The sequence below is a fragment of the Mustela nivalis genome, assembly GCF_964662115.1.
Source record: "Mustela nivalis genome assembly, chromosome: 2".
NCBI lineage: Eukaryota > Metazoa > Chordata > Mammalia > Carnivora > Mustelidae > Mustela > Mustela nivalis.
The window spans coordinates 168,520,848-168,592,936 of record NC_139021.1 but is presented as its reverse complement, the minus strand read 5'-3'; the positions used below and the strand labels follow the sequence as shown (position 1 = coordinate 168,592,936).

The 72,089-nt window shown below is 45.8% G+C and overlaps 2 protein-coding genes across 3 annotated transcripts in view; both read right to left on the bottom strand.

Moving 5' to 3' along the window:
- Nucleotides 1-33,522: 33,522 nt before the first annotated feature.
- ADRA2A (adrenoceptor alpha 2A) lies at nucleotides 33,523-36,447 on the bottom strand. Its single transcript, XM_082714326.1, has one exon. It carries the CDS (start codon nucleotides 36,310-36,312, stop codon nucleotides 34,915-34,917), a length of 1,398 nt encoding a protein of 465 aa, XP_082570452.1. The 5' UTR covers nucleotides 36,313-36,447; the 3' UTR covers nucleotides 33,523-34,914.
- A 30,879-nt stretch (nucleotides 36,448-67,326) lies between these two features.
- Nucleotides 67,327-72,089, bottom strand: part of SHOC2 (SHOC2 leucine rich repeat scaffold protein) — a 93,508-nt gene continuing 88,745 nt past the window's right edge. For both annotated transcript variants that reach the window (XM_082714288.1, XM_082714287.1), the window contains exons 7-9: nucleotides 71,416-71,553; nucleotides 70,982-71,099; nucleotides 67,327-69,413 (exon numbers count right to left, since the gene is read on the bottom strand). In XM_082714288.1, coding sequence (XP_082570414.1) covers nucleotides 69,205-69,413; nucleotides 70,982-71,099; nucleotides 71,416-71,553 — 465 coding nt within the window. In that variant the 3' untranslated portion in view covers nucleotides 67,327-69,204. The remainder of the gene's footprint in view (nucleotides 69,414-70,981; nucleotides 71,100-71,415; nucleotides 71,554-72,089) is intronic.

Sequence of the window (72,089 nt, the reverse complement as noted above, 5' to 3'; positions counted from 1 at the left end):
CCCGCCCCTGGGAACATGTCACCGCGCATCAAAGATGGGGAGGTTGATGGGACTAGTCTCCAAGGGCCACCTAATGCCACTCACCCTCTTGGCACTGAATCCAGAGACTGTGGCTGAAAGGGGGAAAGTTAGGGGGGCTTTTCCCCAGATGGTTTAGAGACTAGACAGACCCCCCAAAACTAGCTGCTCACAGTGGTGTTTCAGGCATCAGTAAGAGAGTCTGTGGGAGGACAGGGAACATTCTCTAACTCTTCAACTCACACTGCCTGTTGTACCCACTATCAAAGCAGGCCCTGGCTCTGGGTTCAGCTTGGGGAAGAGAGAGCAACATAATCAGAGGACCTGACTGGGTCCTTGGCTCTCTGTGTCAGTCAGAGTTCTCTGAAGACACAGAACCAAGAAAACACACTGTGTGTGGAGACGGACAGACAGAGAGACTGATTGATTTTATGCCTCTGGTGGGTCCAGCGAGACTCAGCTCTGCAGCGAAGGCCGGCGGGCTGGAGGCCCAGGGAAGAGCTGAGCCCGGGGTCTCAGTCAGAAAGCCGACTTCTGCAGAAATTCCTCTTCTTTGGTCTTTTTTACTCGGGAGGAAGCCAGTCGTTTTGGGGTTTTTTTTCCTGTTTTTTGTTTTGTTTTTTTGGTTTCTGTTTGTTTGTTGTTGTTGTTGTTTTTATGGAACCCTTCACGAATTTGCGTGTCATCCTTGCGCAGGGGCCAAGCTCATCTTCTCTGTATCGTTCCAATTTTAGTACATGTGCTGCCGAAGCGAGCACAAGGCCAGTCATTTTTATTAAGGCCTTAGGCGGACAGGATGCAGCCCAATCCCATTGGAGGGAGGAGCTAATCTGCTTTACTCAATATCTATTGATTCAAGTGCTTATCTCATCAAAAACCTTCACAGCAACATTCAGAATCATGTTTCACCAAACACCTGGGTCCTATAGCCTAGCCAAGTTGAAACAAAATTAACCATCACACCATCATTCTGACAAGCGGCACCTGCTCCGGGAAGGACCTGTGCAGGACGCAGATGAGCCTGAGGACAAGGTCAACCAGGGCCGACGGGGGACTGAGACTACCAGATGTGACTGTTCTCCCAGACAGCAGCCATAGAAGTCACGGGACCGTTTCCTTTCAGGGAGGCTAGACCAGAGCAGCTCCAATTTGAATGTGCAAGTCAGTCACTCAGGGATCCCAGGATCTTGACATTCAGCATTTCCCACGAGGCCTGAGCGACTGACTGCCTGCAGGTCTGTGGGCCACACCTAGGGTCAGGAGCACAGGCCCGGAGCTAGACTTCCAGGTCCAGTCCCAGATCCACCCCCTCACACGCTGTGTTAAATTTGAACAGGGAAGTACTTACCCTGCTTGAATCTCATCTATAAAGGTGGGTTGGGGGCGGGGGGAGGGGAACCAACAGTATGAACTTCAGGAGGTCTTTGTGAAATTAAAGAGAAAATAAACAGGATGTATTGGGGCAAACAGTTCAATCTCATTAAATGCTCTTGGCTACTACATTAATATGCGTAGAAGATTTTAAAAGAATCCATGTCGGGTAAGATAAATAAATCTTATATCCATTGATTAGCTTGGTAAAAGGACCTAGACATAAAAACCACAGGAAGAACAGTTAATAAAATTGAGAACATTCTCCCTAGAGAAGAATGGATGTCGGGAGGAGGCAGAAGGAGAGTGGAGGCACTGAACATCCTTGAACTAGAGTATCCATGAAAACAAAACGAGAATGACCCTACAAAGCTCTACTAGGTTAAACTTCTGAGGAAGTCAAAATGCGATCAGTAATAGGACCTGGGAGCCATCGAAGTTATCCAAATGTGAAGCATGCTGTGAGGACCGAGTCATCTGTCCCCTACCCGGAAGACAGCCCAACCAGCAAGACAGTCGGAGACAAGATATTGGTGCCACAAATGCACGTGACAATTCCCCCAACCCTCCAAGCCCTTCTAGAACTCAGAGCAGCTTATATCGCTGGCTCCCCCTGGGGATGGTCTCCACCCTGCAGTCCTGGCGCTCCAGACCTGTTGTCCAAGGACCTCTCCTGGGGGACACTTGGCAACCTGCAAGCTTAGTCATGATGCATCAAACAATTCATTCAGATTTCTCCAATTCCATTACCCGGCCCTTTGGGAGCCAGATGGGAAAAAGAATCCGTTCATGTGAGGGCCAGAGAAGCAGCTGTGTCCAAACAGCCTTGCTCCCATGAAAACACTAGCCTGTCCTCCTGCAGCCTCCCAGACCCGAGCTGCCATGGTGCCAGAACATTCCGACAACCACCCTGCGGGGTCATATGTCAAACACTTGGCACACCCATGGAGACAGTTCTCCCCATACCCTCTACCCCAGACCCTACCCCATGACCCACTGGATTGCTCCACAGTCTAGGGACCCAAACTTAAAACCTGGCTCAACAGGGGCCTGGGTCTTCCCAACATCCAGTCACCAGCTGTGCAATATGTTGACATCACTCCATACATTCTAGCCATGCCCCCAGGACCCAGCAGTCGGGTGCTCCTTGCTTCTTGCCTGTGTCTGAGAGTTCCTTCCAACCTGAGCAGAGGCTCCCCAGGAGCTAGAAGGACAAGGGAAACCACTGCTTCCCCAAACACACCTAGATTTGTGTGCTCTTCCATGCCCCCCATCACCTTCCCCTTGCAAGAGAAGAGAGCCTAGAAGAGAAACAGAATAAAGAGGGAAGACCCAGGCTTGGATGAGAGTACCCGGGCCCAGCTATTAAGTTAGGTGGTTGGACCATCGGCGGGTGGGGGCGGGGTACTCTTTGCCTCTACATTGGAAGAACCAGCCTGCTTTGTCCTCCTAGCCCCTGAGAATGGAGAACATATTTGTTCTTCCTGAGGGAACAGTGAGGTCATCAAGAACAAGACAGATGTGACAGTCAAGCAGACAGACCTGACCTCAAATCCTGGGCCTGTCACTCACTACCTGTGTATTGTGGGGTAACTGCCTCTCTTAGACTCTCCATTTCTCTATCTGTAAAAGGGAGATGAGAATAAAAACAGTGCCTGCCTCACATGGCTATCATGAGGTTAAAAGAGATTAAAGACCATAAAACACTTAGTCTGCTCTTGGTTTTCAGTACTGAATAAATGTGGGAATTAGATCTCATTAGAGACACCCCTGCCCCCAAGTGTGGTCCCAAATCTGACAACACTCATCAAACTGAGTAGAGTTGGGGTCCATCAGGCATACTCGCCAGCTCCCAGATCCATCTGCATGTGGGCTCTGGGGTGGACGCAGCTGTCTCCCAGCACCCCCTCACCTCACCTGTCAGCAGGAGCCAAGGTCAAGGAGATGGGGGTCTCCCCGTCTAAGGTCTACCAAGGGAGACAAGAGCTCTGCAGAGTTCAAAGAGCCCAAGGCTCATGCTGTGGAGGTGCTTCAAAGTCATAGTTCCTTCAGCAGAAAGGCAGGGGGTGGGCAGGAATGAGGAGGGAGAGGTAGGACCCCCCACCCAGGAGGCCTTGCTCCCATCTCTACCAGGCCCAAGCAGCTTTAGCTGGAACAGTCTAGCTTCTCTCTGCCAGATATCCTCCCCGCCCCTCCTCCACAGGGGCTTCTTACTCTAAATCTAGAAGGGAGTTGGACCCACATCTGGCACCAGCAGCCTCCCCTGAGAGCGAGACAACCAGAGACAGGCTGACAGGGAGGCTGTGGCCTTGGATGCTCACCCCCAGGCAGCCCAGGTTCTGGAGGTGAGCCTATCCTGACAACTCAGTGAACAGTGGGGCATCTGTTGGGTGCCAGCCTCTGTGCCCCTTAGAGCGGAAAATGAGGCATTCCATCTGCGGAGGGAGCAGGGAGGGGGATGGCTGCCCCAATGCCCATTGACTAAGGCAAAGGGCCACGGGGATCTAGCTACCTCTCACAGGGGCTTCCGTGGGGACGCAGGACCAGCAGCTTGTCCTTCAGAGAGAGGCTTACAGACCAGTAAGGAAGTGCTCAGGGGCCGAGGACAAAGACCACAAGAGAACGTGGGTCATTTCCATTGAGGTGGGGTCACAGAAAAGCAGAGAGGAACACCTGAAGCAGAGGGACAGGAGAAGGTCTCCCACCTGGGATCTGAAATTAGCATTCCCAGGGACAATGGGAGAAACACTGACTGGGAAGAAACACACCTGCAGAGGTCAGTGGTCAGGGGTCCAAGGAGAAGACCCTGGAAGCTGCTCTCAGGCCATGTTGTCCCCCACCCATAGAGCAGGGGGAGATCTCCGACCCTGGAGAACCCCAAGTAGCCTGGGAACCCACTCCCCTCTCTGTAACAAGGCTTCTGAAGAGGCCAAGCCCCAAGACTCGGGTCTGACTGCTTCAGCCAATCATGGTGGTCCCTTGGTCACAGATGTGTGATTCTGGCCAACGAGATACAAGCCTGCTGGAGGGGCGCTGGTCAAAAGTTCCTCACAGGGAAGCAATGGGCGCCAGATGCAACTATATGGATGTGGCACCTGGAGATAGTGCAACCATCTTGTGACCATGAGGAGCGCCAACATGAAGGCCAAGCTGAGAGAACCTCAGAGCAGGCAGAGCTGGAGCTCATGGGACTCCCTGCATCTGGACTCATGACCAATAGAAAACCCCCTTACTGCCCAAGCCCATCTATCCACTCGGGGTTTTGTTAGCTGTGGGCCTTCTAAGAGATTTAGAGACCCCATTTTCTCTCTTCTCCCCACATGCTGCTTGAGAACTATCCAGAGCTTAGGGTTGCTGAAGGAAACTAAGGTTAACAAATAAAAATACAGGGCACCAGTTAACTGAAACTTCAGGTAAACTAGAAGTAATTTTTCCAGGATAAGCGTTGTATGCCGTATTTGGGACTCACACTAAAATATATATATAAATATCCATTGCTTATGTGAAACCTAAATTTAACTGGTCATCCTATATTTTATCTGACAAACTACTCCAAATCCCCCGTTTTCTCTCACTCAGTAGTAAATTATCCTCCAAAATGGCTTCCCCACCCTGAGGGGCTTCTGGGACAGCCGCAGTACACCCCCTCACAGAGTCTCACACACCACCCTGCATCCCCCTCTTCCCTGCCAGATCCTAACAAATGGTGACAGAGGCATGAGAAGGAGGGGGACCAAAATACCGCCTTCATGACTGAGAAAGCTGTTGTGGGGGAATCTGGCCAAGAGCAGCAAGCAACTGGGCTCCTAATACTGAGTCCCAGAACAAGACAGAACACCTACCCAGTCCCTGGCAGCCTGGGACTCTCCCAATCCTACTATGGGTAGGGTTGGGGCCAACCCCCAAGTAGCCCCATGACCAGAAACAATGGAGACTCGGGCAGAGGTCTAAGCTTTGCGCTGGCGGAGACCTTGCTTCCAATCCTGACACCCCACTTAGTGGCCATGTGACCCTGGGCAAGTTGCTTTCCCTTCCTGAAATCACTTCAGATTGAAATACATCCCTATTATGAGATATATTATTTACTTTAAAATACTTAAGTAGAAACAATGTGATGTAAATGCATATGTGCATATTAATTTATTTTCAACTTCACCCTAAGGCAATTATTAATCACTATAGTTCCCTATCAGGGATCCACATTCTAGCAAGTACTACTAAGGGCTTCAAATATCCTTATCTAAATTTGTACCCCAAGGTCAGTAGCCTAACCTCCTGAAGGTCAGACATACTGGTCATGGGTCAAATGACAGAGGAAACCGGGCAGCTGGAAAGACTGTGCAGCCTTCTAACCTTCGCATGAACAGGGTTCAAGAATCCAAAACCCCAGCCGCCTAGCCCAGTCCTGGCACTCAAGTTCCTTTGGTCCCTTGTGCCCCACCTCTGACTTCATGGAGGGGTCTGTCATCTGATCTGCCTCGAAAGGTGGCAGGTGCTACCATCAAAATACCATTTCCTCCCCCTGGAGCGGTTTTTATGCACAGAGCTTGTCCAAGTGCCAAGGTCAACGCCAGGAGCATGCTGAGCTTGTAGGAACAGGTGTGCCGAGTTAGCCATCACTTTACCTGCAGCTCTTCACGTGGCAGAATCTGAGACTCATGCTCACTGCCATGCACATCCAAGCAGCAAGAAGATGCAGAATTCCAGCCCAGGGGTGGTCCCTGGAAGCTGTGTGCTAACAAAACAAAACAAAACCCTAAGAGTTGCTCCATGGCCAAGTTGATTTAGACTTCCTCCCCGCTTCTCCTTCTGGCTCGTTGGGAGGATTCCTGGTAAGAACGTGAAACACGTGAAATTCAAAATTGATATACTCATCATTCTTTTTCTTATTCCAGCCTCCCTCTTCTTTACTCAAAGAACCTCTCTCTGTCCTGGGGAGATGGGCTGAGAAGAGGAGGGAGGAGGAAAGACTGTTTGCTGAGATTTAGAAGACCACAGAGCACGTCCCGCCAACATGTCCCCCGAGGTCGCACTGCACGCAATCTCAGGGCACGTGGGGCTCGAAGAGGCTCTCTCATTAATGACAAGAGCCCACACAGGGTCCTCCGCAACCAACGTCATGAATTCGCATCACTCTAATCTCATGGTCTCGTGTGAGCAGATGGAGCCCACAACCCTCCCACATCGGCCAGTGACACATGACTCTGAGACATGGCTATTTTGATATGGGCACATTTTTTCATGGATATATTTTGATGATTATCATAATAACATCAGAAATAACTATCGTATTGTACCTAGCACATAGTAAGAGAAACAATGCTAGCTGAGTTCTTCATGTGAATGTTCTCATAACACAATACCTTATGAAGTCTACAACAGGGAAGGTGAAACTTTAAAAAATTAACAAAGGTGCCCAAACTCCTGGAGTAAAGGGTAATTGGGACTTTAACTCAAGTGGTCTCATTCTGAACCTGTATCCCGAACCACTGGTTTACAGAAAACACACAGGATTGGGGGCAGAAGGTACAGAAGTAGAAAATCACATCCTAAAGTTCAGAAAGAGCCCTAAACAAACTAAAACATCGATGGAAGCTCTGAAAAAGAAGATCTATGAAGAATATGCTATATATTCCCAAAAATTAAATCAGTGTGTCATGGCATATGTGCAGACAAATATCCCAATCAAACAAAAGAAAATGCAAGAAGCAGACCCCACGAGGTATGGAATTGAGTACGTGATCAATGTGATGTCTCAGATCAGGGAGGGAAATAGGGATGATCGATAAGTGATATGGGGCCAACTGGGTGACCATCTGCAGAAAAAGAAAGTCAGCTCCATGCTCCACACCGTACACAAAGACAAGGTTCAAAGTGATCAAAGATTTAGATTGAGGGGCACCTGCCTGGCTCAGTGAGCTAAGCATCTGACTCCTGGTTTTGGCTCAGGTCATGAACTTGGGATCATAAGATAGAGCCCTGCATTAGGCACTGTGCTCAGCAGGGAGTTTGCTTGAGGTGTTCTTCCTCCCTCTGCCCCTCCCTTCTAGTTTGCTCTCTCCCAAATGGATAAATAAACCTTAAAAAAAAAAAAAGACTTAAATCAAGAAAACATGAAATCACAAACTGACTGGAAGAAAAAAGAATTTCTATACAGCCTGGTATAAAACCCTCTAACCAAGACTCAAATTTCAGAAGTCATAAAAGACAGACCAATTTGACTAATACAAATTAAAACTTCTGCATGGAAAAAATGATAAGCAATAAAATCCTGGGAAGAAATATTTATAACTCATATCACAGATAGAGGGCAGTTCTCTCTAAAATGTGCAAACTCTTACAAGTTGCTAAGGAAAGACACCACTAATGGATATGCGTAGAACGTTCATAGAAAAGGAAATAAAAATGGCCCTTAAATATATGAAAAGGTGGGGCGCCTGCGTGGCTCAGTTGCTTAAGTGTCTGCCTTTGGCTCAGGTCATGATCTCAGGGTCCTGGGATGGAGCCGTTGTTGGTCTTTCTGCTCAGCAGGGAGTCTGCTTCTCCCTCTGCCTCTCCCTCCCCACACTCGTATTCTCTTTCTCAAATAAACAGAATCTTATGTATATACATATTTTATATATATACACATACATATGTATGTATATATATAAAAAGATGCCCCACCTTCTTCATAATAAAAAAAATGTGAAGGAAAACTTGAGATAATACTGTTTATCTAGCAAGCTGGCCAAAGCCCAAACATGTAACTCTCTGCTCTGTTGGAGAGCCCATGGAAAGATAAGCTCCCTCACACATTGCTTACAGGAGAACCCCCTTGGAGGGCAATTTGGCAACATCTGTCAAAATTATGAATGCATGGACCCCTTCACCAATAATCTCACCTCTGGGAATGTATCCCACACACAGACTTGCAAATGTGAACTAATGTACTCACAAGGTTATTCACTGAAACATAATTTGTTATAGTAGGAAAAGATGGAAAACAGTCAAAATGTTCGTCAGTAGGGAATGGCCAAGAAAATCATGACATTACGGTATATCCACCCAATGATGTGTTGTGCCGCTATTTGGAAAAAAAGAAGAATGAGGAAGCTCTTTATGTCCTGATACAAAAGGAACTCCAGGATATGTAGTGACTGGAGGAAAGTGCAGAACAATGTTTGTAGTATGCTACTTTTGGTGTAAAAAATGGGAAGGGAGTATTTTCTTAAATTCACTTATATTTTCAAAATAAACTAAAATTTACAAAAGAAACAAGAATGATCCTGCATTAAAGGTAGAGGGCAGGAACTGCGCACAGAGGAGGGCTGAGGCGCGAGGGAGAATTTGCACCCTCAACCTTTCCTTGAACCATGCGAGTATATATGCCCTACTTCAAAAATCAACATTTTTAGAAATTTTAATGTTACATTTTCAGCTTTTTTCATGATTTGCCAAGTGCTATTTGAAAAGAGACATCCTCCCCTACTCCCTCGAATGAGGCTCAGGGACCATTTAAATGAAAAAAAATGAGGGTCAGAAATAACTGCTGGGTGTGTTCCTTGGAAATTAAAACAGCGGTTTTGCATTTTGATGAGACTATCAACATGCCCCACATCCGGTCACACAGGTAGAAGGCTGCAGAGAGCACTGTGGACACTGGGACTTCCAGAGCCCCTAATGAGTCCCATACGTGCACCGGAGAGGAAGCCATCACATGGAGAAGTGCTCTGCAGGAGGTCCAGCCTCACACTTGGCCTTTCTCCTTGGATTGGCACAAAGGAATCAGAACTGACTTCCGGGCTCAGCCTGGCACGGTGCCACTGGACAGGTCCCCCAGACCCTCTGGGCCTCCCTCTCCTCACGGCCCAATGGGGAGTCATACCTATGACATGGGCTTTCTGTGGTACAACTTGTAGACCAACAGATGTCACCTGGAGCAAATAAACCGGACCCCGTGACTCAAACCAGCGAGTAAGGCAATGCCTGGGAAGTGGGAAGTCCTCCCACACCTCTAACATTTTCTCTCAGGTGGCTTCTTGGCCATGGAGGCATTAAAAGTCCTAGAGAGCCAGAGGGCAGGGACCAGGAGACAAAGGCTTAGCAGGAACCACCACCGAGGTGGACAGAGGAGCCAAGTTTAAGGAAAGTTGCTTTCTTGAGGGCTTCAGACAATGGTCCACACAGGCATGTGGAAGAGAAGGAACCGCATGTGAGGTGCTCAGAGTATGGGGCCCGTGGGGAGTACAGGTGCCCTGGAGTGGATCCCATGGCCAGTTTCTCTCTCTCACCCTCTTCGTTCCAAGCCAGGGTCAGGGTCCCTTTCAGACCCAGAACCTCAAGCAACTGATACTGATTCCAGGAAGGCACATGTACCAAAAGCTTTCCGACCCTTTGTGTGTACGACCTCCAGGTACTCCTATCATCCCCACTGCACAGAGGAGGAAACAGAGACACAGAGAAGGAGTCTGCCCCGCATCACTTGCTGAAGGCTTTTAGTCTCAGCCCCCCAACACCCTCACCGCTCCTGGGATGTGCTGTAGGCGCAAAATGCACTGTGGTTTAATGTACCAGGAAAATAATGTAAAATACCTCATTAACAATTTTTTTAATAAACATATTTGTTGAGAGGAGAGAGAGAGCACAAGCAGGGGGAGCAGCAGGCAGAGGGAGAAGCAGGTCCCCAGCGGAGCAAGGAGCCTGAAGCGGGACTTGATCCCAGGACCCTGGGATCACGACCTGAGCCGAAGGCAGAGGCTTAACCAACTGAGCCACCCAGGTGTCCCCTCATTAACAATTTTTATATTTTTTATACTTTGAAATGATAGTGTTGTGATATGTTGGATAGTATTGGGATACGTTGTAAAAATACATTTAAATGTATTAAAATTAATTTCAACTTTTTTATGTTTTTAATGTGACCACTAGAAATTTTCCAATTACATGTACGGCTCCCGCTATATTTCTATGCAGCTGCGCTGCTTCGGGACCTAAGTGGGGGGACCAGGGCAAGGCAAACATTATTTATGAGCGACACTCGTTTCACGTAACTTTCTGAGGGCATACCTGTCTCCCAGCCGGCTTCAGGCCGTATCCAAACTGTGTCTCAGCTGACTCCCACTGTTGGTCCCTTCTCGGTCCTGAGCACCGAGCACTCAGAGGGCAGGCCCTCCGGACGAATGCCGGAGCACGGTGCCAGGCGCCTAGAGTGGCCTCGGGCAGGGTCAGCGCAGGAAGATGATGGCAATGAGGCAAGTGAAATCCACACGGGCCCCCGCGGCTGGACGAGGTGGGAGGCCCCGGGCCGCTCAGCCGGGGGGGGGGGGGGTAGATGAAGGCAGGATCCCCGGCACACACATGGTGCTCCAGCTCCTTCTCTCTACTCCGCTCCCGGGGACCCCCAGGCCTCCCTGGCTACACTCCTCTGAGCCCGCTGCCCTGCTCTCGATAGAACAGGTGACGGGCTAGGACGGTGGCTTTGGGAGAGCTTGCCCTGCCTCCCTGCCCTTCCAGTTCATCGGAGAAGCTGAGTATGAGAATGACATGGGGCCTGAGCCCCCTCACCTCCAAAAGACGCCACGTGTCACCCAGACAGAAACACAGGAAGCCAACAGGCCCCCAGGGAAAGAAACATCAGCAGGCCACGGAACAGCCCACTGTGTTCCCCACAGTGGCCACACTGCACTGAGCACAGCGGGGACTCAGCTTCCCGGAGGCGGGTGTCAGGCAGAGAAGGAATGACGGTGCCCCTGCTCAGCGCTGAGCTCCGGCTGGCTGACCGGCTGGCTGACCGTCTGTGCACAGGGCCCTACAGGCCGCACGCGCTCTTCCTTGCCTGGAACAGCCTCATCACCTGGCACACCTTCCACTCTTCCGTCACGTCTTGGCTCCGGCCTCTCCTCTGTGACACCACCCCTGGCCCCCCCACCCCCGTGACAACGGCACCTCCCACCTCTGTCCCACTGCCACCCCTGGCACTGCCCTCACCAGGGCGCCCCGCGTGGTGCCAGCGCCCCCCCCTGCACCGCCCGCACCCAGGGAGGATTAAAGACACAGGCCCTGCTGGCACAGCCAGCCCCGCGGTGTCCCCCACGACACCAGACAAGCACTGCTTTATCTCCACCTTCCCCTTTTTATTCCGAACACGAAAGAGAGAAGTTTTATCAAGCACATTTAATCACCGCTCTTCCTCCTCTCCTCTCATGACAAGGAGGGTGACTTAAGCTGTGTCCTTGGCAGGCTGGAACAAACAGGGATAAAAATTCAAGTCACTTCCCGACACATCCCAGAGTTCTTCCTCCCCATGTCGGCTCATTCCAGAAACCTTCCCCCAGATGCTCCGGGAGCCAGGGACAGCACCACACTGCCGTCACACGGTGGTCCCCAGCCACGGAGGTCGACAGGCTAATGGAAGGGACAGCCTGCTGTGTCTCCAAGCTTTTGGAGTGTCTGTTTCTACACGCTCTTCTAGAGCAGGAGATGAACAGAATGCTATGGGGAAGCAGGCGATGGAGGGGCAGAATCTGTCTGAGGAGCAGGGAAGACTGGCCAGAGGAAGGGACATGTTAGCTGCGTCTTAAAGGATGACAAGGGGAGAGATGTCCCGGGCAAAGGCAACAGCATGTGCAAATGCCAAGAGAAATGAAAGTACATGTGCTGCTGAGCCCAGGGAAGAGAGCTGGGCCCAGAGCTTGGAGGGCCACCTGTGTTGCTGTAGGCCATGGGGAGCCACGGGGGTCTAATCTGTAGCAAGTTCACGGTGGAAGCTAAGTGGAGGCCAGACCATTCTGGAGCATGTGCTGGGCACGGCGTGTTCAACTCTTGTATAACAGAACAACTGACCTGTTATTTTAAAGGTCTTAGGACTACAGACGGGCCAGGTAGGGGAAAAGGAAATTTAATAGAATTCCCAAACGCAGGATAACACAAGTGCCACCATTCCTCTGTCCCTGGCAGGCATGGCTAATCAATCACAGCCTCGTCTTCATCTTACAACCGAGGAACCAGGAAGAGGTGGAAAGGCAGGCCCAGGGCCCCGCCACGCAGGAGGTTACAGAGCCAGGGCTGGCGTCCACACACAGCGGGGTAGGCCCTGACGGGCCACGGATTCAGACAAACATCGGTGTGTATCCAGGTTTTTCCATCTGCTGGATGAGTGTCTGCATGGTCACTCACCCTCCCTGTGCCTCAGTCTCCTCAGCTGTAACGTGGGGATAATAATACCCCTTCGCAGGTTGGGGGGAAGGGGATGACAAAGGCCAAGTGTGAGTTCAGAGCCGGGCATGTACTAAGTGCTCGAGGAAGGGCAACTCTTAGTCGTGTTAATCACACTGTTATTTCTCACGCCTACCATGCCATCTTTCTCTAGGTCTTGCCCAACGATCCCCCGGCTCCCATCTTTTCTTTCAACAAGTTGCCAAGGAAGTGGAGGGGGAGGTTCTCGAAACAGTCATGGCGCAGACGTGAGCCTGATCTGGCCTCTATGCTTTGCTCTGGATGGACTGAGAGACGAGCCTCCGGCCTTTCAGCAATGAAGGGAGACGAGGAAAGCAGCTGCCATGGGCTGGTGCTGCCCATGTGTGGTCTGGGCCACCACTTGGGTTTCTAGGAAGGGAATGATCTCGAACCTTCACAATATTAACACGGGGCCAGCTCCGCGGCTGCCAGGAGCCCCACCCGTACGACGGGACTCCAGAAACTCCCCTGGAAATTTAATATGATGAGACATATTTCAAAGGGTTGCTTTCAGGGAAAGTCCAAGGATCTTGGAAGATTTTTCTGGACAGGCTCTTTGGGCTATGGAACGTTCTCTCTGGTGTATGCTGAAAACATGAGATGGTCCCTACATGCGATGGAGACAACTCTCTGATGAGCCTTCAAGCTGCTGGTACATTTGGGACCAGAGCTAAGTGGTTCAGGGCAGGGGAGGAAAGGCTGAGGACCACACTGGGGTCTTCCCTGATCTCCTCTGCATTCTGGAGGAATTCTTTATATATATATATTTTTTTAAGATTTTACTTATTTGACAGACAGAGATCACAAGTAGGCAGAGAGGCAGGCAGAGAGAGAGAAAGGGAAGCAGACTCCAGGTTGAGCAGAGAGCCCGATGTGGGGCTCGATCCCAGGACCCTGGGATCATGACCTGAGCCAAAGGCAGAGGCTTTAACCCACTGAGCCACCCACGCGCCTCATCTGGAGGAATTCATTTTTAAAGGCTACTGAGATATCTGCCAGCCTGGGGTAACTACATTTTTTGGCCAGCACAGGCCTCAGGGACAAAGAAACCACCGCAGAAACCCAGAAGCCCCTTCCCAAGGGGTACAGGGGTCTCTGTCTGGAGTCCAAACAGAAGCAGGAACACTGGAAAGAGGAAAGTGGAGAGGTGCCAGCCATGCAATTCTCCTGCAATGCTGTCACTGAGAGTGTCCAGCACCGGCCTGTACCAGGCAGATGCAGGTATCAGGCAGATATTGCCAGAACTGCTGGACCTGACCTGGGCACACCGAGATAGGAACAGACCCATCGGGACATCAGAAGGGCCAGGGAACTGGGTCAGATAGGGTGTGTCAGGCCACTGACCCTGAGGCAAAGTCTGGAGAGAGCTGAACTAATTTTTTTCCCGGGATCTGCTTACAGTTCCACAGACCTGAGGGGGGACCATGGGCCGAAAAGTTGGCCTGGCATTGGCCCCTCCACGTGCAAAAGCTACACACTTCCCACTGGAACAGCTGGCTTGCATTGCATATGGTCTTTAATCCTTGGGCTATGCCTGCAAAGTCAGTAGTCTTTTCACAGAGGAAGAAACTGAGGTTCGGGTTCAGGACTCAGCCTCAGGTTGGCCAGGGACCCTGCCCTGGTCTGGAAAGGGCTTCCCGTGGGTGTCCCACCGATACACCGGCGATGACAGATGAGTTTTCTAGTCTGCGGCATGGCCCTGACTGAGGGGTCCCGGCAGGGTCTGCAAGAGTCCACCCTTCCATGGGTCAGAGAAAGAGCATGGGTCCTAAGCCCAGCCAGGTGATGGGTTCTTGACGTGTTAGTGACCCAGTGGGGCTTTGTACATCCGGGTGAAAGGGAAGCAAATACGTGGTTCTTGGCAGTGCCCAGCAAGGAAAGTGGATGTGTCCCCTGCACTCAGCACCTTGCAGCTGGTCTAGTCTAGAAACACCAGGACCAATATCTCTCCTTCTGCTTCTTAGGGTGAGGTGGGGGAAGTGGGAGGAGGTAAGGCAGGCCCTGGGCAAGGGTCAAGCACAGAGAAGGGAGGATCAAAAGGCCAACATGGTATTTGCTTGTTCCAGATGCTTGCCAAAGGCCACAGGTAGCTGACTGACAGCTGGGGCACAAAGCCCAAATCTTCCTCAGGACTTGAGCATTCTGGAATTCTCCAGTGGGAAAAGGTAGGGGGGAAGGCCTCAGATGGGTTCTCAACTCTTTCCTAGCCAAGGGAAGAGTGGGCTTCTTGAGCCAGACAAGGAATCCAGCTACCCTGCCCCCAGCACCCCTGAGAACCCCAACTAGATGGTTTCTTGTTTAAATCAGACTTTGCAACTCCCTTCTTCTTCTGCAGGCAAAAGTGGAAATTGGAAGGCAAGACCTGTGATGGCAAGGACTTGAAAATTGTTTATAATTTCCAAGTGTGTGGTAGAGAGAGTGACAGGTGCATGATGATTACTGTGTGATTCCATCACTTTGTAGGAAAGTTAATCCCAAGGTACTTTTTTTCAAAGTACTTTCCCAAGGTTTTGAACTTGATTCTTCTCCACCAGTCCCTTGGGTTTATTTTGAATACTTCCTTCTTGGGAACTTCTACAATAAGCTCTTCTCGCTGGTGCCATTTGTTCTAGACTAATGTCAACGTTCGGTTTTATTTTTCCTGGGACGAGAATGGCAAACATGCTTCGTTTCAAGTGCCACGTAAGCCAAATAGTGGTGGCTACCTTGAGCTCAGCCTTGGGAAGAAATCTGTGGCCACGACCAGACTCAGCAGGAAATTATGCTATGATTGATTAGTAATATGTACCAGGGACATGGGACAGAGGAGAGGTAATTCCTGAGCTATCCCCTATGTGAAGATTAAATTAAATTTCCTCCCCTCTACCCAGCCATAAGACCATTAAAATAAAAAGTTAAAAGGTCAGTGGTCTTATACAAGAGTCCAATACACTGTGCCCAGCACAGGGCCCTACCTGTTCCAGAATGGTCTAGCTTCCACTCAGCTTCCGCTGTGAACTTCCTACAAAGTAGTCACCAACAGCTCCCCATGGCCTACACCAATGCAGGTGGTCCTTCAAATTCTGGGCCCAATTTTCCTCCCTGGGTTCATCAACACGTGTTCTTTTGCGCCTCCTTGCCTTTGCCTGGAACATCTCTCCCTTTCTTGTTATCCTTTCAGACCCAGCCAACATGGCCATCCCACTGTCCAGTCTTCCTTGTTCCCCAGACGGACTCTGCCCCTCCGTGGTCTGTTTCCCCCACAGCGTTCTGTCCATTTCCCCGTTCGAGTAATAGACCAATAAACAGCACCAAAAAAGCATTCATAAACTGCAAAGGATTACAACCACCAAGCATCTCGGTGCTTGTGGAGCGAGAGGGAATTCTTCTGAGGGAGAAAGGCACCCTTTGACTCCTCAGAGCCTGGAAGGTCCTGGTCCCTCCTCTTCCCCTTGGAAACACTTAATGAAATAAACAAGCTCCAGGTCGAGCCCCAGCCACGCCAGCTTCAGGCTCCTCGAACCCTACGTCCTGACGCTCCCTCGTTCATGTCTGCCCCGATGTGACTCAGCACGATCACGTGCCTCCCCGCGAAGCCAGGTTGCACGGGGCCCCCACACGGGGAGATGGCTGGCTTTTTCCCATGTGAACAAGTAATACAAGATATGAAAATAGAAATGGACGGAGGAACTCCACCCGACTGCTGATGGGTCTCACTGAGCTAAAAAGGAGAACGGGGTTTTAAGACCCGGGCAAAATCAACAATGAATTGGCATGTGGGGAGGAAAAGAGATGGCATTTTCTTGAGCTAAAGAGACTAAAAATAGTGTGAGGTTTTCCAAGAGGCTGCAGTGGCCCTTCAGGATATGACTGTGAAGCGTTTATTCCAACAGTTATTGGCACACGCAAAGTCAAAGCCGTTGGCGGGCCGTCTGCTCGCCAGGCCCTGGGAGGAGAGGGTTGCCTCGTGAACGTCAGGCCTCAGCTCTCAGCAGAGCTCCCGCCCAGAATGCCAGCCTTGTCCCCACATGGAGTCCAGACGCCCCATGCCCTGGTTCCAGCCACTCCCCTGAACTGCATTTCTCAAAGTTTCTCGCTAACGCACCCCCAAGAGCGGCAGAGAAATTACAACGCGGGGAGAGTCAGATCTGAGCCAATAGAGGCTACCCTAAGCATAAAACTTCCTCCAAATCTCAGATATATCCTGAGAATTCATGAAAACTATCTCATTCTACTAAAAATAAATAAATAAATAAATAAATAAATAAATAAATAAATAAATAAATAAAAGTCCCAGTTTGTGTGAGTGTTTAAAAATCAGTTAGTTCGGGCGCCTGGGTGGCTCAGTGGTTAAGCCTCTGCCTTCGGCTCCGGTCATGGTCTCAGGGTCCTGGGATCGAGCCCTGCTTCGGGCTCTCTGCTCAGCAGGGAGCCTGCTTCCCTTCCTCTCTCTCTCTCCCTGCCTCTCTGCCTACTTGTGATCTCTGTCTGTCAAATAAATAAATAAAATCTTAAAAAAAAAAAAATCAGTTTGTTCTCCAATCTCACAATTACATCATCATTCCAGAAAGGAAGGTGGTGTTTATCCTAGGACATCAGGAGCTCCCCAGCCCACCACTGCCTGTGCCTGGCACCCCACAGTGACATAAAAGAAGCTCTCACTGAGGACCTCAGTCTCAGAGCTCCTTCAGCCATCAAAGGGAATCACTCATTCACCCATCAGTCCCTTCATTTATTCACTCAACAGGTATTTACTGGGTTCCTTTAATGGCCCAGAACTTGGGATGAAGCAAGGAGGATCCCAGCCCTCCAGGAACTGTCGCCGAGGGAGAAACAGACCGGAACATGAGGCATCACACAGCTCCTCGATGAATGTTCCAGCAGGGAATAACCACCACGGCCCTGGGGGCAGGGAGGTGGGGCTCCGGAAAGCCTTCCACGGAAAGCACAAACCAGACTACTCCAGCCTAGCAGTCAAGACACGTGGGTGTCCCTGGGCACACCAGTTAACCTCTCAGTTTCCTCATCCATGAAATGGGTACAACAGCTTCGCACAAGTTTCACGGGGATTACAGTAGTTATGTAATGCAACGTGATTCAGGCTAAGGTTCGATAAATATTATCTGTTGAACAGAGAGCCGAGGAGTGGATGGAGCTGGGATGCCGGGGGGGTGATGGGGGCAGAGACAGAGGAGGAGGGAGGGCAAAAGCGTGTTCCAGACAGAGCCAACACCATGTTTAAGGACAGAAACTCAATAAATATTTGTTGAATGAATAAATTCTTTAACGGAAGTGAGAGCAATGCAACCTGAGCGAGCCACACCCTTTATCTCTCGTTTCCTGGTAGGTGTGTGTGGAGGTGGACAAGAGAGGCCCCTCAGCCAGGCACCTGCAGGCAAGCCTGCTGCATTTTTCTAACCAGCATGTCAAACACTTCAGGGCCAAGACTGAGTCCTTCTCTTCTCCCAGGCCCAGAGCCCTGAGCCGGTAACCCCTTAGGGGTGACCAATTCCCCTCTCTCTTCCCTCTTTCGGCTATCTCACCGTCATCTCCACCCTGGGGAAAGGACTTGACCAAGATTATTGGAGAGAGCTCATGCGTGACCTGAGAAAAGCAAACAGGGGCAGGGGTTGGACAAGGAGCCCTGAACCTGTGGTCAGAGGCCCTGGATTCAAGTCCTTGTTCTGCCAGCCGGCAGCCCTAAGACCGGTGACCTTGGGTGAGTCGCCTAGGACACCAGTCCCAAAAGCCCACGGGGCTCCCATGATGAGCAGGTTTGGGGAGGGAGAGGGGTGAGCAGTAGGGTCACCAAGCATCCTGGTTTTCATGGGACTGAGAGATTTCCTGAGATTTAGGGCTTTCAGTGCCCAAACCAGGAAAGTCTCAAGCCAACAGGGGCGACCTGGTCACCTGAAGCCTTGCTTCTCCCCTGCCATGTTCGGCCCCCTCTGCTTCCCTAGACCTGCATCACAAGTCAGCACAGAGCAGCACAGAGCTCTTTGGCTCCAAGGCTGAGCCATGGGGCCATGTTTATGCTGAAGGAGGGAAGGAGAGGAAGAACAAAGCTTTGATGATGCCACCATGATGTTTCTCCACTGGACACTGGCTGCGATTCACTAAAGTGGCCCGCTGTTTGTGGGTCGGGCCAGAGTTGCTCAGAGATTCAACGTAGGGCAAAAACCAGGCTAGCCGGGGACTGGGGCCACAGACGGAGGGCTGGTCTGTGCTGCTCTCCAACGGGTTGGGGTGATGGAATTTATGACCCTGGTGGCCCTGAGCCCATCGCTCGTCCCCACAAGAGCTAACTGGGCTGGTCAGCCCCATGTTGACCCGCCAGCCAAAAAGTAGGCAAGTGGCTGCCGGCAGGTGCTCTCAGCTGAATGGCCCTTCTCAGGATGGGCTCCACCCCATCCACGCTGGTTACACGGGGACAGCCTCCTGGGACCTCTGCTCAGAACCCCATTGCGGGCCCTGCCATCGAGATCACAGCGGGCTCCCTGCCATCCCGTTGGAAAGACAGCTTGTGTTTTCAATTACCAGTCCCCGTTTCCACCCTGCTTTGGGCTCGGATGCCAGGCTATATTAGGGCATGCTGAGACAGGCCTGTGGGGCTTTCTCATTAGCCACAGCACATCGTATTTTTAGGGGCGGCCAAGACAGAGACAATGCCAGAGGGCTGCCTGTCTCCCTGATTCCCTGAGCGCTATCTCCAAGAACATACCACACTCGAAGATCCGAGGGCCCCCATGGCTCCCACTGCAGCCTGGAAAGGAGTCAGCTCTGAGAAAGGGGCGAGTGATGGGATGAATCAGAGGCAACGAGGAACATGGCCCCTCTGCCTGTTTCTCCACCCACTCAAGCCACCTACACTCAGCTGGCCCCAGGCCCTACCGAGCTCCTGGTATCTTATGGCCCCAGGCAGAAGGATAAAGATTCAAGACGCATGTGGGGACCAAACTGTCTTCCTCAGAGCCACCTTCCTGTCCCTCTGGTCCCTCCACAGACCCAGAGCAGCGCGGGGGGCCTACCACCCTCTTGTCTGTTCCGTCCATCGTCACTGCAGCAGGAACCTCACAGTTTCCAAAGTGCCGCCCCACTCATGGGAGCATCAGACCCACCCACAGGGCTTGCAGTGGGACACCTGTTCCACAGCTGAGACCGTAAAAAGGGAGTTGATGGGCCCAGGTCCTGGAGACAGTACATGCGGACTTCGGGGCCTCAGCCCGGCCCCAGGGGCGTGGCTGAGAAGCCAAGGCCCAGCCGCCGGGTGAAGCCGCACTCTTGGTCAGCGAGGAGGAGCTGTCAGGAGTGGGATTCCTTCCCCGAAGACCCTGATCACCTGCTCACGGTGGACGCAGCAAGTCCTGCACGTGCCGGAGCCCTCGGTACTTCTCTCCTGTCCCAGCCGTCGTCTGGAGCCGGGACAGTCACCGTCATGGGCGTGGTCAATGCTCCCCATGACTTTCCACCTACCTCTGGTCCCTATTCCTGTTCCACCTTAAATCAGCCTCTCTGGCTCGCTCTCTGACTCTCACACACAACATACACAGACGGGCACACATGTGCACTTGACCGCGGTGACTCTGGGATGAGAAGAAACCCCCCACCCCCCAGGCCAGCTCGGGGTGCAGGAGGAAGACAAGGCTATTCCTCCTGTTCTTCCCCAGTTCACAACCGAGCACAGTGCCACTGTACAGGGCCTCGGGCTGAAGGATGGCTCCCAGAGCGGGGCTATGGTCATACTGGGGCAGAGGTAGCAGAGCCGAAGTCCCACTTCAATGCAGCGGCTTTGGAAACAGGGCTGGGATCTTCAAGATCTCTGCGTCCATGAGATCCTTACGATAAGGCCGCAGACAGAAGGCAGGGACCCATTCCAGATGCTTCCACACTCTCTTCCAGGGAAAGGAGAGGGCAAGCCCTTTGCCTAGAGCTCTGTGGCCGCCAGCCCTTCCATGCCAGGCATGCGTCATGGGGTCAACTTCTTTCTTTCATTGACCACTTCCTCCAACATCTGGCCACCCCACCTACACCTCCCTTCCCACATCTAACTTCTGCTCTTTCCTCACACCCACTGGCTGCCTCCTATCCCCACGGCAGCAAAGATCCTAAGATCGACAAAGCCCTATCAGATACCCTGTATCTGCAGGGCACAAGAGTAGGCGAGGTTGGTTTGTAGAGAAGGGAGGCATAGTCTCAACCCACCCAGCAGTTTCAGGTTAGTTAGAGAGAAAGGAAAAGCTTACATAGACCCCACCACCACCACCAAAAAAAGACAAACAATATGACAAGATAAAAAGATCCAGGATTCATCCCCCTAGGTGGTGGAATTAAGCACTCTGGAAAGATCAAAAGGTCAGCCTTGGGGGGGACACAGAGGAAGAGGAATTGGTAGAGTTGATGACAGCCCAGTTTGTCTTGGAAAGACAAGACAAATGTGGACTTCAGGCATCTCTCTCTTTCTGGTACCACATAACTTAGAAGGAACGCAGGTCTGCAGATCCCAGAGCACAGACTCTTGACCTCAATGTTCTTTCATTTTCCCTGGACTCACGTCACACAGAGCTGATTTACAACCATAACTGACACTTAGAAGATTCATGCCCAACCACCACTGCACAGTTTCAAAGGCTGGGATCCATATGCATATGTAAAGAAGCAGAATGTAAGTGCAGAAAGCTGGAAACCCAAATGGCCCAGGCGCTTAGCCCATATGGTTTCATTTTGCCAACGAGATCAAAGAAGAATATTCCAAAAACTCCATAAACACGCAAAAAAAATGCATACACATTTCAACAACCTCTAAATCCCATTCCTGGAAGGTCTGGCCATGAAATCAATCACTGGGTGACAACAGCTCCTGTTTGGGGACAGTCAGGATTTGAGCCATAAACTCGATTTCTTCTGGTAATGAAGACAGTGTTGGACTATTTGCTCAGCCAGGAAACTGCTGTGAGAACAATTGTTCTGTCCTCTTTAGAAACACATTAAAAGTAAACTCGACCCTGGAAGTGGAAATCTGGATGACCAGGAACCTCACACCTCCCACCCACAGCTTTGAAGAATTCCAAGAACCAATGGATGACCGCTAGTTCCTCCCAACTCTTCCAAGCAGTTGTACCAACTATGCCTGTAAACATGGTCTGTAGGCTCCCACAACGTGTGCGTGTCTTAGGGGTTTCTGATATTGGAATGATGGCCTCTAGACAAGTTCAAAGAACTATTTAAGGCCATTGGAAACCAAGAACAGTGTTGACACAGTTTAAATAAGAGAATGGGCCCTAACACTATGACCAAGTGCCACTGGCTGACATACAACTATACTCACCTCAAGGTCATGCAGCCTTTCAGGTAATTTTGACCCAAAGATCACAGGGCTGTACCCACTGGGATTTTCTTGGTTTTAAGTGACAGAAAACCCAACTGAACCGGCTTAAATAAATGGAAGGGAATTTATCAACTCGTGAATTTTTCTTTTTTAAGTCTAGACGTAGGTCTTATTTCATGCACATCTGAATTAGGGACTAAACTGATGTCATCGAGACTCCATCTCTTTCTCAGCTCTGCTCTCCACCACGGTCACCCCAGGTGATAGGTGGACCTAGCAGGTCCAGTCAAAAAGCATACCTGCCTCTCTCCCAACAGTTCCAGCAAAGTCTTCTGGGATCTCATTGGTTCTGACTAAGTCAGGGATGGATCCATGACTGCTATGGCCTGAATGTTTATATTCACCCACAAAATTTGTATTTTGAAACCCTTAACCTACAATGTGATGGCCTTAGGACGTAGGGATATGGGAGGTGCTCAGGTCCTGACGGTAGAGCCCTCATGGATGGGATTCATATTCTTATAAAAGAAACCCCAGAGAATTCTTTGCCCCACCTGCCATACAAGGATAAAACAAAGTCTTTAACAGGGAAGAGGGTCCTCACCCAATTACGCTCGCACCCTACTCTTGGACTTTCTAGCCCCAAGAACTGTGAGAAATGAACCTCTGTTGTTTATAAGTCACCCAGTGTGTGATATCATGGTCTGTGTAACAGGGGACTGAAGGGTCTAAGACAATGACCTGGTCACTGTGGTCAGGGTGGGACATACACTATGGCCTTCATGTCTGGGCTTAGCTCATATGACCATCTTGGAGCCCAAGAAGAGCCCATATGACCATCCTGGAGCCTACCCCGACCACAGGGGCTGACAGCAGTAAGAGGAAAGTGTCCAAACACAGACAGGGGCGGGAGGAGAGAGAGAAAGGAGTGGGATCTCTGGAGGCAAACCACAATGTTCACCTCCTTATACCAAATAAATCCATTTTCACATGTGGCTATCGTCATACACACGACCTTGATGAGCTCCAGATAGATGCCATCACCTCTGTTCTCTCTGTCCCAGGGCAGGAAGATTCCTGGAAATGCTTTGGGAAAGCCAGGGAGAAAAAGAACAAAGCCCAGGAAGAGTGTAGAGGTGACCCCTTAGCAAAGTGCATGGTAGATCTCCTGCCTCCTTCCACTTTGCTCCCATGGTCCTCTGCCCATGAGAGCCGTGTAGGCCCTATCTGCAAAGCTGCAATCAAGGGAGTGTGAGTCATCCCTGCCCCCTCACAGTAGGGCCCCCGGGACAGGGTCAGAGAGGCATGTCCAAGACAATCTCCACACGTTGCTGGGACAGAGAGCAGGCGGTGCCATTACTGAACAAGTAATGTCCAAGGCTCAGAAGACAGCAGCAGGAGCCAGATCCAAAACAAAACAAATTTAACACAAGCACACAAGTGACCACATTGGTCACCAGCACAGTCAAGAGCAAGCTATGACAGGGGCTGGGCAGGGGAATTATGGTGAGTGGTTCTGGACCAGTCCCATGAACAGGGATTACATCCCAGGGCTGCCTGAAGATCTGTGAAAGGGGTGGGAAGACCCAGGCCCTGCTGGGTCCGGGCCACATCACAGAGAACCCAGAAGCAGCTACTAATGCACAAAGTTTCCCTGGCTTGAGGCTCCCCCCTCGCAGTCTCCATGAGGAGTGACATAGAGGAGCAGAGTCACCCAGAAAGCAAAATAGAGGGTGGGGTGTGTTGTTGTCCCCCAGGGGGCCACCATGATTGTGATGGTGAAGCCGTGAATCATACAAACTGATTGCTTCTGACCCCTTTCTTGTCCTTCCCCATGGAGTCAGGGCCAGGCTTAATGAGCTGAAACCACCTTTTGTACATGGGCTGAAAGCTGGAACACTTGTCCCCAACCCCCAACTCCACTGCTCTGAGTACAAACATCTAGATCAGAGTTCTGTTTCAAACCCATCTGGGATGGTTAGTTTTATGCGTCAGATTTGGCTAGCCCCAGATACTTAGTCAAATGTTATTCGAGATATTTCTGTGAAGGAATTTTTAGAGGAGATTCACATTTAGATCAGCAGACTCTGAGTATAGCAGTTAGCTCCCTGTGGTGGTGGTGGGCCTCGCCTAGTCAGCTGAGGGCCTCCACGGAGAGACTGACCTTCCCCAAGCAGGAGGAAATTCTGCCAGCAAACTAGCTTTGGACTCAAACTGCAGTTCTTCCTGGGCCTCCAGCCCACCCGCCTATCCTGCAGGTGTTGGAGGTGTTGTTCTAGCCTCCACTATTGTGTGAACCACTTCTCTAAAGTAAATCCACATGGTAAATGATGATGATGATGATGGATAGGTGGATGGATGGATGTGTAGACAGAGGCATAGACAGGTATGTGCATATGTTGGAGAGACAGAGTTAGAAATGGCCGAGAGAGAAAGACAATGGAAAGAGAGAGAGAAATGTATACATACATACATCCTGTGGTTCTGTGCCTCTGCAGAACCCTGATTAATATACCAGCTGTCTGGGTTTAAACCTGAAACCCTTTCCACATCCCCACACACTCATCCCACTGTCATAGGAGATGAATATGTAGCCTATCTACCGTATCCCATATATATTTGTATCACATACACTATATACCACACACACACACACACACATGCCCCTCCACCCCTCCAGGCTCTGCAGAAAGGTGTGCTCTCTGGGGATCCCTCCATGATCCTCAGGCTCCAAGGTCTACAGCCTGCAGGTCAGTCCACACACCTGGGAGCACCTGCCTTCATTTCTAGTCATTTCAGGCACCAAGGAACAGCAGAACCACGGCTCATGAAGTCAGAAGAGCCAGAGATGTCAGCGGCTTCCACCAAAGCCCAGAGAAAAGCCGTTTTACTAGACCCACCACTGCCTAAAAACCTTTAGGAGAGGGCCCTTATCAAGCCGGAGGAAGGCTCTCCCCCCCCATAGACTGCTCTGTCTGGTCCCCGAGAATAGAATCTGCTCCGCCCCACCCAGTGGGCATGCGTATGCAGGGAGTGTCCCACAGCGTGTGCCTGTTTCACACTCGACACAATGTATTCTCCTGTGTGCCTGCCATTCTGTGTCTGAGCGTGGTTCCCGAAGGTCCCATCTACCGAGTGGGGTGCCCTCCGTCACATCACGTGTCATTCACCCATTCATCCGACAAAGGCTCAGTGGACACCTACTGGGGGCTGGAGGTTCCTGGGACTCAGCAGGAAACAAAGCCCTGCCCTGCGTGGAATGGACACTCCCGTAGGTAGAACACGATAAGCACACGGATATGACACGATAACCACGCAGCCAGGACGCTGTGGAAAAAGATAAGATCTTACCCAATTTTTCAGAGAAGGACAGTGAAACTCCAGAAAAGGAAACAACTTGTCCAAGGTCACAGAGACAGCCAGAAATGAGGCCACAGAGCCGCCCACGTCTGTCTAACACCAGCACCCGAGCTCCCCTTCCCCGGGTGCCGGAGAGCGTGGGAGAACATGCCGGCGACCAGTGGCTGGAAGGCAAGATGGCTTTCCGAAGGCAGAGTATCTGCATTTCTCATGCTCTCCTCGCCTTTACATCTCCAGCTCGCCTGACCAAAAGTTCCCTATGATGTGGGCACCGTGGATCTGGCGAAGATGCCAGGCCCTGGCTCGAAAGCCACATGAGCAAGAAGAGCGGCGGTGAGCAGACCCTCCCGCAGAGCTCCAGAAGACTCCAGAGGCAGTCCCGTTCGGGCAACGGCTGCCTTCAGGGACCGCGAGGGAAGTTGGCAGGGAGTCAGACCCATGTTCTAAGCCCTGGGAAACTTAATGCCAAACCTCGGCTCCTTTCCTCCATTAAAATTAAAAAGTACTGTGGTGAAGCTTGGCTTTGCAGTTTGGGTGTGATTTCCTGAGGCAGCTGGGGAAGACTGTGCGTGGTGTTCCCGGTGCAGGACAGCTTGGGCAGTTATGGAGGAAGAAACGAGGGAGCTGGGATCAGGAGACAGTAAAACCCACCTGCGGGGAACAAGGCAGCAAAGAGCAGGATCCTGGGTGCCGGGAGACCTTGGTTTCAGGGCTGCTGCTCTGGAGACCACTGTGGTCATCATGGGTCTTAGACAGGCTTCAGCGTTCATCCACTCCCACTTTCTCACTCTACTGAAGAACACAAGGTCTTTCTTTCATCAGGCTGGAAATGAGAAAGCCAAGAGCCTAAGAGGTCACATCCCTGTCACAGATCACCCCGAAACAATGGCTCTACGGGCATGCTGTTGGCCGCCCCCAACTGGCCAGCCCAGCTTCATGAACAGACCCCAGCCTCCAGCTCTCAGGCTGGGGTGGAAAGTTCCTGCCCTCTGCTGAGCACTGCCCTGGGGAACCCACCAAAACGCTAGCAACTATGACCAAGTCACAGTGAGGAAACAGGCTTGGTCACCTTCTTGAGGTCACAATCAAAGCCTCGGGACAGATCCAGGATGGGAATCCCAGCTTTCCAACCCCAGTGTCTTACCAGGAACACCAGCCATTCCCTCCAAGACCTGGGACGCTCCGGGAATGCCTCAGAGAGGAGGATCCCTCTCAAGCAAGCAAATGTTGAAAGTGTAACGACTGGGTTTCAAGTCAACAAACAAGTGGAGAATGACAGAAACAGGCCCCCCAGGAACCGTGAGCCGGCTGCTCGGAGCTCCAGGGGCAGGCCGAGCAGACAGGCGTGTCAAGCCTGGCACGCAGAAGGCTTTTCCCGAGGAGGGGCCTGGACAGGCCTGGTACAGCCGGGAGCAGGGAGAGTCCCCGTGTTGGGGCTTATCAGGTATCTCTCGGCTCCGAGCAGGAGCTCTGGGGTGCTGAGCGTTTGTAAACGCTCATCCGCCCCTGCGTGGCCCCCCAGTCTTCAGCCGCTGTGCCTGCTTGGGTTCCTCCCCGGCCTGTGGTAGACACAACCACCGAGGCTGGGAGATGGAAGCGTGTCAGGACAGGTTGGACCTACACAGTGCCAAGGCCAACCAAGTCACCTGCCCAAGGGGATGAGTGCATGGAAACCTGCCCGGAAGCTCTGAGTCCAGGAACCACTAAGGATGGAAATCCACAATGGAGGCGGCAGGGGTACAGTATTTCACGGCAAGGGCACCTCTGAAATCCCAGAGACTGGGTCAGCACAGGGAGGGACTGACACTGCCCTTGGGTGACCCTAGGGACAGTAGGAGCCGTGGCTTCCTGAGGGTCATGTCAGCACCCTGGCCAGGCCACGGTCAGCTCTGGGTTACTGCTCTCAACTCCACCCAGCTAGCCTCCAGCCACAGCCAGAGTGACCTATGAACTGTGCTCCCACCCCCAAAAGCTCTGCAATAGCTCCCCATTGCCCTCGAGACAAAGCTTTCCAGGTGGCTGTGTGACAGGCCCTGCCCCCTCCCCCTCCCCGCCTGCCTTTCAGCTTCTCACGCCCAGACCCACCAAAGTGGGCTCTGCTGAGTTGCTTGAACAGACGAAACTTCCCCCCCAACCCCCACGGTCCGTGCCAGACCCTTTCCCACCCGACCCTCTGTTCTCATCTGGCTGTCACTCGGGAGGATCCTCCCCAGTGCCTGAGCCCAGGCCAGGCCCCCTGGCAGTGAGTCCCCACTGCCCACGGTACCCCCCATCCTCCTGCTTACTACTCCATGGTGCCCACTTACTATCTGTCTCCCTCTGAAAGGTGTGTGGTGAGACAAAGCCCCTCGGTATCTTGTTAACCACTCTGTCCCCAGCACTGAGCACAGAGCAAGATCAGTGATCTTAGTTTGGGGACAGTTCCCAAAAGGAACTGTTGAATGAATGAATGGATTCATCATTCGTTTAAAACTCCTGAGGCCAAGGCATAAAAAAGGAACTTTAAGGTGAGGATCTGCTGAAAAAAAAAGGCTACGAGGTACACACAGGTGCTAAGGAAGGAACCCCAGAATCCCCAGCCTACCCTGGGGACTGGTGGGGTCACTGACCCGGGCAAGTCCTCACCACTCCTCACCAAGCCCCAGCTTCGTGGGTCACCACCCGCCATCTCCTAAGCTGGAACCAAGCCACAGGCATGGGGAGAACGTAGAGAGCTTTGATCAAGAGCCCAGCCCATGGTTCCCTGGGCTCTCTCTCACCTGACTCACCAGCGGGCAGGGAGGACGGTCCGTGTGTCTGAGTCCACTTATGTCTGTGTCTATGTCTCTGTACGCAGGCGCACTCTGCCATTACCCACCACAGAGTGGATGGAAGGAGGGTCTGTTTTTCTTCTACAGCTGCCCAGTGACCCACGCAACTGGCTTGTGGACAAACGGAAGGAACCACGCCGCCTGCCTCCCCCCAGCTGTGCCCCAAAGTGGTAGCACCTGGCCGCTCTCGAGCACTGGGTCCTACCCTGGCTGTTCCTGACCTGCCCCTCTGGCCAAAGCCTCTGCCTTGGTCCATCCTGTTCCAAGTCCCAGAAGGCTGTCCCCAGGAGCCGCTGCCTCACCCTGACTCTCTCCGGCGCTCACTGCACTCTAGCTAAGGGCAGCCCTCTGGTGCGGGACTGAGAGTGAAGGCACTGATTCTCTGGGTTGCCCCGTCCTGGCACGGTCTGGCAGTGGCTGCAGTGGCCCTCTGCCCACAGCGCCCACCAGGCTCCCCTCCCACAGCTGCAATTCTAACAGTTTTGGTAACAGCTCCCTCCCTCACCCCCTCAGGCTGAGGGTGCTCACAGCCCCCACTGTGCAACCCCAAGGGGCTTCACCACCATTTGTGGGCTCCCCTTCAGCTTGCCTGCACCCTCTCAGGAGTCCCCTTTTTAATCTCTCTTGACTAGCCGTTTTAGGATGCCATCTTGTTTTTTCAGATACAGATTCTAGAGAGGCCCCAAGTTCCTGCCCTTGACGGATGGAGAGAGACTTAAAGTCCAGTCCAGCTTGGCCTCCCAAACCATCCTGAACGCTCTGGAATCACATAAATTCCCTCTTCCATGGAGAGTTGCTGCTAAAAAAAAAAAAAAACACCTGCTGGAGAACCAGCGTTGGCCTCTCCAAAATGTCCACAGTCCATCCTCCTGTCCTCCTCCTAGGAAGCTCTAGTAAGCTCCGTTATCATGGTAGGGAACGGGGATCCCAGCCTTGGGGGTGAGGAGGAGCCAAATCACAAGTTGGAGAGGGGCCAAGTGTGATGAGAATCAAGGACACAATACCGCAGTCCCCTTTAATTCCCTTTGTGACCTCTTCCTCTAGGACACACACATTTGCCCTCAACTCCCCTGATGCTTCTACCCCAGGTCCTGGTGAGCAAAATATCCCCATGAAAGAGGTCTTGAACCTGTTTGCACATGGAGAGACATGTGCACACACATACACGTTCACATACATTCTCACACACGTACATGTAGCCCTTCACACACGTGAGCACATACACTTATTCACATGTACACACATACATAAAGGTAAAACCCACATTTGAAAAACACACCGAACTTCCACCCGAATTTTCAGTGAGGCTCATGACTCTTTAAGCCACTTATTCCCAAGGACAACCTCTGGCCCTGCCCAGTGGCTTACCTGAAGCAGAGACACAAGGAGAAAGCAGAGTCAGTCTTTCATAGAATCTTAAAACGGATCAACAGAAAGGCCCAGTGAGATTTCTTAGCCCAACATTACCCAACAAGTGTCCCAGTGAATGTGAGTCTCTGAGCTGCTCTATGAAAAATAAAATTCCGCAGTCCAGGCAGTTTGGGAAACAGGCCGACATATTATCCCCTCTCAGAGAATCCCAAGGCTCTGTGAGGTCCTGAAGAAAAGGTTCCTGCTAAAGGTCATTTCACACAGCATTTCAGTGGTAGATGATAGGTAGACAGATGGACCAAGAGACAGATAGTACATATGTGAAGAGGAGGAAAGAGAGTGGGAAACTGAGATTGATTTTGAAGTTAAACTCTATGTAACACATGTTTAAATAACATTGACATAGACCAACCATTTTCATAATTAACAGAGGCTCAGAAAGGGCTTTGCCCAAGGTCACTAGCTAGTAAAAGGCAAAGGTGGGACTAGAACTCAGGCCTCCTAATGCCCACACTTCTTCCAACAGGCTCTGTTCCTTTTTTTTTTTTTTTTTTAAATTTAATTCTAACCCCCAGGATCTCTGAGAATCGAAGAGATCAATGCTATTTTCAAAACAAACCCTGGTGTTTGTGACTGTCCTTGGTGACCTCACAAGGCTTCCCTCACAGACACACCCTCTGCTGAGGAAGACGCCCCCTCCCAGGGTGGCAGGGCCCAGGGCGGAGGCCTGAGGGCTAGGTCTGATGAGGAGTCCTGGCTCTGGCAAGGCCAGGGGCCTGGATACTGGGTCCTGCTACTCTACTTGAGGTGGGGAGGGAGGCTTCCTGACTGGTGAACCCAAATGGCACAGCGCTCACCGTGCCATCCCCAGGGATGGGGTTGGAGAAATGAAAGCAGAGGTCTGAGGCCTGGGTGTGCCTCCTCGGCCCGGCCCGGCACTCCTTCTACAGGGCTCAGCTACTAGAACTAGAGCTCTCTTCCCACCCCTCCTCCCTCAGCCAAGGTCCTGGCACCCTGCCTCCCACGTCCTATCCCCTGAGCTCCCAGCCACAGTGACCTCTCCCTCACTGCACACTCATGGCCCAGAGAAATGCCCAATGCCCTCAGTGGGCCTGGACCTCCACTGCCCCTCCCCCCTGCCCCACCCCCGCCACACAGTCACCGGGGTTTGGCTACTTAAGGCTTCCTCCAGCACCTCCTGTCTCCCCACGCAGCATGGAGGCTTCCAAAGCTCAGGACAGGCCCTAATTTCAGCTACCTCCACAGGGCAAGTGCCAGGCCCTGCAGGCGCATACACAGATGAAGAGAACCTTCTAGCGGTGCCCGGCGTGGTGTTTGGCACACAGCAGGCACAGAGGGGGGCCTGGGTTTATGGGCAACTTCTTCATCCAACAGCAAAATAGAATTCATTTTGGAGCTCCGTCACAGGACAGAGGAACCACAAGGAGGAGGCTTCTGGAGCGCTTCCGGGATGCCACACCACCCATTGACCTATGAGGGTCTCAGGTCCCTGAACAGCACCATGTGGGGGCAGAAGACATGTGTGGGCATTTCTGGCCCTTGACTCTGATTTGGTTATAGACTCACAGAAAGGGAAAGGCCAAGGGCTTCCCATGCTCCCCTGCAGGTCTTGAGCACAGCTGAGCTGAACAGAGAGAATTACAGGGAGAAGGCCGTGCTCGCGGCTGGGCGCAAACGGGGCACTAGCCCTCCCCAGCTCAAGGTGCCCCCCAGGAGTAAATCTGGCAAGACATGCTTCACACCCAAAAGCCAGTGGCTTTTGATACCTCAACCGAAGTTCCATAAAACAGGAGGTTCAGCTGCAAAGACAGATTCTCCTGGCCTACACACTCAGGAGGAGATGAGGACAGAAAGGTGTGGGGAAAATCTTATCTCCTGATCCTGAGACAAAGATCCCCAGTGGGTCACTTCTCCTCAAATCTCTCCCCTGCCCCCGCACAGCCCCACCCCACCCCTGCCCCTGCAGGCTGTTGCTTGAGCCCTCCGTGGAGCGAGCAATGATGACCACTGTGAACTCAGAAACCCAACCCTCACTCCTCCACCTTCCCCCGCCCCATCCATCTCTGAGGCTTCTCTGCTGCTGGCATGGGGGAGGGGGTGCCCACCAGAGGCCTGCACTGTGTGCCACCATTGCTCATACTTGTCTCTTTCCCAAGCAGCAAGGGCCTCTGGGGGCGAGGGCAAGGCCAACACCTCCCAGGCAGGCAGACAGAACAGAACAGAGAGAGTCAACAACAGCAGTGTTTGTATCTGCTCCTTTGTCTGGGACACACAGCCCAGTTCCTGGGGGCTTGCCAGGATGGCCTATTGTCTGGCAGTGTTTGCCTTTGGGGCGAGAGGTGCCCTGGAGTGGGAAGTTGTGGGGGGAGGGAAAGCAGGGCCCGGCACCACACCAGGCAGCCAGCCTGGGTGCCAGAGGCCATGGCTCATGAAGCCCCTGGGCGAGGAGCCAAGGGCCTGCCCACTCTTCTGTCTGCAGGCTCCGATGACCAGTGACGGCAGGAACTCCCCCCCACACAGAGACCTCTCAGAACCATCATCCTCCCTCCCCCCAGGCCCCTTCCTGGCTCTTCACTCTCCCAGCCCTGCACACCTACCCTCACTCCCAACTCAAGGAAGGTAAGGAAGGTAAGAGACACTGGATAGTACTGCCCAGAGAGGACAGAAACAGCTCAGGGAGAGCCGAGGACCTGCTTCTGGGGGGATGTCCAGCGTCGGTCTGCGCATGTGTTAGAGGTAGCTGGCCTTACCGTTCAGCCTTCCCCAAACCACTGCCTGTGCCTTGATTGCCCTCAAACCCAGCTCCTGCATGAGCAGCTCTCTTCCATCAGGGCCGCACGTCCATCAGCTGCTGCTAAACTGAACGAGGCAGCATGTCCCCGGAGCTGTAGGACCCTTCGCAAGTCAGTTCCTCTCTGACTAGGAGGGGCTGGATTTCTGGTCTCTCAAGGCCCTTTCAGCTTCAAAGTCACAGAACCAGAACCACAGGGCAAGGGTCTGAAGCCATCCTGGACAGCAGAGCGGAAACGGATACTACAGGAACGCAACAGGAAGGATCCACGCCTTCGGCCCGAGACCATTCAAGCCACCAACGAAGACACGGTTCTGTGCAGGTGTCTCCACCACACGCTGTGCAGAGACCATGCCCTGAGCTGTATACCGCAGGCTTCAGATCCTCACACTGTAAGGAGTCATGCACACTTTGAAGTATACTGCACACTTCGGGGTCTACTCACACTTTGAGGTGTATACACACTTCGGGGCACACAGACACTTTGCAGCATGTAACACTTTGTAGATCTACACACTTGAGCGGTATCCCATACTTTGTGTATCTACCACACTCTGCATAGAGACTTCCCTGCTGGGAGCACTAGTGTGAATGACTCTGGCAGGGCTCTGAGGCTCAGCCTGCAGACCGGGAACCAGACAAAGCTGGGGTGGGATGCCTTTCCGCCACTTGTTAACCTTGAGCAAATCACTTGCCCTCTGAGACTCAGTATCTTCACCTGTACTAGGGAGATAATAATAGTACCTACCTCATGGGGCTTGAGGGCAAGATTAAATGAAGCTGAGCCTACAATGGGCTCACGATAGCGTCCAGCGAACAGAGACCCCTGGTAAAGGGCGCCTGGGTGCCTTGGTCAGTTAAGCTTCAGACTCTTGTCTGCCAAGGTCACGATAGCAGGGTCGTGAGCTCCCACTTGGGTGGGGAGCCCTTCGTGGAGTCCCCTCCTCCGGTTCCGCTTGGACCCCTGGGTTGGCCTCCCTGGGATTTCAGCTTCTCTCCCTCTCCTTTCGCCCCTCCCCACCCCCCATTGCACGCATGCGCGCTCTCCTGCCCTAAAACGAAACGAATCTTTAAAAAAAAGAAACACTTGGTAAATGGTAGCCTTGCCATTGCTCACACTTTCAAAGTTGAGTTGTTTTACAATGTACTCTACTGTTTAATTTAAAAATTTTAATTGAAGAAAAAAAAAATATATATATATATATATAATCGGATGCTCCCAGGGTCGTAAAGCTTTGGAAACTCAGATAACAGACAGAACCATTTAATTCATATTTATTTCACATTTGATCTGTAAACTTTTTATTAAAAAAAAAATCCACTGTCATTAGCAACGAGTGCTGCCGTTAGTTTATCTTTAGTGAAATAAGAGCGCAGGCCTTAAAGAGTCTCTGTCTAAAACGTGTAGAAACTTCGATGTAAACACGAGGTGTCCGCCCTCCTCCCTTGATTTTGGGAGTTCGTCAATGACATGATCTCAACCAGAAAAGCAGGGGGGAAAGGACAGCACTTTGATACCTAAGAGCTCCCGGGGCAGGAACTGCACGGTTTGGCAGGCTCATTTGTCTTTTTGAACTGTTTACCTTGGGCAAATTGTATCAGGTTTGCTTCTTCCACATAATTTCCACTCCTCCATCTAAAAACAGCAGCTAAAAGATTTCTTGCAGTCAGCACTTTCAGAGAAGGAGGGGCAGGTGCACAAACATACAAGAGAGAAACATACATATTCTTCAAGCAGTGGCCCTGGAGAGAGGGAAGGTGGGACAGAGGGAGGGAGGGACCCAGGAAAGAAAGACTTTTAAAGTGAGTTACTGGGGCGAAGGGTGCATCAGAGGATAATGGCTTTATACACAGGGCTGCTGCAAGGCAAAAAGGTTCGTTTCCTTCTGTCTTGGTCCCTCCTTGTAATATTTACATAGGAAAAGGCAATTATGCTGTTAGGCACAGGGGAAAAAAATGGACAGAAAGCTTTTCCCCCTCAGGGAATCTCAAAGCAGGTCCAGCCCCAAGGGGCAGTCACCAGAAAGGGACTTGCATTGCAAAGGGGCCGGGCCTGAACCTAAGATCATGTGTCTGCCTCAAAGGCATCTCCAACAGCATCACAAGCCCAGACACTGGGGACCTTAGCGTGTACTATCAAAAATAGTGTTTATTTACAGTGGGGGGAAGGGCGGATGGGCAGGGCTGCCCTGAGCATTTTTTAAAAACAGAGTTGGGGGGAAAGAGAGAGCAATTAGCTAGGACGGGGTAACCCCCATCCCTTAATCCTTCGTGAACCATACCCTCTGGGGTCCATTCAGTGCTTTTTTGCTCTGATCTGCACTGACAGCTGGACTCAAGGGAGGTGAAAATACCTTTAGGAAACAATACTGATTAGGGGACACCCAAGAACCAAGGAGGATCGCTCCAAGTCATAAGCGACCCTAACAACAACTGGGCGGCCTCCTGCCCCCCCCAGCCAGTTCTTTTCCCTGGGGGGAGGGGAGTAGGGAAGAGTAGAGGCCCACAGGAGCCGCAGGGCAAGGCCGGGTCAGGAAAACACCGAGTAGGCAGGACCCGGGTTTCAGTGTGCTGGGACTGCATAGATGCGCCCCTCGATCCCCGTCGACTACAGCGGGCGCCAGTCTGTTCGCGGGCCGCGCACCCGGCGCTCACACGATCCGTTTCCTGTCCCCCCGGCAGAGGATCTTCTTGAAGGCCCGGCGGAAATCGTGGTTGAAGATGGTGTAGATGACCGGGTTCAACGAGCTGTTGCAGTAGCCGAACCAGAAGAAGAACTTGAAAAGCGTGCGCGGCACGGAGCAGCCCACGGCCGTGAGCGTGTACGTGAAGAAGAAGGGGAACCAGCACACCACGAACACGCCGATGACCACGGCCAGCACGAACGTGAAGCGCTTCTCGCGGTTCTGCCGCCCGCGCCAGCGCGACGCCTTGGCGCCCCCGCCACGCTCCTCCCCTGGCCCCGCCGCCGACGCCCCGAGCCCCGTGGCCCCCGGCCCGCGCCGCGGCAGGCTGTCCCCGGGCTTCACCTGGCTCGCCCGGGCCTTGCCCTTGGCCCGGGGACCGCGCTCGGACCTGCGGGGCCCCGGGGGCCGCTCGGCGTGCTCGGACGACGAGCTCTCCTCCAGGTCCAGCGCGTCCGCGTCGCGCGGCCCGGCCGGCGCGGGCTCCCCGGGGGCGCCGTTGAGCTGCGCGGGCAGAGGCTCGGCCTCGGCGCCCACGGGACCCACGCCGCGCTCCGGGCCCAGGCCGTTGGGCCTGCGCTCGGCGCCCCCCGGCGGCGCGGCGGCGGCGTCCGGGCCCCGGCGGCTGGGCGGCACGCGGGTGCGGCGCTTGGCGATCTGGTAGATGCGCACGTAGACCAGGATCATGATGAGGCAGGGCGCGAAGAAGGAGCCGATGCACGACGAGATTACGTACCACTTCTGGTCGTTGATCTCGCAGCGCGGCTCGGCCGGCTGCGGGCCGCCGCCGCCGCCCTTCTTCTCGATGGAGATGAGCGGCGGGAAGGAGATGACGGCCGAGATGACCCACACGGTGACGATGATGGCCTTGATGCGGCGCGGCGTGCGCTTCAGGTTGTACTCGATGGCCTGCGTGATGGACCAGTAGCGATCCAGGCTGATGGCGCACAGGTGCACGATGGACGAGGTGCAGAAGAGCACGTCGAGCGCCAGGTAGATCTCACACCACGCCTTGCCGAAATACCAGTAGCCCATGACCTCGTTGGCCAGCGAGAAAGGGATGACGAGCGTGGCCACCAGGATGTCGGCCGAGGCCAGAGACACCAGGAAGAGGTTCTGGGGCGCCTTCAGCGCGCGGCTTGTGAACACCGCGATGATGACAAGCACGTTGCCGAACACCGTGAGCAGCATGAGCAGGCCGGCCAGGCACACCAGAGTCAGCGTCACCTGCAGGGAGTAAGGGGTGGCCCGGGCGCCGCCCCCTGGCGCCTCGGTCCCGTTCCAGCTCGCGTTGCCCGCGTCCGGCTGCAGGGAGCCCATGGGCGCGAAGCTGCCCTCGGCCAGCGGCTGCTCCTGGCGGAACATGAACGCGGGTGCCCGCTTGCCTGGGCCTGCTGCCAGCTGCCTTCCGGCCCGGCGCCCGTGGGTCCTCCTCTTCCTCCCGCGCCCCGCTCGCCCTGCGGCGCCTCACATGGGGAGGGGGCCGCGGGGACGCCGGCCTGAGCTGGGGGGCGGCTAACAGCCCATGGACCCGGCTCCCGCGAACGGCGCCCGGCCCGCGCTGCTGGCGCTCGTGGGGGGCGACTTCTCCTTCCCAGCTCCGCACAAGTTTTATTTCTAAGCGGCGGGAGAGAGTAGGTCGAGCCGATGGGGAAAGGGAGATTTATTCTTCAAGAAGGGAGAACAGAAATCATCGGTGGCCTGATCGCTTGGAGGGATGACAGAAAATTTAAAATCTAGCTCTATCTTGACTCTCGAGCCTGAGCGAAAGCAAGAGGTCTTACCGTGTGCGGGGCCCGCCCCCACCCCGGGAGGCAACCGAGGGGCGCCGATGCGGGCCTGGGGTCCTATGTCTGTCTTCTCACATCCCCGAAGCGATTACCGACTCTCTCGCTGCCCCCAGACGCGGCGATGCCGGCCGGGCCCGGGCTGGGGCCAGGGTGCGGACTCTGCCGCCTCTCTCCGAGCGCCGCCGGACTTCCAAAGTTGCGTGCCCAGCTGGGGCTGGGGCTGGGCGCGCGGAGCTCGGGGGCGGCGACGGCGGCGGGGTGAGCCGTGTGCGGGCCGCATGAAGACGCCCCCGTCCTCAGGTGGGCCGGGGCAGGTGGCCGATGGACCCTCCGAGAGCCGCGGCCGAGGCACACGGTCTCCTAGGGCGTTGGCCCGGCGACTGCGGGCGCTGGGGGCAGCCGAACCGGCCGGGGTCCGAGGGCAGCTTGAGTTGGGGCAGGAACGCGGGGCCAGGGGGAGAAGGTGCTGGGGGTGGCCGGGAGGCGGCGCGCCGGCTGCTGGGCGTCTGCAACGAAGCCGGAGCCGCTGCTGCTCCGCCGCGCTCACGGTGGACTGGTTTTATAGCCCCAGGATCAAGCCGGCGTTGCCGAGCAGCCGGCGTCAGCCCCCACGTGGGAAACCGACCCTCCCCCGCCCCTTGCGCCTCTCCTCCGCGGGTCTAGCGCCCTCGCCCCGCGTGGGACCTTGGGGAGCGCTGCTCCCCTGGTGGGACGGGCTCTTTGGAGAGGCGGGTACCTGGAGCGAGGGGTTTAAAGAGCCCGGGGAGTGGGAGCGGCCCCTGCTGGGAATTGGCCGAGCAGCTCCGGGCCGGCCCAGTTGAGGGCAGCTGGTACCGGGGAGTGCCCCCATCGAGCTGGGTCGGAGGAAAGAGAGTGGGGGACCCTGGCCCGAATCGGGAGCAGCACCCACCGGGACCAGCAGCACTCGAAGCAGCCTGGTCCTGGGCCGCGCCGCTCTCGCCCGCAAGGACTCCTGGCGGTGAGGCGAGTGGGGTCCCGGTGAGAAAGGAAGGCTCGGGTTCGCATCGAACCCTTGGGGCGGAATGGGACGGACCCCCGGAGAGCGGGACCCGCCTGAGTCCAGAGCTCCGCTCTGGGGAGAGGAGGCCACGTGCGGTCTGAGCCTCAGAGCAGCCTGCGGGACACCGGCGGCGGGAGGTGTCTGGACCGCGCCCCCTTACACAGCGGTGAGGAGGGGTCCTGGAGGCGGCGGCCAGGCGCCGCGACTGAGCGAGGGCGCACTGACACCTGCTGGCAGCTCTTCGTCACGGCCGCCACGCCGGGCCCTTTCTTCCGCCTCTGCAGTCCTTTGCCTCCAGCGCCTTCTCCTTTTTCAAGACAAGTTTGGGTCCGAGCTCAGGAAAAGAGAACCCAGATTTTAAATGGCATTTTGTCACGTTGCAGAAATCTTCCTAAAGCATATACTTGGTGTGTCGGGAGTGGGAGTTCGCCTGAGAAAGTCACATTGGGAAGGGCTCAGCAGGCTTCAGGACCAGGACTGGCATCCCATCCTGGCCAAGGCACCGCCCGCCGTGCCCACAGATCCGAGATGCCTGCGGCGTACCCTAATGATTGCCCAGTTCTAGCCGGCCACCAACCATTTTGTGTTGGTGGAGGCGGGAGAGCTAGTCTCCTCCCCTTCCCCGCCCCCATCTCGGATGCTTGCCCACCGTCTTTTAGTTAAGGAGGAGGGGTGCTGGCCCAAAGAGGAGAGAATCATTTCCGTGTTCTCTCTGACCGGAATAGCCTGGAGCCAGGGGAAGGACTAGTTCTTCTCAGCCTGCTGGTTGCGGGACCATAGATCTCAGCAGTTGCCCACGGAAAAGCCTGAGTTGTGTTATCTTCGCTTTTCAGATCAGCAGGCAGTTTAAGGGTAAGCCCAGGAGGACAGGCTCTGTTAATGCTAGAGATTAAGAGAAAAGTTACCTAATTGAAGGACCTGATAAAGCAGAATGCCTTCTGGAATCCAGTAAGTTGGAATTTCAAGACCCAGCAGATCACCTCCCCCAACGGCAAGGTGCAGGCTAGGGGTGGGGAGGAATGCAAGGCCTGGAGCCTCACATTAGGTCCCAGATGATGTCTACATATCGCACCAGTGATACAGTGATTGAAACAGCATCTCTGGATGGACATAGTCAGGAAGTCTGTATCTTTTCAAAGCATTTCACAGAGTCTCATTTGACTTTCATCTCCCAATCTCTGATCCAGTCAGAAGAACTCCTCTACTAGTCTTCATTCTGAGGAGCCAAAAAGCCCTTTTCTGGAGGATCTAAAGAAAGCTGAGAAGACAGAATTTCCTCCCTCTGTTGAGCCCATCACTCCCCACCCTCTACTCAAATCTCGGCTCTGAGTCTCCTAGCAGGATGCAGTAACATGGCACTAGGCTCAGCTGGCCAGGTGATACACTCATTTTTGCACAGCAACCAGGAGCCCTTAACTTCGAGTATGAATGATGAGAGACACAAAAACCCAAGGCCAAGGCATTCTGGGGCTCACGGTGCTATTGACAGAACTTGAGGAGGGCGTCCTGGACAGCCTCCGCTGCCCCTCTCCCTACCCCTGCGAACGTGCTGCGGTCCTCCCGTCTCATTTCAGAGGCAAGACAGAAAGTGAAAACGCAGGCTGAAGGACTTTGCTTTCTTGGTTCTCTGCGGCTAGCCTGTGTATGACCCCTCTTGCCACATTTTCTGAAGGCTTCCCAAAGAGCCAGTCAGTTCCTTAATTCCTGGGTTTGGAGTCTTTTCTACTAAAATGAGAAGAGAGGTCTTTCAAGGCACTAAGGTCTGTGAGACCAGTCGCCAACATTTCCTAGCTTTGGCTAGTCCCGGGCTGTGTCCAGAGCCCCTCACCTGCAGAGTTCTACCTCCTTCCTCTTGTACATGCCCCTTATCACCAGGCCCTTGGCCTATTTCTTTGACACACAGGGTCAGTCTAACTGAGCTTAAAAAGCTAAGTGGGCACCATTATTTTTTGCTAGAAGATTTAGTGCTGTGCTAGCTGAATGAGGCAACACTGAGCAGAGAGACATCCACAAAGACAATACTTCCTAACCAGGCTTATTTGTCAGCCTTGCCCCGGAAGATCAAACACACTTATCAGTGCTCCCCCTGCACTGTCATGATTTGTCAGGTCTGTGGTGGGAGGCAGCACGTGTATTTGAAAAGGTTGCTTGGCAGGTGCTAACCAGTGCGCTCAGGACTCAGTGGCCTAAGGGAGACAGGTTGGGGGGGGGGGCAGGGAGGGAGCAACCAAACACCCTGAGGACTTTCAGCCAGTCAACCTGAACTACAGAGAAGGTGTTCCAGATTAGGAATCACTGCCCTGGCGGCCAGTGGGACAGCCAGGGGGCTATCCCAGGCCTCAGGGATCTGAGGCCAAACAGGTAAGAGCCACTGCAATATGGAGGTTGACTTCTGTGGCTCAAGAAGTCACCTCTGGGCATCCAAGTGGGGGTCCACCGCTATTGTTAGTATTAATAAACATAAATACTATTTGTTAGCACTGACCCCATACCAGGCATGATGCTAAGCAGTTTATGTATTCCATGTATTGTGTATGATCCCCCAAAACAACCCTATAATGTATATACTACCTATCTTTGCAGATGGGAAAAACAAGACTCAGAGAGGAAAACCGGCTAAGTAGAAAGTTCATCTAATAAGTAGCAGGGTCAGATCTGTCCTGATTTTAAGCCCACTGAGCTTTCTAACTGCCTTTCTGTGGGTGCTGTCCTCTACCACACTGACAATAGGAAACCTGCAAGAGAATCCTCAGAAATACGAGTGTGGACGAGCTGTCAGTTGGTCCCTGTATCCTCTTCGCTCTAGTCCATTGTGTGGCCGCTAGAGCAGGGCAGTGCGGGGCCAGACGCGTCCCTTCACTCCACATCTGACGCTGCCACACGAGAGGAAGCATCGAGCGTCCTCCCCACAAGACTGAGCACTTGATGGAGAGCCAGCACCAAAACACCGCTTACACAACCACGGAGTTGTGACAGAAGTCACAACCCCACTCTCCTGGGCGCCCATACGTACTCCCTTAATGGCTCGGGTGACCTTTTATTGCACCTGCTCACCTGTTCGTTTATACAGTAGTATAGTAAGGGGGAAGGACTGTTCTGTTCATCTTTGTATGCCAAGAACTTACATAAACCAGGCTTTCTGGAAATCAAGTTTCTGGAACCTACCCCTTGGAGATTCAACAAGACTGTGGTAGGACTTGTATTATTAACAAGTTCCTGGGTAATCCAATAAATACCAAATGTAAGACGCGCTGGCATAGATAACGGTTAAATGCGTGGGTGATGACTGCATCAAAGAATTAGGGAATGGATGGATACCACTTTCCATTAAGGTTTCCAAGAGGGAAGAGGCCCAGAAGAAGGTGCCTACGATGGCTAGCACTTCATTCCAAAGTCAGGAATTAGTTGAGGTATCTTAAGTAGTTCGGGGACTTGAGTATAGGATTCTCTCATAGTCTATCTATCTATCTCTGTCTTTTGTTATGTCTCTATAGATTTTTTCCTAAAAAAAAAAAAAGAAAAGAAAAATATAAGTGATGAGAGATGTTCTATTTATAACTATCAGCTAGGTAATTTGCCAGTAAATGAAAGCTGCTTAAACTCCATAATCTGTTTGTCCTGGAATTCCATTTGTAACTAAAGGGTCAGTCAACACCAAATTATACCTTGCCTTTGTCTGAAGGGAGTGAGGGAACTGGGTAGGAGGTATTATTAATTGCTTAATTTCTTTCTTCTTGAAGGCTTGACTAAGGGGAAAAAAAAACAAAAAACAAAAAGACCCAACAAACTCATGCCTCATTAGCCTGGGCTCCTAGGCTGTGACATAACCCTCAGGAACAGGAGTGCAGACACACAAACATAGGGCACACACCCACGCACGCAGACGGTACTCAACACACATTGTCATCCATCCGAACACCAGGAGCAGGTGGGGAACGCCGTGTCCCCACCGCTGCCCCCGCCACGTGCACAGCTGGCACGGAATGCTGCCCCGAACCAGGGACATCTGTCAAATCCCTGCCACAGGGGTGGTGGGAGGGCAGTCACTAGGAAAAAAACCCTGTTGCTCCCTCTGAGCCATTGTTTAATTCCTGCACTTTCTTGTAACCCGTGCCAGAGCCCTTCGGGGTCCCACCATAAGGGAGGGAGGGTGAGTGTAAGTGCAGAGAAAGGCCAGGATGAGAGCTGTTGTTCGGTGCTGCCTGATCTCCCCCTTCCTGCGTGCGTCTCATCACAAGCTGCCTGCTGCCGGGTTGTCTCGCTGTGCTCACAAAAACAAGTGAGACGTCCTGCCGCTGCCTCCTGCTTTTTCTCGAGAGCACTGGCCCTTCTCACCCATATCCCTGGGAGGGGAAGGTGGGTGTCTTCTGCCACCACCAGCCCCAGACCAAGAAGAGAGCCCTGTGCCAGGATGGGCGATCCCTCCCGGGTGCAAGAACAGGCTGGGCTCCTCTCTGGCCCCTCGCGGCAGCCCTGGACATGGACGTGTTTGTGTTTCCACAACCCTGGGACCGGGGAGGGCCGTGTGTGCCCACACAGGAACCTTGTCGTCACTTCCTGCAGCTCTGCAGGGCAGTCCCCATAAATAAGTGCCCTTTCCCATCACGTCCAGGCGATTATCTTGCCTGTTTCGTCCAGAAGCTTAAGGAAAAGCAAACCTCGAATCAGTTACGTCAGGTGATGGCTATTCATTCTCAGGTGTGATAGGAGCTGCTCCTGGGGGTAAAGGAGATAATGGTCACCGATGTTAATAACTCTTAAACTAACATTCATTTATCTGGATAGGTAAGGTGAATTCACCCTTCACATTTACTCAAAGAAACCATGGAGACACGGTGCCTGAAACATAACACACACACACACACACGCACGCACGCATGTGCGCACACACCCATGCACACACGCACACAATGTAAAATGTGGTCTGGCTATCAACGCTCCCTGGAAATGATTTCACAAACTCCAGAAGAAATCCATCTTTCTAACCAAGAAGCACAGAAAGGGTGTGTTTGCTACAAGTGATAGCGTCAGGGGAACCCCGAGAGAAGGGAGCAGGGGTCCTCGCAGCAGTAAACCCCAGCTCACCTGGGAGCTGTGCCTGTATATGACCGACAGAATGCAGCAGAGCAGACACTTCGAACACTCTACTTTGGCAACAGTGGCCGTAAAAGGAAAGACAAAACCTGTGGTCCAAAACCAGCCTGAGCACTGCTATGTATTTGCTCAGTCTTATAATGTGTATAAAATAGTTTCAGCACTGCTTCTTCAGCTATGCCACTACAAAAAAAAAAAAAAAAAAGAAAAAATCAAGCTACTAAAAGGAGTTCAGAGACTACAGTATGCTAAGGGAAAGAGACCAGACACAGAAGTCATGTACTGTAGGATTGCATTTACACACAAGATTCCAAATTGGCAAATCCAGGAAGGCAGAAAGCAGATTTGTCCTTGCCGGGGCTTTAAGAAGGTGAAAGAGGGAGCAAGCACTTTTGGGGTGTGAGGATTGTTGTGGGGGTGATGAAAAAATGTTTTGGAACTAGGTAGAGGTGACAGTTGCTCAACATTATGAAATAATCACTTTAAAATGGCTCATTAAAAAAATAAAATGGGTAATTTTGTGTCATCTGAATTTTATCTAAAAATTTTTAAAGATTTTATTTATTTATTTGAGAGAGAGAGATCACAAGCAGGGGTTTCTGCAGAGGGAGAGGGAGAAGCAGGCTCCCTACTGAGTAAGGAGCCCAATGTGGGACTCCATCCCAGGACTCTGGGATCATGACCTGAGCCAAAGGCAGGCGCTTAGCCGACTGAGCCACCCAGGCACCCCTCACCTAAACTTTTTTTTAAAGAGTTCAGAAATTGTAAGCAGTTCTCCTCTACCTTGCACCCGACTGAAGAAATATAATTCCCTCAGGACAGTCAAATACAGTTTTATATGTTTGTTTGCTTCCAGTGTTTTGGGTTTTTTTTTTTTTTTAAGTTTCCCCTTCTGATTTACTTTACATTATGAATATGCAAAATATGCTTCCAAAAGTCAAAACTATACAAAACAGAAAAGTGTCATCGCATCGTGATGCCTCCCACCACCTCCCCACTTAAACCAGTTTCATTGTCTTCCTTCTGTGAAGATAAGCAAACAACATATCTCCTGTAAATCACTCCATATCAGTTCGTATCGACCTTATTTTCATCTTTTTTTTCATAGCTGCATAGCATTCCATGGTGTGTACATATCATTGCTTATTCAACCAATTTCCTATGCTTGGACATCTTGATGATTCCAGTACTTTGCCATTATAAATGATGCTGGGACGGGTAACTTGTGCATGCGCACTCTCCTTTTGTTGGAAACATAGCTTGAGTTTACATTCCTAGGAGTGAGACTGCTGGGTTAAAAGGCAAATGCGTGTAATTTTTGTAGATATTGCTGCATTTCCCTCCACAGGGCTTGCACCATTTTGCATTCTCTCGGGTCACATATTCAAGGGCCCATTTCCCCAAGTCTTGTAAATGGAGCATATCATATTGTCAAACTTTCAAATTTTGCAAACCTGATGGGTGAAAAATAGTATCTCATTGTAGCCTTAGTATGCATTTCTCTTATGAGTACAGCTAAGCATCCTTTCCAGATCTACATTGGTCAATTTTACATCTTTTTGTCAATGGTCTATATTTTTAGCTTATTTTTTCTATATTTAGCTATTTTGGTCATAGTTAGAAAGGTTTTCTCACCTATGTTTTCCTCCCAGTTACTTGTATAGTTTTAATTTTTACATTTAGATCTCTTAATCTTAGTAATAATAATAAAAGAATAAAAGCTTTAATTTTTTTCAGTATTATTTTATTATTTGTCTGATAAGACTAGTCCCCTCTCTTAGTGCTTCCATTTCAGTGCTCTCCTTGGTATTCTTGAATATTCATTTTGTCATAAAAACTTTAACATTGACTTGTTTTCCTCCATACAAACTCATAGGTATTTTTTTCACTAAAATCTTTTAAATTCTTTATTTAAATTCAGTTCAGCTGACATACACTGCCGTATTAGTTTCAGGGGTAGAATTTAGTGATTCACCAGTTGCATATAACACCCATTATATCAAGTCCCCTCCTTAATGCCCGTCACCCAGTTACCCCATCCTCACACCATCCCCCCCTCCAGCAACCCTGTTTGTTTCCTAGAGTTTAACATCTCTTCTAGTTTGCCTCCCTCTCTATTTTCATCTTACTTTATTTCTCCTTCCCTTCCCTTATGTTCATTTGTTTTGTTTCTTAAATACTGCATATGAGTGAAATCATATATGATTTGCTTTCTCGGACTTATTTTATTTAGTATAATACCCTCTAGCTCCATCCACACTATTGCAAAAGGCACGATTTCATTCTTTTTGATAGCTGAGTAATATCCTATTATATTCATATATACACAGTATGTATAAGAAGATATATATACAGAAGATAGAGTATATATATATATCTTCTTATACATACTGTATATATAATGTATATAATGAAATATATATATATACTGTATATAGTATGTATATACTGTATTTTCTTTATCCATTCATCAGTCAATGGACATCTGGGATCTTCCTGTATTTGGGCTATTGTGTACATTGCTATTAATTTAGGGAGAATCAATATCTGGATGATGCTGAGATATCCTATTTGAGGAGAAGAAATGTCTTTCAAATTGTTCAAGTCTCCTCTGTTTTTTAGGAGTGTTTTTTACAATATGTATTTTTATATGTTTTTTACTGTATGTATTAATATCTACATCTGTATCTATGCTTTTGAACATTTCTTATTATTTCTTATTATTATTTTATTTTTCTTCTTCCTAATGTAAATGGGATTTTCTCATCCATTGTATCTACTGGTTATTATTCATGTATATCATACATTCTCAATGAGTCAATAGCATACAGTATATTGTGTTAAGTTTTGGTCTCATTTTTGTCATAGTATCTTATCTTAAAATTCTGTATTATATTAATTGTGTTCTCTATTTTTTCCTTTCTTGATTTAACAGAAATTAGGTAGGAAGGCTTGTCTTTTTCTTCTAGTGGTTATCTTTGAATTAATATGTTTTTTAATAATGCCTAGGTTTTTTTTTTTCTTACTAACCTTTCATTATATGGTATATTGCTTTTCAGTGGTATCTTTCAGCTGTCATCTACACAAAAATTACCTCTATTTTCCTCTCTCTCCCTTTTCAACAATTTCATCAAGATATAATTCATATACCACAATTCATCCACCTAAACAATTCAATGATTCTTAGTATATTCTCAGAATTGTACAAGCACCCCCACAATCAGTTATAGGAAACTGTCATCACTCCAAAAAGGAATAGTGTACCAATTAGAAATCACTTTCCATTTCCCACACTTCTCCCAGCCCGGGCAACCATTTATCTACTTTCAGTCTCTATAGTTTTCTCTCTACTGACATTTTGTGTAGATGAAATCATATAATTTGTGGCATTTTGTGACTGGATTGTTTCATTTAGCATGTTTCCAGTGTTTATCCATATTGTAATATAATCAGTATTCCTCTTTTTTATTGACAAATACTATTCCATTCTGTGGGTATATCACATTCTATTTATTCATTAATCGATGATTAGTTGACTATTTCCACTTTTAGCTATTATTAATAATGCTGAACGAATATTAATGTACAAGTTTTTATGTAGACACATGTTTTCATTTCCCTTGGATGTATATCTAGGAGTTGGGTCATCTATAGGTCTGTGTTAATATTTTGGAACTTCCAGACTCTTTTCCAAAGCATCTGCACCACTTTACATTTCCACCAGTAATCTGAGCATTCCAGTTTCTTCACGTCCTTACCAATGTGTGGTATTAGCTTTCTTTTTCATTATAGCCATCCTAGTGGGCATTAAGTGGTACATTATGGTGTTAATTGGTATCCCTTCTCCCCTTTTTTGGATTGCATCCTTCCTACTTTGCCAGAATATTTAATAGCTGCATATTCTTCTTTACCCTCTCACTCCATCCTTATTTTGGTTTTTGTTTGATTGTTTAAATTTCTAATATAAGCTGGAAATTTACTTTAAGACTCTTGGCACTTTTGAAACACACAGGCCTGTATTTGAATCAGTTTCCCCTACTTACCCTGTGCCCACACAGACATCACTTAACCTCTGTGAACCTCAGTTTCAGCATCTGTAAACTGGGAATAATAGAACTTATTTCCTGTGGCAGGAATTAGATGAGATGATGCATATTAAGTACTCGACAATACTGCCTACCATATACTAATGGCTAATTCATGATATGTATCATTACTAATATTGCTAATTATTTCCTACTCTCTTCTACATAAGTAGTATATAGGATGTAATAACACAAGAGAGGCCACAAAGGAGAAAGAGACCTCACCTCAAAAAGATGTTTTGTGGGCGCCTGGGTAGCTCAGTGGGTTAAAGCCTCTGCCTTCAGCTCAAGTCATGATCTCACGGTCCTGGGATCGAGTCCCGCATCAGGCTCTCTGCTCGGCAGGGAGCCTGCTTCCTTTCGTCTCTCTCTGCCTGCCTCTCTGCCTACTTGTGATCTCTGTCAAATAAATAAATGAAATCTTTAAAAAAAAAAAAAGATGTTTTGTGAAAGATAGCTTGGTAATGATGCATGTTTAAGGGGACTGTGTTCTAAAACTCTAGAAGAATCTAAGGGTCCTCACCTAACCCTAGCATGAATTGTAGCACAGAGTCCTAGGGAGCACTGTTCATGAGTAGTGGAGAACTATATTGGAATGTCTAGGCAGTTGTGGATAGAGACCAGGCTAGAAAATGCATTTCTAATAAATCTCAGATAGCATTAGCCTAGGTAATCCAGAGATCTGAAGAAAACAGTGGAAGCAACACAAGATTTGCCAGACCAACTCAGACAAACTCTAATGTCTTTTTCACCAACACCTTAATATCCTCCCTAGTTGATGATAAGACTTCACTACATTTTTTTCTATTTTTACAATATTTTTTCAGATCACTAAAATATTTATTTCTTGTTTTTCTCCACATTAGAATGCAATGAATCAGAAGAATGTTACTGGCGAGGAAAAGAAGCGAACATTTAAAAATAGGAAATTCATACTGAAGAAATGCAGAAATGCCATTTTAAGATTATATTTTGGCGAAGGCAATTAATTAGCTTTTAACAGACGTTATCCAAACAAAATAAACTTTAAAAAACAACATGATTTTGACAATATTGATTGCAAAATGAAATTGACTTTTTTTAAATGTGCTAAAGAGGGACTAACCATGTTCACTATTAGTGTGGTAAGAGTCAATATGCAGTATCTGGGAATGTTAGCATGTTATCAAGGCCAACTCTGAGAGTTGCACAATAACTCCATGCTAGGGCTTGTAAGTCACTTGTACAGCCAGGAGTAAAACAGTACAAAATCATAAAGAAATGATACTTTGAGGCTGCTTTTTACCACTTGGGGCATCAGAGTACTGCCATAATTTCTTGGAGAAAGTACAAGAGTCAATTTATAATACCAAAGAAGTAACAACTAGAATATTTCTGAGAAAAATGGTGTTTCAAAATTTGAGAGGCTAACTATAAACATACCAGAATGGCTAAAATACTAAGTGTCAGACAAAATGTGGACCTATTGGAATTCTCACACTTTTACTGGTAGATATGTAAATTAATTCAAACACTTTGGAAAATTGTTCAGCAGTATATTTTAAAGCTGAACATATGTATATTCTATAATAATTTCACTCTTAGGTATATATTAATATATATATGCATGTCTGTTTATTAAGAGACACGTTTAAAAATATCCATAGAAACTCAAAATTGGAAACAATTTTATTATCTATCAAAATGGTAGAATGGTTAAAAAAAAAATGTGGTATATTTCCAGGATGAAATGTTATACAGCAATGCAAATCACTAAACTACAACTAGATGCAACACTATGAATCTAATTTGTAATTTGTGTGCTCTGTCTTCTTCCCATCCTTCACATTTTTTGACTTTTTAAAATTAACATATAATGTATTATTAGCCCCAGGGGTACAGGTCTATGAATTGCCAGGTTTACACACTTCTCAGCACTCACCATAGCACATACCCTCCCCAATGTCCATAACCCCACCACCTTCTCCCTAGCCCCCTCCCCACCAGCAACCCTTTGTTTTGTGAGATTAAGAGTCTCTTATAGTTTGTCTTCCTCCTGATCCCATCTTGTTTCAAATGAAACAATTCTTTTCCTACCCCCCAAACCCCCCTGGTTGCATCTCCACTTCCTCATATCAGGGAGATCATATGATAATTGCCTTTCTCTGATTGACTTATTTCACTCAGCATAATATCTAGTTCCATCCACATCTAAACTTTATTTTTTTAGAGCAGTTTTAGGTTCATGAAATTGAGTGTAAAATAGTTTTCCCATATATATCCTCCCTCCTACCAACACACACACACACACACACACACACACACACACACACACACACACACAAATACACACACTCTCCAAACATCAGTATACTGTACTACAGTGGTACATTTGTTACAACTGATGAACTAACCTTGACACGCCATTATCACAAAAGTCCACAGTTTATCCTAGGGCTCAGCTCACTCTTGGTGGTATATTCTATGGATATAGATGTAAAAGAACATGTATCCCCCATCATAGTATCATACAGAATATTTGACTGTCCTAAAAAATGTGCAGAATAATTTCACTGTCTTAAAATTCCCATGCTCCTTCCAATCATCCCCACAAAGCCCTTGGCAACTACTGATATTTTCACTGTCTTGTTTTGCCTTTTTCCAGAATGTGATACAGTTGGAATCTTACAATATATAACCTTCTCAGATTAGCTTTTTCACTTAATAATATGCATTTAGGGTTCCTGCATGTCTTTCATGTCTTTTCATGCCTTGATAGCTTATTTTTAGCACAGAATATTTCATTGCCTAGAAGTACCACAATTTATCCATTCACCTACTGCAGGACATCTTACTTGCTTCCAAGTTTTGGCGATTATAAATAAACCCTCACAGACATCTGAATGTGTGGCCATGTTTTCAGCTCATTTGCTAAATACCTAGGAGCATGATTGCAAGTGTATGTCTAGTTTTGTAAGGAACTGCCAAAGGTCTTCAAAAGTGTCTGTACTGTTTTGCATTCCTGCCATTAACGAATGAGCATTCCTATCACTCCACATTCTCACATTTGTTATCAGGGTTTTGGATTCTAGCTATTCTAATGGGAGTGCAGTGGTATCTCTTTGTTTTATATTTTCAATTCCCTAATGATGTATGATGTTGAGCATCACCTCATATATTTATTTACCCTCTGTTTATCTTCTTAGGTGAGATGTGTTTCGATCTCTTGACCATTTTTTAAATGGGATGGGGTTTTTTACATTGAATTCTAAGAGTTCCTTGCAAAAAATTTTGTAAGTCCTTTATCAGAAGTTTAACGCAAATATTTTCTCCCAGTCATGGCTTATCTTCTCATTCTTTTACCAGAGTACTTCAAAGAACAGAATTTTAAAATTTTAATGAGACCCTACTTATTTCATAGATCATAACTTCAGTATTATACTTACAAGGTCAATACCAGATCTAAGATCATCTAAACTTTCTCCTGTATTATTGTCTATGTGTTTTATAGTTTTGTATTTTCTACTTAAGTATATGGTTCATTTTGAGTCAATTTTTGTGGAAGTTTTAAGGTTTGGATTTTTTTTTTTTATGTGAATATCTAGTTGCTGGCCCACAATTTGTTGAAAAGACTACCCTTTCTCCATTGCATTGTCTTTGCTCCTTTTTGAAAGATCAGTTGACTATATTCATGTCGGTTTATTTCTGAGGCCTCTATTCTGCTCTATTGACTTGTCTGTTCTTTCACCAATACCGCACTGTCTTGATTATTCGTTTTTCAAGCATTATTCAAGTCTTGAAATTAGGTAGCATTAGTCCTCAACTCTGTCTTTCTCCAATATTGTTTCAGGATTTCTGAGTCTTTTGCCCTTCCTTACAGATTTTAGAATCAGTTTGTCAATATCCACAAAATTTTCTAGAATTTTGTTTGGGATTATGTTGAATCTATAGATCAAGTTAAAGAACTGGCATCTTGACTGTTGATTGATTTCCTATGAATGAACATAGAATAACTCTCCATTTTATTTAGCATTGGTTTCTTTCACCAAGAATTGTATTTTTCATCATGTAGATCTTATACATATTTTGTTAGATTTATACCAAAGTATTTCATTGTTTGGATGCTAATGTTAAATGGTATGGTTTTTAATTTCAAATTTCTATTCTTTGCTAGTATATAGGAAGGCAATTGACTTTTGTATATGAACCTTGAATCCTTCAACCTTACTACAATCACTTATTATCTAGGGGTTTGTCAATTCTTTTGGATTTTTTACATAGATGATCACATCATCTACAAAGACAGTTTTATTTTTTCCTTCCCTTTTACTTATCTTCTGTTATTGCATTAGCTAGTACTTCTAGTATGTTTGAAAAAGAAGAAATGAGAAGAGACATCCTTGCCTTCTGTTTTTAATTAAAAAGCTTCTAGTTTCTATTTACTATGCTGTTAGCTGTAGGGGTTTTTTGTTTTGTTTTGTTTTGCTTTGTTATAAAGATTTTTATTTATTTATTTGACAGACAGATATCACAAATAGGCAGAGAGGCAGGCAGAGAGAGAAGAAGAAGCAGGCTCCCTGCTGAGTAGAGAGCCTGATATGGGATTTGATCTCAGGACCCTGAGATCATGACCTGAGCCAAAGGCAGGGCTTTAACCCATAAGCCACCCAGGCACCCCAGGGTTTGTTTTTCGTAGATATTCTTTATCAAGTTGAGGAAGTTACACTCTATTCCTAGTTTTCTGAGATTTTTCATAAATGGATGTTGTTTTTTCAAATGCTTTTTTCACAACTTATATGATTCTGTGATTCTTCTTTAGTCTGTTGATATGATGGATTATATTTATTTAGGAAAATTAAAATGGCCTTGCACATCTGGAATACATCCCACTTGGTCCTTGTGTATATTTCTTTTTATACATTTTTTGATTCAAATTGCTAATATTTTGCTGAAGATTTTTGCATCAATGTTTGTGAGAGATACTGGTCTGCAGTTTTCTTATAATGGCTTTGTCTGGTTTTGGTATTAAGGGGATGATGGCCTCACAGAATGACTTACAAAGTATTCCCTCTGCTCCTAGCTTTTGGAAGAAATTATAGAGAACTGGTATCAAATCTTCCTTAAATGATTGGTAGAATTCCCCAGTAAAAACATTTGGCCCTGGCACTCTATTTTGGAAGGTTATTAATTAGTGCTTCAATTTCTTTACTAGAATTGGGCCTATTCAGACTCTTTCCTATATGAGTTTTGGCAGACTGTGTCTTTTGAGGAACTGGTATATTTTATCTAGGTTATCAAATTTGTGGGCATAAAATTGTTCATAATATTCCTTGATTGTCTCCTTAATATCCATGGATACTCTGGTGATTGCCTGTTTTTTATTTCTTCTAATTCATGTCTTCTTTTTCTAATTAGCCTGGCTAGAGTGCTCTCAATTTTTTTCTTTCTTTTTTTTTTTTTTAAGATTTTATTTATTTGACAGAGAGATCACAAGCAGGCAGAGAGGCAGGCAGAGAGAGAGAGGGGAAAGCAGGCTCCCTGCTGAGCAAAGCGCCTGATGCGGGGCTCAATCCCAGGGCCCTGGGATGATGACCTGAGCCGAAGACAGAGGCTTTAACCCACTGAGCCACCCAGGCACCCCAATGCTCTCAATTTTTCTGATCTTTTTAAACTAGCTTTTGGTTTTGCTTTTCTTTTTTCTATTGATTTCCTGTTTTTAATTTTTTAAAATTTTTCTCTTACCCACTTTGGATTTAATTTGGTCTGCTTTCCCCCTATTTTCCAAAGTTGAAAGCTAGATTGATTTTAGATCTTTTCTCTAGTAAATGCAATCAATACTATACATTTCCTTCCAGGCACAGCTTACAACCCACAAATTTTGATGTTCTATTTTTATTCTATTTTGTTCAGAAAGTTTTAAAAACTAGTTTTAAAGTTTTTATTGGAAGTACTTTCAATATTTAGAAATGCATTAAATGCGCAGTACTTTCATATTTTCTATCTTTGTTATTGGTTTGTAGCTTAATTCCATTCCAAATATGAAAACATATTTGTATGCTTTCTTTTAAATTTAAGTGTATTTTATGGTCCGTAATTTATGGCCCATGTTTTGATGATTTTTTCGTGTGAGCTTAAGAAAAATGTGCATTCTGGGACGCCTGGGTGGCTCAGTTGGTTGAGTGGCTGCTTTTGGCTCAGGTCATGATCCCTGCGTCCTGTGATGTGTATTCTGCTATTGAAATTACTGATATGTCAATTACATCCAATTGATTGGTGCTAATGAGTTCAACTATGTTCTGATTTTCTGACAGCTGAATCTGTCCATTATAGAGGGATATAATAGTGGATTGTTTTATTTCTCTGTATATGTTAGCTCAGTTTTTGCCTCACATATTTTGATGCTGAATTGTTAAGCACCTACACGTTGTTACATCTTATTACTGATGATTTTCCTTGTTCCGAAGCTTGCTTTTTCTGAAATTACTACTCTTTGATTAGTGTTAGCATGGTATATCTTTCTCCATCCTTTTGTTTTTAATGTGTCTACTGTGATACTTTAATTGGTGCATTTAAACCACTGATGCTTAAAGTGATTATTCATATAGTTGGATTAATATCAAACTTCTGTTCATTGCCCTTGCTTTGTCTTTGTGTCTGAGTTGAGCATTTTATATGATTCTTTCCATTTTCTCTCTTCTCTTAATGTATCAACCATATATATATATATATATTTTGGGGGGGGGGTTAGTGGTTGTCCTCGAGTTTACAATATACATATACAACTAATCTAAGTCCACTTTCAAATCACACTTATGTCACCGCATTGGTAAAGCAAGCACTTTATAACAGTATTTTCAATTCACCCCCCATCTGTTACACAGTTGTCATTCATTTCACTTATCTATAATCTATAGTTGCCAAATACATTGTTGCTGTTATTTGGAACAAACTGTTATCTTTAGACCAATTAAGATGATTTTACCTTAATTCTTTGATGCTCTTCCTTTATTTAGATTAAGTTTCTGACCTAGGTCATTTCCCTTCTCTTAAGAACTTCAAGGAATTCTTGTAAAGTAGGTTTACTGGTGACAAATTCCCTAAATTTTAGTGTGACAAAGTAGTTCTCCTTTGGAAGAATAATTTCACAAGGTACAGAACTCTAGGGTGGTGGGGACTCCCCCACTTCCAACATTTAAAATACTTCACTCTTTTCTTACGTGGTTTCAAAAGCAAGTCAGATTAATTTTCTTGTTCCTCCGTGGGTAAGATATTTTTACCTTCTGATTTCTGTCAAGATTTTTTTATCTTTGACTTTCCTGTCATTTGAATATGATAATCAGCTTATGGATTTGAGTGCATTTATTCTGCTTGATATGCTCTGAGATCCCTCGATCTACAGTTTGTTGTCTGACATTAAAGTTAAGAAATTCTGTCATTTTTGCTCAAGTATTGTTCTCCTTCTAGTATTCCCATTACATGTATATCTTCTGTAGCTGCCCCATAGTTTTGGGGTACTTTTGTAGTTTTTCTCCTTGTTTTTCATTTGGATAGTTTCTACTGACCTTCAAGCTCAGATTCCTTCTTCAACTGTGTCACTTGCTAATGAGCCCATCAAAGGCATTTTTTTTTTTTTAAGATTTTATTTGACACAGAGAGCGAGCGAATGAGAGTGGGAATACAAGCAGGGGGAGTGGGAGAGGAAGAAGCAGGCTTCCCGCTGAGCAGGGAGCCCAATGTGTTGCTTGATCCAGGATCCTGGGATCATGACCTGAGCAAAGACAGACACTAAACAACCGAGCCACCCAGGTACCCCCATTCCTCGTTTCTATGTTTTTATTTCTAGCATTTTAAAATTCATTCTTAAAATGAATTCTTAGAATTTCAATCTCTCTGGTTACATTACGCCATTTCTGCATGTTGTCCACTTTTTCCCATTTGAGCCCTTATTAATCAGTTATCTTAAATTCCTGGTCTGACAGTTCAAAAACCCCCGTGTTAGATATCATAGTCTGGTTCTGATGTTGTCTCTGTCTTTCAAAAAAATTTTTTTCTTTTAATATGCTTTGCAACTTTTTGTTGAAAGCCAAATATGATGTATTGAGTAAAAGGAACTGATACAAATAGGTCTTGATGTTGGGGGAAGGAAAAGTGTTCCATTGTCCTGAGTAGGTCTTTTAGTGAGCCTGTGCTTCTGGGCTGTGACGAGAAAACAAATACTTCTTAGTCCTCCCCTCCTCCACCCCCACCATTGCAGTGGAACAGGAAGGCTACACTTGGATATTTCTATTCCCCCACATGAAAAGCTAGAGGAGTCTGTAGTTGGGTGTTTCTCTTCCCCCAGATCACTTAGGCTCTGATAAAACCTCAGCAGGTTACTGTCTGGTAATATAATTTCTCTTAAGGAAGGACAGGGCTTGTTAAGAACAGAAATGTTCTCAGTATATTTCAAAATGGCTCCCTTTCCTCTCCCCATGCTGGAAGAATGAGGAAATTATTCTCCAATCTTCACTGTAAGAACCTGCCAGGGCTTCTAGAGATAAAAACTTTAAATAAAAGTGTGGGGGTCCACTTTAGACTGGGCTACTAGGATATTTTAACCCTGAGACTTGCCCACACTGAGCCATCAGCAATTCATGCATTACGGTTTAGGTTTTCCTAACTCAACACTGGATTTCAGAAAGATTTATACTTACGGGTATCTGCTCTGGGTATCTCTTCTGGTAATTGTGATTTTCCATACCCACCCATTTTTCCACTTTGAAGAGCACCAGTTGCCCTGTGGCCTCAATTCTCCTATAAATCTAAGAATTGTTGGCTTTCAGTTTGTTTAACTGTCTTTATTGTTAGGACAGAGTGAGAACGTCCAAACTCCTTACATGCTGTGCCAGAAACTATAAATTTTTGCTTTTCAATAACATTTATCGACCTTGAATAGACTACAAAATTTACTTACTGATTACCATTGGCCTTGCCTCTCTAGAATGTAAATTTCACTTACTATGGTCTGTTTTGTTCACTAATATATCCTACACCTAGACAGGTGCCTGGCATGTCACTGAGTGCTTAAGTACTTGCTGAATGAATATGCACCATTTCTTCATGCTTAAGTTTTGGATATAAAAAAAAAATGAACTAGAATGCAGAATTCTCTATCAGCCAAGTCTCAAGAGGCAACTATGAGAACTTTAATTTGGATTTATACCGTATAGGCCACCTGGTTTCTATAGTTTTGGAAGTAAATGCAATCTGGTTGTAAGACTTGTCACTCCATTGTTCCCTTGGATTCGTTTAAACTGGTCGGGATGGCTAGCCAAGAGGCCCCCTTTTTAAATTACTACTCAAAGAGCTCCAAACATCTCTCTCCCAAAGCTAAACCTTTAGAAAATGCATTCACAGCAAAGCATACAATATTACAAAATCAACATGATAAAGTCAAAAGAACAGTCAGCTAGTAGAGGTAGTCCTCACTACCACTGTACTACTTATTAGCTAGTTGACTTAACAAGTCTTTGGATTTGATTTTTTTTTTTTAAAGATTTTATTTATTTATTTGACAGAGAGAAATCACAAGTAGATGGAGAGGCAGGCAGAGAGAGAGAGAGGGAAGCAGGCTCCCTGCTGAGCAGAGAGCCCGATGCGGGACTCGATCCCAGGACCCTGAGATCATGACCTGAGCCGAAGGCAGCGGCTTAACCCACTGAGCCACCCAGGTGCCCTGGATTTGATTATTTTTATCTTAAAATGTCTTATTCTACCTGAAAGACAGGGATGGTCCATGTAATTTCTTTGAACCCCCAAACCTAAAACCATCTTTGACTTTATCCAAAACAAAAATTTTATTAGCAAATATTTCCACCTTTAATCAACATAAAAGATTACTCAAGCACACAAAAATAGTAGCAGTTAAGAATATAAATTATACATTGTAGACTTAAGTCAAACACTTTGCTTATAGCTTATACCTTGCATTTGGTTTAAAAGGATAGAAAGGAATGAGGTGTGGAACTATTTAAATTGTTCAAATTTATGGTTGTTATATGGTTTTTCAAATTAGTAGATTCTTAATGGAGGAAAAGTGTTGTTTGATTTGGCTTTCACCTAGTTAGTCGGTTTCACCCCTGGCAGTATATATGATATGAGTGGGGAGGCTACAATGAAGTAATAGGAATACTAAGGAGTCAGAAGACTCGGGCTCTAATTTCAATGCTGACATGATACTGCGTCAATGTATAACTCATTCAATTATCCTGGCTATTCCTTCATCTTGAATATAAAGACAATGAAGATTTACATAAAAGTCAAAAGAACAGCATGGGAAAAACAGAATTAATATACAAATGATCCTTAAAAACAAACAAACAAAAAAAAACCCCTCAAGTTATAACCTAAACCAATTAAGTGGAAAAAATGATTATCAAGGCTGTCAAGTTTTTAAAGGTTCAAAATACCTGAACAATCCTCAGTGGAATTCCAGTAATCCAAATTATTTTAAAATTCAGTCTTAGACAAATAATAGTACATTGTATATTGTAGAAAAAAGTTATATAATAACTGCCAAAGCACACAGGTACAAGAAAACTCTTATTGAACCTAGAACTTGTTTTAAAGAGTTTCCTGGGTAGAAAAGTTTGTGTATTTTATTTTTTTAAGATTTTATTTAATAGCGAGCAAGCACAAGCAGGGGAAGCAGCAGACAGAGGATGAAGCAGGCTTCCTGCTGAGCAAGAAGCCGGATGCAGGACTCAATCCCAGAACCTAGGATCATGATCTGAGCCAAAGGCAGACACTTAGCAGACTGAGTCACCCAGGTGTCTTGTATATTTTAGAATCATGCATGTTTTGTTTTGTTTTTTTGAAGATCTTATTTATTTGACAGAGAGGGAGATCACAAGTAGGCAGAGAGTCAGGCAGAGAGAGAGGGGTAAGCAGGCTCCCCGCTGAGCAGAGAGCCCGATGCGGGACTCGATCCCAGGACCCTGAGATCCTGACCTGAGCCGAAGGCAGCGGCTTAATCCACTGAGCCACCCAGGCGCCCTCATGCATGTCTTTTTAAAGTTGGCATTAACTATGTGGTATTCAAATGTGTGTTTAAAAAAAAAAAAAAAGTGGTGTTCTCCATGAAGTGTGTGTATGGGTGTATGTATATGAAATGAAAAAAATAAATGCTAATACTCAGATCTCTAATCTACAATTAAAACTAAATGAATGTGTTAAGACTAATTATGCCCTGGGGAAAGTAACAATAAGTTATTACTGTACAAAAGCAGAAAACTAGAAAAATTTTGCTTTTAGTTTCCATCTGCAATCTGAATTAATTAGGGGTTAAAAAATTCTTGACTATACAGTGTTCTTTTGAAGTTGACATCAAAGGCCACAATGTGTAAATTACTTGCATCTATGCTGATGTTCACAGAAGGAAAAAATAAATCACCAAACATTTTAGAAGAAAATGGTAATCATTCCAAACCCAGGATCATCCATAATTCTTCATATTAACATTTTATTCTCTATAAACCAAAGTCTATTGGTGCTTTTTAAATGGCAATCAATGCTCTCAATTGCCTCAGGATGCCTTTCTTAAGCAGTAATGAGAGGTGCTTTGAAGGTTAGAAAAATTGAATGAAATCAACAATTCCCAATTTTTAAAAGTAGATTACTCAAAATATGTGTGAAATCCATTACATTGTGACCTCCTCAATGGTGAAAATTTCTGTCTGTAATGTGTATTTGACAAGATCTATAATGAGGGGCGCCTGGGTGGCTCAGTGGGTTAGCCAGCCCACTTTGGCTCAACAGAAGCTCCTGCCTTCGGCTCAGGTCATGATCCCAGGGTCCTGGGATCGAGTCCCGCATCGGGCTCTCTGCTCAGCAGGGAGCCTGCTTCCTCCTCTCTCTCTGCCTGCCTCTCTGTCTACTTGTGATCTCTGTCTGTCAAATAAACAAAATCTTAAAAAAAAAAAGATATATAATGAACATTATTCTGCGCCAAGAACAGCGCTAGTTAAAAATGCATGGAATCTCCAGTAAGTAAAATTCAGCAAAACATGACCCTCCAAACAAAACTCTCCACCCAAGTTAAAACAAAGTTGACTTCATTTATGTTTTCATTATGCTTTTACTCTTTCATATTCATATAGATGTACTCACATAAACATATGGCATATATCTTCATACTTCAGAAATTAAAAAGCTAACTCCAAGCATTCTGCTACTTCTACCATAAGAAATATGGCCATTCAGATGCTTAAACAGTGAGCATTAAAACTCCCTCCCTAATAAACAAATTACATTAAAATTAGGCTTCCTAATTTTCAAAGCAATAAAAACAAACAAACAAAAAATCCAAACATTCATTTTCTTACCAGAGGAAGGAATTTTAGTAACCAGACACTTAAATTCAATAAAGTGAAATATGTTAAAAGACTTGGGACATTCACAATGCCTAATTTTGAAGGTAATATTTATAATATATATACTTTCTCATTAGGCACTTTCCACTTATAATTTAAAGGAGAAATTAATACCCAACTTTTAAAAATCTCAGTTAAAAACAACAGTTTTAGAGTTGACAGTTTCATTGCTCTGTTTGTGAGAATGCAAACTGGTGCAGCCATTCTGGAAAACAGTATGGAGACTCCTCAGAAAGTTAAAAATAGAACTGCCCTATGATCCAGCAATAGCGCTACTAGGTGTTAGTTCAAAGTGTACAAAAAATACAGATTCAAAGGGATACATGCACCCTGATATTCAATAATAGTAAACTATGGAGAGAGGCCAAATGTCCATCAACTGATGAATGGATGTATATAATGGAATATCACTCAGCCATCAGAAAATTGAAATCTCGCCATTTGCAATGGAATTGGGTAGAGCTGGAGTGTATTATCCCAAGTGAAATAAGTCAATCAGAGAAAGATAAATTTCATAGGGCCTCACTCACATGTGGAATTTCATAAGGAAAACAGGCAAACATATGGGAAAGTAGGGGGAGGAGAGAGGGACACAAGCCATAAGAGATGCCTAACAATAGAGAACAAACTAGGGGCTGATGGAGGGAGGGAGGTGGGGGAAGGGCTAGATGAGTGATGGATATTGAGGAGGACACTTACTATGGTAAGCACTGGGTGTTGTATGTAAGTGATGAATCAATGAATTGTACTCCAGAAACCAATATTGCACTATAAGTTAACTACCTAAAATTGAAATGAAAATAAATGAATAATAGAGTTTCATTGCAGAAGTCATTGAAGAATCAATTATTTTTTTTCATCTTTTTTTTTTTATAAAGATATAATGTATTTTTATCCCTAGGGATACAGGTCTGTGAATCACCAGGTTTACACACTTCACAGCACTCACCATAGCACATACCCTCCCCAATGTCCACAACCCCAGCCACCTCTTCATCTCCCCCTCCCCCCAGCAACCCTCAGTTTGTTTTGTGAGATTAAGAGTCACTTATGGTTTGTCTCCCTCCTGATCCCATCTTAAGAACCAATAATCTAATCACTTAAATTTAAGTATTTTTTTATTTTATAAAGGTAGATTTTTCAAGTCTGAATCTTTTGATATGCATTTTAAAATTGTGCCCCTCCCAAATACAGACAGTCTCTTCCTGGGCCTAATTTTTTGCAAGCAGTATTAAGACCATGAAAATCTTGTTTTTTAGCTAGACTAGGTAAGCAGGTCTTGATCAAAGAAGAGTTTAAAAAAAAGAAATGTACACGGGCACCTGTGTGGCTCAGTCAGTTAAGTGTCTGCCTTTGGCTCAGGTCATGATCCCAGGGTCCTGGGATTGAGCATTTTATCAGGCTCCCTGCTTCTCTCTTTCCCCACCCCCCCAACTCGTGCTCTTTCAAATAAATAAAATCTTTATAAAAAACGTATACATTTGGCCAGTTATCTCACGTTTAATCTATTGCAGAAGATTAACTCCGAAGAATTAAATAGGAAAGGGAGAATACCCACCATACGCAGGTTGACTAAGTAAGTAGCATGTGGGAAAGAACGGTCATTTTTTAAATGAAGAAAAACAGGTTAAATCTTTAGGTGACATTTCTAGAGATAAGACTTAGGAATCAAATTTAACTATCTTCATCTTCTTAATCTATCTTAATCATCTTCATGGAAAGACCATGAAGAATTGCCCTTAACATTCCTTATCTGGCACCCTCCACCCAATTCTTTGGGGAGAAAATACTGTACACAGGCTCAATCTTCAGAACAAGCAGTTGGTATAATTTACCTACTAGCTTCTATTTATAAGGTTCAGGACTGAGAACTAATTATGAAGAGAGTTCTGTATTTGTACTAATACAGTAGTTAGCAGTCACTTATGGTTATTGAGAACTTCGTATGTGACTATGGTGACTAAGGAAAGCTAAGTATTCAATTTTAATTACTCTAAATTTAAACAGTCACATTTGCCTGGTAAATAGCAATGGTTTCGGACAGTACAGAGTCCTGGAAAAACTGGTATGGAAATTATATGATACTGAGAAGTTAGAAAAAGTGAACTCTGAATGGAACTGGCTACTTCCTAAAGACCATATCCCTTGTTTCCTTTACAGTTCTACTACAGCTACTTCAATTATTTATTTTTGACACACTGCACATGAGCAGGGGTGGGGGGGCAGAGGGAGAGAGAGAATCTCAAGCTCAGAAAGGAGTCAGACCTAGGACTTGATCTCACAACCCTGGGATCATGACCTGAGTTCAACACAAGAGTCAGATGCTTAACCAACTGAGCCACCCAGGCACCCCCTATATGTAAAAGCTAAATGTTTGAGTTTCCCAGGATTCCATCCTGGAGGATTCTATCCTCTTTCCATTCAACATGTGCTCCCTAGGAAATTCTTGTTTCAATTATCATCGATATGCTGAATGTTGTTTCCAAGTCTAACCTTCTAAGCAGCAGACTTAATTATCCAAATGCTTACCTGACATCTCCATTTGAGGTCCCACAGGTAGTAGAACACATCCTCTCCCTACCCATGAACAAACTAAAAAAACCTGGTGGTCCTGCAAAGTTCCACACTTTAGTAAATACACCCAGATGCTTAAGGCCATAATTCTAGAAGTAAACTTTTATTTTTTTTCTCTCAAATAAATCATGAAGTCTTACTAATATGTCTTCTACTACTCCCTTAAATGTTTCTTTTTCTATCCCCACCACTACAATCCCAAAGTCATTGTCATCTCTCATTTTTATTACTCTAACAGTCTCCCATTTGGCCACTTGGAATCTAGTTTTTACTCCCTTCATCCACTCCTCTCAAAGTAGCCAGAGTGTTTTTTTGAAATACACATCCAAGAAGGTTAAGAGGAAAGATGACAGTTAATCACATTGTGCCTATGACTAATATTTGTGATCTTCCCTGATAACTTCTTTTCAGCCAATTACAGTTTCTACTGGGTAAGGTCTCCTTTACCCTTAGGGATTTTGTTCTCATGAAACACTTAAAAACACAATTTAAATAATGTTCTTTATTAGCTAATATCCTAACTATTTTTCTAGGAATCTCGTGCTCAATTTTCACCTTTAGTTACTAAGCTATCCTAAATGGTAGAGCAGACTTCCTTTGGAAAGCTTAAAAAACAAAAGACATTGTCTCAGAAAGACTCAGAGAATGAGGGAATTACCTCTAATAATTCAATGTCACCATGATATATTCATTATAGACTCTAATACAAAAATAAAGCAGGAAAAAAAAAAACCAAAACATACAGTTTGTGGCTTTATAAAGAGTAAACAACATAAATAACTATACTGACGTTAACTCTTGACCACATAAAAGGCTTTGTTGCATTTTTTTGTGCACCTGTTTTTGTATACCTTATAGATGCCATTTGCTGTTTTATAGTTTTCCAGAAGATTAAATGGTAGTGAAGACTCACTTCTCTGTTCCACATTTTTGTGGTTTGATGACACTGCAAAGATTGATTTCAATGTCCAATTTCAGTTACATGTAGCACTGGAAATTTTTTAAAAGACTCATCTGGAAAACATTTACAAATACTTTATTTATATTTACTACATTAATGCAGAATGACTGACCAAAAAATTAAGATAATTTTTATGTGGTCAAAAAATCAACAATAGAATTCAGGTGAAAAGCACACTTTCTGAAGGCTGCTTTATACCTTCTGATCTTGAATCGTAATTCAGAGTAGCTAAGTTTTCACCACAGCATGAGCCCTGTGAAACATCAGTGGAAGCCTGAGCTTTACTAGGAGAAAAGTCAGAATTGTTAAATATTGTTTTCAGATAATATCATTTTTGCAGTGTTCTATCTTGCAACTGTGTTCTAATACCTTATAAGCTCTGTACTGTGCAAATTATCATGTACCTAATTAAAAACAAGTTCTGAGGGGTGCCTGGGTGGCTCAGTGGGTTAAAGCCTCTGCCTTCAGCTCAGGTCATGATCCCAGGGTCCTGGGATTGAGCATTGCGTCCAGCTCTCTCCTCTCTCTGCCAGCCTCTCTGCCTACTTGTGATCTGTCAAATAAATAAATAAAATATTTTTTTAAAAAGACAAGTTTTGACATGCAGGTTAAAATATAATCAAAGGACACTATTAATCTATTCATCCTGCAAAATACTTGTTAGTCTTATTTAGCAATTATAAGACAATGTGGTGAACTCTGTTAAAAAATGAGTTTTGAAGTGAGAAAAGTAAAACACTAAACAAGGAAAAATTATGTATTAGTATACTTTTCAATTAAAGGCAAGTATTTTTAAAAAAAGATTCAAGCCATATATAACATTCCCTTTAGTACTGGGCACTAGGTTTTAAGTGCTAACTAGCTAGAGAGATTTACTGAATAATTTCTACAAAATTATTTAAAGAAAATGGTATAGACAACTGAAGCAAATGTTTATTTGTATATCAAGCTGACTAAACCAATGTAAGATTAAATCCTCCATATAAATAATATCAGTAATGATAAAAGGTAACTTAATAACATATGAAATCCAATTAATAATGGTCATTGATAAAGCCCCTCTTAGATTTTCCAAAAACATTTTTATTAGCACCTAGGACATATAAAATCCTTATAATGTCATTTAAGTATTATTCAATTATTATTAGGATTTTAGAACAGAGCTCTAATAATCTGTACTTACGAATGAATCTCCCCACTAGCCCACTTAGTCCAAAATGCTCCTTCCTCAAGATTCTTTACTTTGATCTGTCAGAAATTTGACATAATATATACTGATTTTGTTAGAACAAGGCACTTTACTGCCATCTGCTGAAAAACTGTCATAATATACAAATCTATGATGTGACTATATCCCCCAACATGTAGCACTGTTGCACACTGCACAGCCTGCAAAGCCTACACGTAGTAGGTAGTAATATGTAGCAATATGGCCCTGACCATATTACTCTTAATGATCCAGACACTAATAGTATGGACATTAATCTTCCTGTCAAACTTTAAAAGTCCCCAATCTAAAAAACCATAAATTACTATCCAGCTCAAGTCCTGATCACTAACAAGTATTTACATTCTAAACAGTTTATATCTAGAATGTATATGTCAGCAGGATAGTTAACAGGATATAAAGTTTTTTTAAGGGTAATAATGACCCAACTTCAGTTTTAAGAGTCTTAAAATCTCCCAAAAAAACATTACTTATATTTTAACTTATATTTCAAAGTTAAAAATAAATCTTACACTGTTGGTGGGAATGCAGGTTGGTGCAGCCACTTTAGAAAACAGTGTGGAGATTTCTTAAGAAATTAAATATAGAGCTACCCTATGACCCTGCAATTGCACTACTGAGTATTTACCCCAAAGATACTGATGTAGTGAAAAGAGGGGCCATATGTACCCCAATGTTCATAGCAGCAATGGCCACAGTCGCCAAACTGTGGAAAGAACAAAGATGTCCTTCAACGGACGAATGGATAAGGAAGATGTGGTCCATATATACTATGGAGTATTATGCCTCCATCAGAAAGGATGAATACCCAACTTTTCTATCAACATGGACAGGACTGGAAGAAATTATGCTGAGTGAAATAAGTCAAGCATAGAGTGTCAATTATCATACAGTTGCGCTTACTTGTGGAGCATTAAGGAATAAGATGGAGGACATGGGGAGTTGGAGAGAAGTGAATTGGGGGAAATTAGAGTGGGAGACGAACCATAAGAGACTGTGGACTCCAAACTGAGGGTTTTGGAGGGGTGGGGGGTGGGAGGTTGGGTGAACCTGGTGGTGGGTATTGTGGAGGGCACGTATTGCATGGAGCACTGGGTGTGGTGCATAAACAATGAATTCTGGAACACTGAAAAGAAATTTAAAAAAAAAATTTTTTTTTTCACAAGGATGCCTGGGTGGCTCAGTCAGTTAAGTGTCTGAATCTTGATTTCGGTCATGAATGATCTTGAGTTAGGTCATTAATGATCTCAGGGTGGTAGGATGTAGCCCCAGCTAGGGCTCAGCACTGGGGTGTGGAACTGGCTTGAGATTCTTTCTCTTCCTCTGCCCCTCCCCACCCCGCTCACTCTTACACTCTCAAAAAACAAATAAACCCACGTTTCCTTAGAATTAGTGTTACCAGGTTAATAAGGCATTCTAATCAATAACAAAGTACTGGTACCTATTTTATAAAACATCTTAATACTTTCATTATATAGCAACACTCAAGATATCCTCTTATATACCAAATCAACATCATAATTCTTATATATTCAAATTCTCGGAGATGTGAAAATCAACCAAACGTGGCTACATCTCTTCCAATTGTCCAAAATAGCTCTTAAAAGTTAAACTAACTAAAAGAATCAAAAGAATAGAGCAAGAGAAAAGTTTTAGCAAAGATAGTTGGTATGCCATCTTTCTATCCTCTGGTATAGGCAGAAGGAAGACTTTCTTTCTTCTTTCTTTCTTTCTTTCTTTTTTAAAAGGTTTTATTTATTTATTTGACAGAGAGAGATCACAAGTGGGCAGAGAGGCAGGCAGAGAGGGAGGGGGAAGCAGCCTCCCTGCTGAGCAGAGAGTCCGATGTGGGGCTCGATCCCAGGACCCTGGGATCATGACCTGAGCCGAAGGCAAAAGCTTAACCTACTGAGCCACCCAGGTGCCCCAAAGGAAGACTTTCTTCATAAGGTGTTCATTTTAGGTAAATTTGAAAATTTCAGGAATTTACTTTCCTGCTTATTTATAAACTCTGCTATTTGTTTTTGTCTAATTTTAATCATATAAGAATAACCATATAACCTTGGTTTTCCAGAGGCAGTTCTGATGTATGGCTGTTTTGCCCAACATAATGACTGTTAATGCTCCTTTTCCATTTCAAAATGTCCCATTTTATACATTTTAACCACAGCCCAATACAGCTGATTGTTAACAATTATAATTTTGTGATCCGAAATTTGGACTCAGTATGCATGGCCTCGCAATAACTGACATGAAAAGCAAAAGTTGTAACAAAAGTTATCACAGAAAGACTACATAAATTGTGACGCATAACCATTTATCTATTTTAAATGACTAAGGCTTTACAATGAGATAAATTAGAAATAGGCAATTACATTTTTGGAGCTCATTCCAATTTATCACCCACTTTTGAATGTAAGTACAAATAAATGTTTTATGCGTATATTCCTCCTTCAAGAGTTTCTATCTTGTTTTCACATGTATCCATTAAGTCCATAAATTATGTAGCATCTCCCCCCTTCTTTCTGTATGAAATAATCAGGATTTAAAAAGTACTATATGACCACAGAAGGACTGTAACATTGTCTTTGTGGTTTTGATACCATGATATATTAACAAAAGCGAAGTTTAGAGCAATTTTCCAATGTAACATTCTACAACACTGGCTTTTTTTTTGTAATTTATTGAGCCTTATTTATTGAGCAACTACACCTGATTTCTTCAAAAGAAAGGAAAATGTCTGGATATGCCAATTAGTCCTACAGTTTGAGGAAAAGTATTAGCTCACAGTCATTCAACAATATCCCTTAATATATTCAAACCCTGTTTAAATATTAAATTTCTTTATTTCACAAGGATATCCCAATTAAGAGTCCATTTTAGTTTCTTACTAGAAGTAATGAAATTCAAGGGCTTTTACAAGGTGGCAGCCATAAAAAGGACATATGTTTTATACTTCTTTAAAAAATTTTACAGTCCTCAGCTATATACGGTTTGCTTGTAAAATGACCTGTTACGAGTGTGATCCTTCTGCATTTCTGTTGCAGACTAATATAAATGAAGGTAGGGGAACCAAAATGTTTCAAAAACTAAATCTATTTTCATTTTTAAGAAACAATAACCTTTTTTTCTCACAAAAAAAATTAGTTTACTGCTTTGAAAGTTCAAGTTCTATCATTTTTATATATAAACACAACTGGATATGATATTTAAAAAAAACACATACACATAGATATATAGAGCTGTAATAAACAAATTCCTTTTATAAACAAAATTTTAACTGAAAAGCCACAGTAGACAGAAAAAAAGAAGAAAGGATATTACTTGGTAAAATCCAGTGACATCTACAATAGTTTTACAGCACATTTAAGCATTCTAGGGTTTTATATCTTCACCTGCCTTCCATTTCTTACTTGCTCCTTAAAAAATTGCCAATTACGAATCCAGGTTTGACCTCAAACTAAATCCTGATTGTGAGTGCCAGAAAAAGGAAAACACTCCAAATTTCCATTTTAATAGAGCTTCAATTCAAAAATGGTTTTATTTAAAACACAATGCCGACCCAAATAGAGGGGGAAAAAAAAGAAAACCAAGCAGCAATACTTAATTACACATAACATTCATTATATGGGAAATGTTTTTTAGGATGGTATCTAGAATGTACTTGCTCTGTCTCTTTAATAATTAATGGACTTAGAATGACACTACCAAAAGTAAGATTACCGTCTAACAGGCACACACTTACGGTACTGCTAGCCTTAAAAGCAGTAAAGCAAAAGAAAACATATCAAATAGCACATGCACATCTTACAGAATTTCCACTGAACTATCAATGGCTTCTATACAATGTGCCTCTTTTCCGTAATTGTATTAACAGCTACCAAGAAAAAAAAGATGAGATTAAAATCAATGGTACTGAACTGAATTGTTTGAAGCCAGTGCCCCAAATGTGGGGAAAAGTGCATTTAGTTCAGCAGCAATATAGCACAGTGTGAAGATATTGTGCTTAGACGCAGATATTCCAGAACTGAGAGATGTACAAGGCAAGTCAAGATATAAAACCATAGTACACTGTTAAATAACCTTGAAACATACATATATTGCAGTGTTCAAAGAAAAACATTCATTTCATTGTACAAGGCTAGGGAGAAATCCTTAAAGTTACCTATTGTAGTTTATGATATAATAAATACATATCTATATAGCATTGTATATACATATATAGAATGTGTGTGTGTTTATGTGGGTTTTTGTTTTGTTTTTGTTTTCGAAATTATTCTGTTAGTTTTTGTCATTCTGCAACTTTCAGGAGTGAAAACTCTTCCATACTATAAGTTTCTGTTGCCCCAAACTTAAGAAAAGATATTTGTACTAGAAAAGATCTCAATACCCTCCCCCAACCTAAAGACTCACTTCATGTATTTTGCTTTACAATTGATCAGAGAAACACAATTAAAAGAATTCTAGAATTTTTGACTGTATCTTTTCACTTGCCAGTTGTTTCAACAAGCAAATATCTTTTAATATTTAAATCAGCTGATGCAAATTCTTTAGCAGAGGATATAAACTAGATTTCACTGATTAAAACAGAGCAAATCAAACAAACAAACAAACAAAATCCAGTGATTTACTCTGACTGTAAACAATATATAAAATTTAAATCTCAAATTTCAAAATAAGTTAAAGAAAAATTCTACCTTTAGGGCCTATAATACTACAATGATCTGGCAACTGGTAAGGGGAAAATGTATATAAAAAGTTGCAACAAAATTGTCCATTATTTTTGCTAAGAGAAAGTATATCTAACTATACTACCTCTGGCCCTTAAATTTAATAACTTCATAATTTGTTGGCAAATGTTTTTAGCAAACTGGCGTATCATATTACACAACAGAAAAACATCCATCAAGTTCAGCAAAGAAAACTTATATAAGCCTTTTGTACAGAATTAAAAAAAATCTAAATGGCTATGATTCCTCTATTAGCAGAAACACATAATGCAGTCTTTATAAATCTGCCAAATATATCAATATCTACATAAATAGATACAGATATAGATATGAAACATTAATGGCAGTCTATTTTTGAACAGTGTGTGGGACCAGCAGATTTGTATCAGACCATGGCACGATATGGACCCTGCATCTTTAGGAACTGAATGATAAAAGAAGGACCCCCAGCAACAATCTGAGGTGGAAGGTGACTGAGTGGACAGTTCTCAATACTCATGATTGAAAGCTTGCTGCAAAGAGCCAGCTCAAAGGGAAGGCTATGTAGATTGGGGTTGTCATTCAAATATAGTTCTTCTAGGTTCTCCAGTGTACCTGTTAAAAAAAAAAAAGTCAAATCAATTACTATTTTTTAAAAAAATCAGTTACTATTTTAGAATTTCAATTGGGCATGATACTATCCTGGGCATTATATATACTGAATACACATGGACTCTTATTTTCTTCTCTTCGTTTTAAAACTCTACAATTATGGATCTCCCAATTTTATTGCATATTCAAATCAAGTGGGGCTGATCTAAAGAACTCTGATGTCCAGGTCATGTTCCATACCAATTAAATTGGTATTTCTTCCTTTATGGTCAGTTTTCAAGTTTCAGGTTTTTTTTAAATACACATGCTACATGTCCAAAGATTTTGTTTGGGATAGCTTGGCATTGGTATGTATTTTTTCAAAACTCCGTAAGTATGTTTATTGTAAACTGGTTCCTACAATCACTTTCCTGTTACAAACAATGTGATGATCTCTTTTTTAAATAAATTTCTCATATGGAAAGATTTCTGTTACTTCGTATAAATCTTTCACTGAGAGAGTTATCACTATTTGGCAATAAGCCAAAAATCAACTTACGTAATAATCTTAAAAAATTATCTTAGACTGTCTCAGGATATTCACACTTTCTAGGCAATGTCTCCTGCAATCAAATGAGGCCAGATGAATAAACATACTAGAAATGAAGGTGCCTTCCATGTTTTCAAATTTTTAAACTTCAAAACTTGTGATATTTGATACTGGTATGCAGAAGATTAATGAAAATAATGGCTATCAGATAATGGATGTTTACATTTAAGATTTTAACTATGAGAAGTTACTATTATTATTCTATTATTATTACTATTATTATTTACACAAGTAGAAAACTTGGAAGTTTAGGGAGTTTCCATATGTTACCCAAAGCCATAAAGCCAATAAGCAGCACGGCCAGATTTTGAATTATATATCTTACCCCAAAACCGTTTTTTTTTTAAATTAAAGTATAACTTACATTGTAACTCTAAACCCATTCTTAACCACTAATATAAAGGGTCTCTGAAACCGCATGATATAGATGGAAGAACACAATATATGGAATTACTAATTTAAAACTACAATGTAACCTCAATTGGTAATTCTCTTTGCAAAATGGGGTTACAACTTGCATCAACTAAAATTCAAGGTAGTCACATTAATTATATGAAACACTGAAAACATTTCAAGATACTGTTAAATAGTAATTTAATCAAATAGTAAAATTAATCCTAAAACCTCAAGAAGAAATATTCTTTTGGCATAAGACATTACTAGTTTAATTCAAGCTTGTGTAATTTTTAAACGGAAGAAATATAAAATAACTCATCTAAAATAAGGTTAAACATATTGGAAATGGAAGTAGGTCAAAATGTTCTCAAATGCAATATTAACTATACCATCCTATGAGGAAACCTACCCAAAACCAACCATCTGACCAACAAAATACTGGGAGCTCTATTTAAAAGAGAGAAAGAGAATCTTGACCCTGAGGTAATATCAGGTGATAAAAACAGATTTGTCCTATTTATCTGAAATACTTATTGAATACGCAAGAGCAAATTAGTACAGAGTCAAGCATCCAAATGGTTCATACCAATTTCTTCAGGAAGATGAGTGAGTAGGTTCTCTCCAAGGCCTAGATGTGTGAGATTGGTAAGGTGACCAATGCCTCTGGGAAGGGTGGTCAACTGGTTGTTTGTCAAGACTAATTTCTAAAAGATTAACAAAATAAAAGATAGTTACACATGGATTTCCACTACTGATATAAATTTAAAATAATATATCTACTAAGCTGATAAGATAAATTAATAGGTAAATTAGATTAGGTAAGAATCACTCAATAAATTTTACTTTCAAAGTATATCGTTTGTTAGCAAGTGAAAAGTAAACATAAAACTCAGCTCTACTGCTAAAATAAAAATCTCTAATTAAAGAATTATATCAAATCCTTAAGAAAAATGTGCAGTTTGGAATGTACCCCCAAAACTTTAGTCATATAACTATAAAATCACCAGGATAATGTATTACCTGTAAATCCTTAAGGTAAGCAATTTCATTTGGCAAGGATTCCAATTTGTTCTCCTCTAGATCCAATTCTCTTAACTTCCTAAGGTTTCCAAGACCATGGGGAAGCTTCTTTAGAAGATTGTTTGATAATATTAGAACCTAAGAGAAATTATTGGTAGTGTTTGGTAATTCATGAAATGGAATTATATATTACCATTGGGTGGCTTAAATTTTATTAAACTGCTAATTTTCCAAAGAGTGAATATATATATTTTTTAAGATGTTATTTATTTATTTGACAGAGAGAGAGAGATCCTAAGTAGGCAGAGAGGCAGGCAGAGGGAGGGGGAAAAGATGCTCTCTCATCTGAGCAGAGAGCCTGATGTGGGGCTGGATCCCAGGACCCTGAGATCATGACCTGAGCTGAAGGTAGAGGCCTAACCCACTGAGCCACCCAGGCGCCCCCACAAATAGTGAATATTAAGATCAATGTTGTGCTCGCTTCGGCAGCACATATACTAAAATTGGAACGATACAGAGAAGATTAGCATGGCCCCTGTGCAAGGATGACACGCAAATTCGTGAAGCGTTCCATATTTAAAAAAAAAAAAAAAAAAAAGGAGCAATGTTCACTATATAACATAAAACATTCAACTTACTATTCTTAAAAAAATCACCATAGCTATTGGAAATAA

Bases quoted from the DNA above. Each gene is read 5' to 3' on its own strand.
- ADRA2A (XM_082714326.1), bottom strand. From the start codon at position 36,312: ATGTTCCGCCAGGAGCAGCCGCTGGCCGAGGGCAGCTTCGCGCCCATG.